At 43.9% G+C, this 72089-nt stretch overlaps 1 protein-coding gene across 2 annotated transcripts; it reads right to left on the bottom strand.

Moving 5' to 3' along the window:
- Positions 1-5732: 5732 nt before the first annotated feature.
- LOC123443796 lies at positions 5733-7631 on the bottom strand. 2 transcript variants are annotated; one of them, XM_045120326.1, is made up of 3 exons: positions 7346-7631; positions 6659-6739; positions 5733-6426 (listed from the first exon to the last, which is right to left on the bottom strand). In XM_045120326.1, the coding sequence occupies exons 1-3, from the start codon at positions 7505-7507 to the stop codon at positions 6067-6069; spliced, it is 603 nt and encodes a 200-aa protein (XP_044976261.1). In that variant the 5' UTR covers positions 7508-7631; the 3' UTR covers positions 5733-6066. The 2 variants fall into 2 exon arrangements, with proteins under 2 accessions (XP_044976261.1, XP_044976262.1); XM_045120327.1 differs by lacking the exon at positions 7346-7631 and adding an exon at positions 7145-7261.
- Between the last annotated feature and the right edge of the window lie 64458 nt (positions 7632-72089).

Consider the following 72089-nt stretch of genomic DNA (forward strand, 5'->3'; position numbering starts at 1 on the left):
GCTTTCAATCTCCCCCTTTTTCGTAATTGATGACAACATACAATCAAAGCTTCAAATAAATATATTCATGAGGATATGACAGCTTTGAAGGAAATATGACAAGTACAAGCTCCCCCTAAATGTGTGCAATCCCTTTAAAGAATAGTTGCTTTGGAATGCGTGGGCACACACAAGGTAGAAGGACAAGACAAGTCATAGGAATCTTGGCTATATGCATAAAACAAATGTGAATGAAGGACTTCAATGTATATGACTCCCTCTTGCAAACAGTACGTGCAAGAAACAAGAGATCATCATAAACAAGGATATGATGCATATACTTACCTTCAGGATCTTAAGCGTCTTGACATAGGAGTACACTTGGAAAACAAATGTTAGATAACACAAGAGTACCCTGTTGTCAAGAAGCAAAAATAAATCAAAAGTACCAAGAAATTGCAGACATAGTTAAGATAGGATTTGATGAAAGAATATGTCTTCAAGGAATAAGAACTTTTTCTCCCTTAAAAATGAGTACGTAAAGTTTCCTCTCCCCCTGAATCATGGCATGTAGATATTGGGAGTAGGTAGGGAAAATAAGTTCAACCAATTAAGCCAATTAAAATGGTATTTATCTCTCTCCCCCTTAATGTATAAGGTATGATACAAGTATCTCCCTTTGGTGTTGTTGCTCCCTCTTTTGTATAAGATTCTTGATAGTATATGATAGTATTTCTACCCTATAAATAGGTTCACTGAATGGAAGCTTTGATGATATTTCTCCCCCTTCGGCATTGATTACCAAAAAGAAAAGTCACAGGGTAAGGGGCCCTTGAGAGTAAATAAAGGATGTTGGATACTTCTCTCTGTTGTAAGGGTTCATTGAATGTTCTTCCCCTTAGTTATGGATAAGAGTTCCTGGAATGATCTCCCCCTTATTTAGGGATCCTAGAGAATTATCACTCTTATATAGCATGGGATCACTGAGATTTTTCTACCCCTAGAGAAGTTGTCTCCCCCTAAGGCAATAGTTCAGAAAAATTATCAAAGCAACAAAGTTAGAAAAATCGGAGTCATCGAGGCAAAATGATTCGATAGAGTCAAGATTGATATTTAGGCCTCTTAGAAAAAATCGGTTGGACTGAATTTCCTAATTTGGTGAAACCAAGTTGCTATGATAGTCAATTCTTAAACAGAAAATGTTGATTGAAAGAATTGTTTCAAAAGATCAAGAGTCCAAAAGAATGATAATTCCAACTGAGACAAATAAAACAAAAGTAGAATTTTTTTTTTAATATACACACATATAGATGAGAGTGGAATGGTTCTAAGAATGTGAAAGATCAAATGTGAACCATACGATATTCTCCATCTAGATGTGGGGCGGTGACTGGGTCACCTATATTAGAGTATTTGACTTGAGGAGTCAAGCAAGGATGCTTGATCATGGGTCATACTCATCGTTATGCATGAAATGGGGTTCCCATTTTTCGATTAAGAATTTCAATATCTTCATATCTCTTGAGTTGTTGTACACCATGAATTGATGTAAAGCTTTATCAAGGATATGATTACATACCTTCGAATGATGTTGATGACGTGACATGTAGGTGAACTTGTTGTGGATGCTCAAAGTTGATGAAGATCATCTTGACTTGGGAGCTATGCATGATGTTTTGGTTCACTGTTTACCTACAATTGTTAGTCACGCAAGGAAAAACATAATATATCCAAATGACATGAGTGAAATTCAATATCATAGAATTGTCAAGGATATGATTTTGTTGTCTTCTTCCTTCATCTTCGAAGAAAAAGGTTGTTGATACTTGGTCATGTCAAGATCGCTTTTGATGAGAGTTGGTTTCCAATCTTGTGGAGTGTATTTCTTACAAGTGCCTACAAAAGGTTAGATGCAATACAAGGGAGCATAGTTTCCAAGACAAAAGATAGTCATATCAAAGGCATTAAGGAATAGTCAGTCAAGCTCATGCACTTGCATGCATCCGAGTGAGTCTAGCTCAGGTTTGAAGCATCAATGGTGTTCAACTCTCTCCTAAAATGACAAAACACTTTCTCATCAAGTGGTTTGGTGAAAATATCAGCCAGCTGTTTGTCAGTACGAACATGCGTGAGATTGATATCTCCTTTGGTTACATGATCACGGATGAAATGATGTCGCACTTGGATGTGTTTGGTTCTAGAATGTTGCAAAGGATTATATGCAATCTTAATAGCACTTTCATTTTCACACAACAATGGTACTTTTCTAACATGAATACCATAATCCTTAAGCGTTTGTGATATCCATAGTAATTGAGCACAACATGATGCAGTGACAATGTATTCCGCTTCAGCAGTTGATAAGGATACCGAGTTTTGTTTCTTGGATGTCCAAGAGACAAGAGATCTCCTAAGAAATTGACATGTACCCGAGGTGGATTTTCTATCAACCTTGTCTCCAGCATAGTCCGAGTCAGAATAGCCAACAAGATCAAAAGAAGATCCTTTGGGATACCATATGCCAAAGTTTGGTGTATGTATGAGGTATCTCACTATCCTTTTCACAGCCAATAGATGACACTCTTTAGGTGTTGCTTGATAGTGGACACACATGCAAACACTTAGCATGATATCAGGACGAGAGGCACATAGATATAACAATGATCCAATCATTGATCGATAAACCTTTTGATCAACACATGCATCATCCTTAGTGAGGTCAAGATGTTCACTAGTAGGCATGGGGGTTCTCATACCTTCGCATTCTTGCATGTTGAAATTTTTGATCAAGTCCTTGGTGTACTTGGTTTGAGAGATGAACGTACCTTCTCTTGATTGTTTGATTTGCAATCCAAGGAAGAAATTCAGTTCACTCATCATGGACATCTCGTACTTTTCTGACATCAGTTTTCCAGACTTTTCACTAAAATGTGGGTTAGTAGAACTAAAGATAATATGATCCACATATATTTCACAAACAAATAGTTCGCCATTTACTCTTTTAGGCCTCGTTTGGTTAAGGGGGATTGGGGAGGTTTTGAGAGGAAAATCCCCGGGGAGGGTCAGAAACCCCACAGATCCTCGGACGCCCATTTGGTAGGAGGGATTTGCTTAGCCCAATCCCCTCCGTTCCCCTTCAATCCCTTCCTATCCATGTGTTTCAGAACCCTCCTCGGGGGACTAGTGGAAGCAAAGCCCCGGGGATTTGAGAGGATTGGGTGGAACAAAGGAATTCACCCAATCCCCTGAAATCCCTCCCTCTCAAAACCTCCCCAATCCCCCTTAACCAAATGAGGCCTTAGTGAATAAGGTTGCATCAATTTTGCCAATATCAAAACCCTTTTCAATGAAAAACTTCGTTAGGCATTTGTACCAAACTCTAGGTGCTTGTTTAAGACCATATAAAGCTTTAAGAAGTTTGTAAACATGATCAGGTTTCTTAGGGTTCACAAAACCAGGAGGTTGTTTAACATAAACTTCCTCTTCAATTTCTCCATTGAGAAAGGCACTTTTAATATCCATTTGGTAGAGAGTTATATCATGTTGATTGGCATAAGCTAGAATAATATGAATTGCTTCAAGTCTAGCAACAGGAGCATAAGTCTCACCATAGTCCATACCTTCGACTTGCGTGTATCCTTGGGCTACGAGACGTGCTTTGTTGCGTACAACTTGTCTGTCTTCATCTTGCTTGTTCCGAAATATCCATCTTGTACCAACTGCTCGCCTTCTGGTTTTTCAACAAGTGTCCATACTTGGTTCCTCTCGAAGTTGTGTAGCTCTTCATGCATGGCATTCACCCAACCTGGATCTTGGACAGCTTCTTCTACCTTCAAGGGTTCAATGCTGGATATGAAAGAATAATGCTCACAAAAGTTAGCTAAACGAGATTTAGAGCGAGTGATTCTCCCGTTGTTTATGTCGTTGTAGATTTGTTTCAGCAGATGATATTTGTCCACTCTTGCTCTAACTCTTGACAGCTTCTTCTTGTTGGATGGAGGTGCTTCTTCTTCTCCATCTTCATCTTGAGCATTGTCGTTGGCGTCATCTTCTCCTTGAGGTGGTGGTGAGGAAGGTTGAGGTGGATCACAAGATGCTTCTCTTCCTCTTGTTCATCATGTCGTGTACTGCTTGTGGACGCTTCCATGTTGTTTTACGGTTCGCCTTGACGCGAAGTAGGAGCTTCCACTTGAGCTGATGAAATGCTTTCCTTCACCTCCATGGGACGAATCTTGCCAATGGACAAATCTTTGATAGCTTCCGAAGGTTCCTTATCTCCTATATCAATCGACAATTGTTCGACTTGCGAACCGTTAGTCTCATCAAACTTCACATCTACCGTCTCTTCAACTTTTCGAGTGAAGTTGTTGTAGACACGGTCAGCATGAGAGTTTGATCCATAACCAGGAAGGAAACCTTCATAAGATTTAGGTGCAAATTTAGATCGACGATGCTTATCAAGAATATAGAACTTAGAGCCGAATACTCGAAAGTATCCAACTTGGGGTTTGTTACGGGTGATTAGCTCGTATGTCGTTTTACTGAGAAGCTTGTGTAGGTAGAGTCGGTTTATGGCATGGCAAGCTATTTCCATGGCTTCTACCCAAAAGTGTCTTGGAGTCTTGTATTCGTCAAGCATCGTTCTCGCCATCTCTATGAGCGTCCGGATCTTCCTCTCAACAACTCCATTTTGTTGAGGTGTGTACGTCGCCGAGAACTCATGTAGGATACCTTCTTCGTCAAGAAAATTATCGACATTAGTGTTCTTGAACTTCGTTCCATTGTCGCTCCAAACCTTCTTGATCTTCACTTCAAACTGGTTTTGAGCTTTTCGGGCTTTGAAATTTGACTATTACAATATTCAAGTTTATGCATTCAATGGCTTCAACAATGATATCGTTGATGGTAATGACATTTCCTTTAGCACGCGTGAGGTCACGAAACTCAAATAGGCCTTTATCGAAATTAGGATGAGTTGGCTTCATCTTATGGAAAGCAATGTACTTGTGAACAATGGTATCAAGATTTTTCAAAGAATAATTTGGATACCTTTTCTCTAAGTCTTTCCACAAGGTATGAGCACACTCAAAGTTTTGCAACTGATTAAGCACATTTCCTGGTAAACCTCTAATGATAAGATTGATAGTGTTGAGGTTACCAATCATGTTAACTTCATCATCATGAGAAGGATATATGGGGTCAATGGGAGGCACATAGGGATATTCAATATGCTTGCGCAAATGAAACTCATCGAATATGTCAAGCATTTCATCTTTTCATTATCTAAAGTACTTCCCGTCAAGAATAGGCACTCTACAACTAAAAATTTGGGAACTAGTCACATTCATCTTCCTCCAATGGCAGTTAAACCAAGATTTTGAAGACCTTGCTCAAACACCAATTGAGGGATCGATAGAAGATGTGTCTAGAGGGGTGAATAGACTACTTGTCAAGTTAAAAATCTAGCCTATCCTAATTTCTAGGAGAGGCAGAAATCTAGCAGTTGTAACAAGTCTAAGTCACCGTACACATGCAGTTCTAAAAGTATAGCAACGAAAAGTAAAACATGCAAGTGTAAAGTAGAGGAGTAAGGTAGGAAGATCAAACGCATGAGGTTGACACGACGATTTTGGCATGGTTCCAATAGATGACGCTATCGTACGTCCATGTTAGTGGAGATTTCAACCCACAGAGGCATAATGCTGATAATGTGACAACTGAATGATAATTATACTTTCTGTTAACATTGCTGATACATCATAACTTAACCCCCTCATTGTATTAACCGCATGAAATCTTCCGATATATCATAGCAATTTTCAGTTACATTCAGAATCTTCATGGTAAAGCAGCAAAAAGATTGTTGGGATATTAGACATGAACCAGGCATACACATAGATTTCTCTCCAAACAGGCTTGAAAAAAACAAAACAAATCCAACAATTTTAAGTGAATCGCCAGGTGTGCAACTATAAAGCCACACAGTGCATGAGCTTTAGGGAAAATACATATAACATACAAAACCAGAGAAAATACTGGTACTCGATGCTTCCTGGTTGTGCATGCAACATGTTTCCATGAACTGACTTAGTAGTACCCATTTCCCGTGATGTCTGAAACCATGTCCATGGAGGTGTCATTGGAGCTTGGAGAATTAGCCTCTCGGTTTTGCGCGGCTGAGTTTGCTTCAGTGTTCCGTCCTCCATTACCAGCACCTTGGGTCAAGTGATAGGTCTGGAGGCTCCTGCGGACCGGGCTTGATAATGCATTTGAGAATATCGTATTCTTTGACTGGTCATTGAGGCTGGGTCTGGGAGCATGCCCAGATGTTGCTTGTGCGTACAACCCAGCTGAGGGTTGGATACTTGTAAACGGATTCACAGTCATGGGATGCTGATGTACCCTTGGGGATACATGTGCATCAGTACCTCCATAGTCAATCTCATGCTATAAAAGAAAGCAACAATATACCACATATTGGTTAAATTGGTTATAATACATATGAGAACCATTGAATCCAACACAATAGATATTAGATTGGGAAAGTTAAAAAGACATACACCTATACACTGACAAGATCATGATTCATATATCGTAATGTTTGTAAAAAAACAGCACAAAATTAAATATTATCAGAAATGGAGGCAGCAACGTAAATCAGGGAGTTCTAAGAACGAACCTGGATATGTGACATTATGTCCGCAACAGTAAGCCTCGACTCCTCATCATGCTTCCTCAAGATCCATTGGTGGAGCTTTTCCTGTATGATTAAATTGAAGTTTAGCCAGGGTACATTTCTATGCAATGTTCGAATATACTATCGCTAAAGAGAATACATTTCGCCCCTACATAATACGAGCTAGAAACAAAATGGGTACGTACAAGCTGTAAGAACTACGATTACAGATTACTCTCATATTTTGTCTAGAAACAAAAAGGGTACGTATTTCTCCATTCTTTTTATGCCTTTCTGTTTTTCTTGAAAAGCCAGGCCGAACAAGAGTTCATACTTTGGTACCCTTGCTTTTTGGTAAAAGACTGCAACACAAGTCCATGTAAGCTATAATGAAACAAACGTTGAATTACGACTGCTCAAGGAATCAGTTAAAGCCTGAACAATTGACATTTCATTCTCTGAGACTTTGGTTGCACATCCAATTCTTACATGGTAGGAGTAACTTCTAAGGATGACCAAATCTGATGTCTTTGTATCCACTGTCAACCCCAACGTATCCATCCCCTCACCGACCAGGCGACCACCAGACCAAACTATAGCTGAAAACTACACACGGAGCCGATCAAAATTCCTACACGCAACCGACCGAAGAGAGAAAAAGGGGAGGAGGGACAGAGAAGGGTTACTGACGAGGGCCTGCCGCTCGCCGGCCTGGAAGGAGAGCTTCTGCTGGGCGATGGCCTGAGAGTAGAGCAGGGAAAGGGAATTGGCGGCGCCGCAGAAGGAGGAGTAGAGCGTGCGGTCGGCCTCGTCCAACCTCGGTGCTGCGTCCGTCTTCCTCTTTCGGGCCATCGCCGCCGCCGCCGCCGGAGATCCCCTTACGAACCAGAAGCCACCGAGGAGAAGAACGCGGAAGAGGGTTTGATGCGATTTTTTTTTTCTATGGGTGGGCGGTGTGTCGTGCGGTGACCAAGCCCTTTCAAATCAACGCCATGTTTGGTTCCAAATAAATGACTAACTTATAAGTTAAAAAGTGCATAAAGTGACTTATTTTATCAAACAGACCCAACTTATAAGTTACTCCAACTTATAAGTCATAAATTGCTCCACCCCAACTTAAAACTTATAAGTCAGCCATTTTTGTATAGTCGCACCACCTTTTAAATGCAAAAAGTGATTTATTTTACCAAACAAACCAACTTATAAATCACTGGTTTTAAGTCACCTGACTTATAAGTCATCTGACTTATTGAAGCCAAACAGGACCCAAATATCGTGTGTATCGGTTTTGGTTTTAGTTTCCGTTTTAGTTCGTATCGAGGGGGTGGGGATTCTAGTGTACCTGTATGGTTCCCGGTTAGACAAACTAAAAATTTGCCAGTGGAATGATCTTTTTTTTTCAATACGAGGGTGTTTGATTAGCAACCATGCCAAACACTACAACTCTATGCTTAGTGTGAATCTTGCTTTCTATTCTAAACACCGTAACAAACATGCACTGCCTAGATTTCTGAAACCTGGATCTATGTACTACACCCCATTTAGCAAACAAAAGAAAGTAAATAAAGTGAAATATTTAGAAACTCTTTTGTAACAAACCTGTTCTTTTAACATGATACACACGCATACCTCAGAATCACGCACATACATGCACTCGTATGAACGCGCACACGCATATTCTGTCTTTAAAAATACTTTTCGAGAGACTGAGTTGATACATCATCTTGAAATTGACAAAGTTATTACACGCGCCTCCGTAATCGACGGAAACATTACCACTAAATGGATGCCGTCGAAAAATCTAAAAAAAACAAATGCAAGCACCAATATCAATTTAAGAGTTAAACTCTGGTGGCTAGTTCCATCACAGACAACCTAACCATTTGAGTTAAACCCAGTTCGCACAAAAAATATGATCCAACGTAATGTTGAAGTGCTAAGTTTTATGACAAAATAACTTACATGGACTTCTTGGCAAAAGAAACTACATCTATGAAAACACATGAATAGTAACTTTTATATAGTATTGATTTTGTCTTTTTCGGTCCGGATATCTCACGATATCATGGAAGTCATTTCTTGCGAAACATTACATATTTGTTTAGGATAAGTATTAGAAATATCTAACCTTTTTACTAGATTTTTTTAATTTGGATGCATGTACACTCATGTTCATCATTGTATTGTTGAAAATATCGTCTCTATTTTGTTATTAATGGAATAAAACATCACCCTCACGTGACACATAAGTACAAAATGCATCTTTCAAAGAAAACTCCACTTTGTAATTAATGAAAAAAAATCATGAATATGTTCATATTTCAAATAAAATAATTTTAAATCACAAAAGTAAAGGGTATATTTCACCCTAATCTATAAATTATAGGTCCCTTGCTTAAATCGTACTATCCCTTATTTTTCTCTTCTTAGTTCTGGTCCCACTCTCTCCATTCACAAGGTGACGCGTGGACTAGGTGTGGAGATGTGGTGGACAATATTGTGGTCCCACTTGTGTGTGATGTGTTAGGAGTGGTGCACTTTTGTGTCATCGATGGCAGTGACTGTTGGGTTATATCGTAGGCGCATCGCATACAAATTAAAATTTTCTTACATGAAGAACAACCAAGAACATGTTACGAAGATGGATCACAGATCGTTACCGATAGACGTGTAGTGTCGTGTAGCGGAAGTAGATGTGCAGCGCGTCCGTGGGGTCCGTCTCCTCCTCATCCGATCTCCCTCGAACAGTCGGTCGTCGGATCCTACGTACAGGTTCGCCAGAGCGGCGCAGGTGCACCGCCTCTAAAGGTATCCGTGCGTGCAAGAGGAACACCGTGCGGTGGACTGCTAGGTCCGGACCATACGGTCGGTGGTGGCGAGTGGAGATGGCTAGTTGCAACACATGCAAAGCCCTAATGACGGCGCCGAAGCGATCAATCGAATAGTTGTGCCGCACCTCCACTATATATAGGCGTCCGACGTGGGCTCAACTCTTCGGCCTTGTACGGACCCTAAAGCCCACATATTCCTTCCCTTAAGCGCGTGACCCTTTAGGTTCTCGTTCACTTGGTCGCTAGTCAGACCACGTCCGACTCGGCTTATCGGTAACGGTCTCTAGCAAGATGTGTCGACTCCAAGTGCCCGAAGCTGGTTAGGCGAACCTGTACTTCAGACTTCTGTTCCCTTTGCCACACGATATATGTTGTCGTGCTCAAGGCGACATGGTCATCCTTGTTGGCGCACGACCTCTTTCTCATTCCGGTGAATCTGACCAACATTCGGATTATCTCATAATCCTCATCACATGGCCATGCTTATCCAGGTCAGATCACCCGAGGGGCCGAGAGAATATCTCTCCTAATCGAAGGGCAAAATCCCATCTTGCTCGATCACGTCTCGCAGCATGGGTCTGGACAAGCCCGAAACCTACCTTTGTAACTACCCAGTCACGGAGTAGCGTTTGGTTATCCCAAAGCAAGTCTTCAACCATCCCGAGTACATGCGCTAGCTCAGGTCTTAGGACATAGAACGTATGTTGTACTAGAGACTCATAGATGACCTATCGATGTGTCTCGTAGTTGGGTCTGTCCAACTCAGACCTTATCTCGACTTGGATCCGACTACGTAAAATCCTACCAGATCTTTCCGAGTTCATATTATCCGGCTAGCATCTAATGCTATATGGTCACTGAGACCGGACCATCCACCGTATCATATGCCAGTCTAGTTGGTTGCGCGTCCACACAACTCTTTCGACTAGGGACCATTTAGGACAGTCATCATACAATGTATAGTGTCACAAACAAGTCACATACTTGTTAATACACATCATTTATAATGTCCAAGGACTATCTTTATTCATAAACACATAGGAAATATCATCATACATGATTGCCTCTAGGGCATATCTCCAACAGTCTCCCACTTGCACTAGAGTCAGTCAAATAGACATCAAATGCCCATAGCTCTAACGTGCCCCTCATGCTTGGGTTGTGGAAGCGGCTTAGACAACGGATCTGCGACATTTGCATCCGTGTGAATCTTGCATAAATTAGTATCATCATTCTGTACGAGATTTCGTATCACGTGATACTTTCGGTCCATGTGACTCGTCTTGTGGTGTTGTCTCGGCTCCTTAGCCTGTGCGATGGCACCTTAATTATCGCAATAAAGGTCCAACGGTTTTGACCAGCCCGGGAACACATCAATATCCTCCAGGAACTTCCAAATCCAAACACCTTCCTTTGTAGCTTCACAAGCCGCAATGTATTCGGCTTCTGTTGTGGAGTCAGCCACCGTATCTTGCTTGGAACTTGTCCAACTCACTACTCCTCCATTCATGACATACACGAATCCAGTTTGCGATCGACAATCATCCATGTCGGTTTGGAAACTAGCATCAACGTAACCCTTTACGCTGAGCTCCTCCTCACCTCCATAAACTAGGAACATCTCTTTAGTCCTTTTCAGGTACTTCAAGATAGATTTCACCGCTGCCCAGTGATTGTTCTGCTGTGTATCCCTTGCAACGGCGCCAGAAATACTTCTGCTACCTCAAAAAGATCCCCGACAACGGTGCCAGGAAGTAGTTGTGTCGACGGCACCAGGAATCCTTCAGCTACGGTACGCCTTAAGGGACTTCCTAGGCAAGTATGCAAAGTATTTCCCCCGTGGCCTTGGAGCCTTGCGTTGGTGTTCCCTCGAAGCGGAAAGGTAAGTATTTCCCTCAGTTTGAGAACCAAGGTATCAATCCGGCGGAAGAGTATCTCAAGATCCTGCACAAACACAAAAGCTTGCACCCAACGCTATGAAGGGGTTGTCAATCCCTTATAGATTGTTTGCCAAGTGAGAACTGAAAGCAACAAAGTAACAAAGCAAAGTAAAAGAGGAGTTGTAAACGATGGATGTGAATAGACCCGGGGGCCGTAGTGTTTACTAGTGGCTTCTCTCATGAAAACAAGTAGACGGTGGGTGAACAAATTACTGTCGAGCAATTGATAGAAATGTGCAGAGTCGTGACGATATCTATGCAATGATTATTTCTATAGGCATCACGTCCGAAACAAGTAGACCGATACTTATTTGCATCTACTACTATTACTCCACACGTCGACCGCTATCCAGCATGCATCTAGTGTATTAAGTCCATAAGAACAGAGTAACGCCTTAAGCAAGATGACATGATGTAGAGGGATAATCTCAAACCAATGATAAAAACCCCCATCGTTTTACCCTTGATGGCAACTACTTGATGTGTGCCTTGCTGCCCCTACTGTCATTGGGAAAGGTCACCACATGGCAGAACCCAAAACCAAGCACTTCTCACATTGCAAGAATCATAGATCTAGTTGGCCAAACAAAACACAAGACTCGGAGAGACTTACAAGGATATCAAATCATCCATATAAGAAATCAGCAAAGACTCAAATATATATCATAGATAATCTAATCACAAGTCTACAATTCATCGGATCTCAACAAACACACGCCAAAGAAGATTACATCGGATAGATCTCCATGAAGATCATGGAGAACTTTGTATTGAAGATCCAAGAGAGAGAAGAAGCCATCTAGCTACTAACTACGGACCCGTAGGTCTGAAGTGAACTACTCATGAGTCATTGGAGGGGCGATGATGATGATGAAGAAGCCCTCCACCTCCAAAGTCCCCTCCGGCAGGGCGCCGGGAAGGGTCTCCAGATGAGATCTCGCGGAAACGGAAGCTTGCGACGACGGAAAAGTATTTTCGAGGCTCCCCTGATTTTTTGCGGAATATTTTTGAATATATAGTCGCAAGACCTAGGTCAGGGGGCGGCCACAGAGGCCACAAGCCTGCCCATGGTCGCCTCCCCCTGGTGGCGGAGTGGGGGCTTGTGGGCTCCCTGGAGCCCACCTGGCTTGGCCCAAAAGCCCGTGGACTTCTTCCGTTCGGGAAAAAAATCATTTCGGGGTCTTTCTTCCGTTTGGACTCCGTTCCAAAATCAGATCTGAAAAGAGTCAAAAACACGGAAAAACAGGAACTGGCACTTGGCACTGAATCAATAAGTTAGTCCCAAAAAAGATATAAAAATATACATAAAACATACAAAGAAGACAAGATAACAGCGTGAAACCATCAAAAACTATAGATACGTTTGAGACATATCACCGAGTGACTCTCAGCTGGGTCGGCCTGGTATCTGCTTGTTAAGCTTATTGCATAGGCAACATCAGGTCATGTACATAGCATGGCGTACATTATGGATCCTATTGCCGAAGTATATGGAATCTTACTCATCCAGTTTTGCTCATCAGAAGTCGTAGGGCACCGAGTCTTTCTTAGCTTTATACCATGTGAGACGGGCAAGAACCCTTTCTTGGCCTCACTCATGTTGACCCGCTTCAACACTTTTTATATGTACGTGCTTTGGCTTAAGCCGAGCAGCCTCTTCGATCTATCTCTATAGATCTTTATGCCTAAAATGTACACTGCCTCTCCAAGGTCCTTCATTGAAAACTTGCCATTCAACGATTCCTTAACTGAGTTCAGCATCGAAACATCATTTTCGGTCAGTAGTATGTCATCCACATACAAGATCAAAAATACTACCGAGCTCCCACTAGACTTCTTGTATAAACAGTAGTCCTCTTCGTTCTTGATGAAACCAAGGTCAACGATGACTTCACCAAAACGAATATTCCAACTCCGAGCTGCTTGCCTCAATCCATAAATGGATCTCTTTAGCTTTCATATTTTACCAGTGTTAGTTGGATCGACAAAACCTTCGGGTTGTATCATGTATACATCCTCCTTTAAATTTCCATGAAGGAAAGCCGTTTTGACATCCATCTGCCATATCTCATAATCGTAATATGCAGCTATAGCTAGTATGATCCTCGCCGACTTCAGCATCACTACCAGCGAGTAGGTCTCGTCGTAGTCAATTCCTTGAACTTGTCCATAACCTTTAGCAACAAGCCAAGCTTTGTGGATCTGAACATTTCCATCCACACCAGTTTTCTTCTTAAAGACCCATTTGCAACCAATGGCTACTACGCCAGGCGGCGGATCAACCAAGTCCTAGAATTGATTATCATCCATGGACTTTAACTCGGATCTCGTGGCCTCAAGCCATGCCTCGGAATCTGGGCTCATCATCGCTTCCGCATACGTGGCTGGCTCGTCGCTTTCTAGCAACAACAGATTACGCACTTTGCGCAATCTATCCGACCTCCGTGGCTCCGGTGGCGACTCCACTACGGGTTCCCTAACCGGCTCCGGTATGATCTCATCACCAACCGAGTCATCCCCGAGTGGCTCTCGAATTTCTTCGAGTCGCACCGTTCTCCCATTAGCCTCCCGACTGAGAAACTCTTTCTCTTGGAAAACCCCGTTCTGAGCAACACACACTTTGTTCTCTTCTCGGTTGTAGAAGTTGTATCCCAAGGTTTCCCTCGGATATCCCACAAATATGCATTTATCTGACTTGGGTGTAAGCTTGTCCAACATGAGTCACTTGAAAAATGCTTCACAACCCCAAATCTTTAGAAAGGACAAACTAGGAGTCTTTCGAGTCCACATCTCATGTGGTGTCTTGTCTACGGATTTTGATGGTACCGTGTCAAGTGTGAAAGCTGTAGTTTCTAGAGCGTATCCCCAGAATGACAAGGGTAAATCCGATTTGCTCATCATCAATAGGACCATGTCCAACAAGGTTCGATTTCTCCGTTCTGACATGTCATTTCTTTGCGGTGTACCCGGAGGTGTGAGTTGAGGTACTATACCTCGGCTTTTCGGATGATCATCAAACTCATGGCTCATGTAATCACCACCACGATCTGATCGTAGGAGCTTTATCGTCTTGCCGAGCTGATTTTCAACCTCGTTCTAAAACTCGTTGAACTTTTCAAAAGTATCTGACTTGTGCCTCATCAAATAGATATATCCATATCTACTTAAGTCGTCGGTAAAAGTCATGAAGTACTGATAGCCACCTCGAGTCGTTGTGCTCATTGGACTACACACATCACTGTGTATAAGCTCCAACAGCTCGGGCGCCCTCTTGCAACTCTTTGCAAAAGGAGACTTAGACATCTTGCCTAGCAAGCATGATTCACATGTCTCGAACGAACCCAAGTCAGACGAAGTTAGGAGTCCATCATCATGGAGCTTCTTCATGTGTTTCACACTTATGTGTCCAAGCCGGCAATGCCAGAAGTATGTCGGATTTATCTCACTAGGCTTATGCCTCCTGACATTCACGTTATAGACTGGTTCCGTTTCTAGATTCAAAATAAATAACCCATCTACAATGGGTGCATAGCCGTGGAACATTCCATTCAAATAAAATGAACAACCATTGTCCTTTAAATTGAATTCATAACCTTGACTCATCAAACATGAGGCAGAAATAATGTTCCAACTAAGTGCTGGAATGTAATAACAATTATTCAATTCCAAAATAAATCCAGAAGGAAGCTAGAGCTGCATCGTGCCGACTTCCAACGCAACAACTCTTGCTTTGTTGCCGACCGTGATGTCAATCTCCCCTTGTGCCACACGCTTAGTTCTCAACAGCCCCTGCATTGAGTTGCAAATATGAACAACCGATCCGGTATAAAATACCCAAGAGCTACTAGGTATGTCAACAAGGTAAATGCCTATAATATATGTAACAAGTGTACCTTTGCCTGAAGAAGCATCTCCAGCCTTCTTGCCATGCTCATCAAGCCACTTGCTATAGTTCCTCTTCCACTGACCAGCTTCCTTGCAATGATAGCAAATGGTCTTTGAGTTTGGTCCGAACTTTGGCTGAGCGGCGGAGATAACCTTCTCGGTGCCCTTTGCCTTACCTTTTTTCTTGGACCAACTCTTCTTGAACTTTGCTAAGTTCTGCACCATCAACACCTAATGCGTGCCTTTCTTAATATCCTGCTCTGCCACCTTGAACATCCCATGCAATTCAGTGAGCTTCTTATCCATGCCATGCATATGATAGTTCGAGATGAACGTCCCATAGCTATCTGGAAGAGAACCCAGAACTACATCAGTAGCTAGCTCATCCGAGAGCGGGAAGCCCAAACGATCCAAAGCTTGCACGTCTCCGATCATCTTGATCAGATGCAGGCTCAGTGGATCACCTTCCTTCATCTTACAAGCCATCAAGGATCGCCACACATTGAACCTTTCGGTCCTAGCCTACACCTTAAACATACTCTTGAGACTCTCGATCATATCGAACGCCGCAATGTCTTTGAAATTTTGTTGCAAATCGGGCTCCATAGAAGCCAGCATGAGGCAACTGATCTCATTTGATTCATCAACGAGTTTATGGTAGGCATTCTTGGTTGTGGCATTAGCATTATCGGCAGGTACTTCTGGAAGTGGATCCTCTAGAACATGTTCCTTTTATCATGCTTGAGAACAATTCTTAGATTTCTATACCAGGTGGTAAAGTTTGTTCCATTAAGTTTATCCTTTTCCAGAATTGATTACAACACAAAGTTTTGAGCAGGTGGTGCCATTGATCTACAACAGAAAATATTCAATCTCTAAGCAATGTGTTTATGTAGAGTAATTCAAGCCTTAAATAGAACTAGTCCCATTGAAGTCGGCATCCCTCCGCAAACTCTCAGTGATTCAGGATCTGTCTAGCGCGAGCGAGTAGTGAGCTTTAGCATCACTGCTAGCCAACTTGCCTATTCGGTAAGCAACACCTTGCTAATCGTATCTCTATATGACTCCTGTCGGTCGGGTAGGTATCTTATACCTCGGCTCCCAACCTTCTTTGCCACAAGGCCCAAAACCGTTTTGATAGCCTTGTCAACTTAACATGATACAATGCATGTCCGTGTCCGACACAAACCCTCCAGTTCAAGGACACCTAGTAGCACGCCAATTTTATGAGCCCACCACTAGACGTACTTAACGTGCGAAGGTGAAACATCCGGAATGGCAATGTGTTTGATATTAACGAGGGATTTTGCAACACTATAACATGCATAGAAAACAAGAAGCAATATCAATCACATATAAACATAAATATGTGAAATAGTATGGCTCCTTCATGGCGTCCTTCCAGGCCGGCTCCAACTCCGAAGGCCAGGACGGAACTCCATCATGTTCGTCACATCGAGACGCCAAAGCCTCGAACTTGATCTCTGTCCTCCAACTACTACAACTAGTAATGAATTTACAAAGAATTATAAGTCGACATGCATGTCGTTATACAATATAACGACAACACTTTGGCTCTTGCCGGCTGACAATCATGACACACAGGTCATGTTAAATTACACACATGCATCACATACATATGAGCCATACTATTCGCATCAAACCTGCAAAATAAAATTATGCATAGAATCACATTCTAATGATTTGTGTGAATGTGTACGAAATATTTGGTGCTATGCACACGACTGTACTCTGATGACGCCGGATTTTCTAATCTGACCGATCTCATCGATCATCGCGAACCCGATTAGGATTTACGCTTCACTGTTAACCCCGAGGCGGAAACCGACCGGTAGGGGTAGGTTGTGTCACGACCTCATCTATTCCGATTGATAGAAAACATAGCCTCAACGATCCCGATGTGCAATTGATCATATCAACCGTGCAAATAGCCGATCTCAAGAACCACGAAGGATCTCATCCGTCGCCTCCACATATCAAATATGCATCTGATCTGAATACCAAATCGTATAGCAGAGGCTCTGATACCATTGTTGGGTTCTACCATAGGCGCATCGCATGCAAATTAAAATGTTCATACGTGAATAACAACCAAGAACATGCTACGGAGATGGATCATAGATCATTATCAATAGACGCGCAGTGCCGTGTAGCGGAAGTAGACGTGGCAGCGTGTCCACATGGTTCGTCTCCTCCTCGTCCGATCTCCCTCGAACAGACGGTCACCGGATCCCACATACAGGTTCGTTGGAGCGGTGCAGGTGCACCGCCTCTAATGGTATCCGCGCATGCAGGAGGAACACCGTGCGGCGGACTGCTAGGTCCAGATCACAAGGTCGATAGTGGCAAGTGGATATGGCTAGTTGCAACATAGGCAAAGCCCTAATGATGGCGCCGAAGCGATCAATCGAATAGGTGTGCCGCACCTCCACTATATATAGGCGTCCGGCGCGGGCTCAACTCTTGGGCCTCACATGGATCCTAAAGCCCACGTGTTCCTTCCCATAAGCGCGCGACCCTTTAGGTTCTCGTTCACTTGATCGCGAGTCAGACCACGTCCAACTCGGCTAGTTGGTAGCGGTCTCTAGCAAGACGTGCTGACTCCAAGTGTCCGATGAAGCTAGTTAGGTGAACCTGTACTTCACACTTCTGTTCCCTTTGCCACACGATATACGTTGTCGTGCTCAAGGCGACATGGTCATCCTTGCTACCTCACGACCTCTTTCTCATTCCCGTGAATCTGACCAACATTCGGATTATCTCATAATCCTCATCGCATGGCCATGCTTATCCAGGTCAGATCACCCGAGGGCCCCAGAGGATATCTCTCCTAATCGGAGGGGCAAATCCATCTTGCTCGACCACGTCTCAGAGAAGGGTCTGGACAAGCCCGAAACCTACCTTTGTAACTACCCAGTCACTGAGTAGCATTTGGTCGGCGCAAAGTAAGTCTGTCACCATCCCGAGTACATGCACCAGCTCAGGTCTTAGGACATAGAATGTATGTTGTACTAGAGACTCACAGATGACCTACATTGTGTATCATAGTTGCATTTGTCCAACTCAGACCTTGTCTCGACTTGGATCGGACTATGTCGAATCCAACCATATCTTTCCGAGTCCATATTATCCGGTTAGCATCCAATGCTACATGGTCACTCAGACCGGACCATCCACCGTATCATATGCCAGTCTAGGTGGTTACACGTCCACACGACTCTTTCAACTAGGGACCATTGCGGACAGTCATCATACATCGTATAGTCTCACAAACAAGTCACATACTTGTTAACACACATCACTGATAATGTCCAAGGACTATCTTTATTCATAAACACATAGGAAATATCATCATACATGATTGCCTCTAGGGCATATCTCCAACAGTGACATGGTGGTGGACGTGGACATTGTAGTGTGCATACTCACCATCGATGCAATGTATGATTATTCTGGCATAGGTGACTTCTTGGCGGTGCTAGCAGGAGCACCGCTGCTCTCTATTACTGTGTGCTTCATCATATGCATGTACACATGTTCCCCATGTTGTGGTCGTGTACACGCCATTGGTGGTACATTTTGGTCTGTGCCATCGTTTCTACGCACTATTTATATTGGTCGGAATGATGGCTCTATATTTTACGTATTTTAAGAGCTAATTTGTTTCATGTTATCTTCAGATATTATGTCCCACTAAATCAAATATGTGTCCATTATGCATGATTGTCGGTTTATGCACATACCATTGTGAGCATTGCACATTGGTGTTTTTATTTATTTTTATTAGTTTACTTTGTTTTTGTGTGTGTCTACAAGTGTGTTAGAGTAGCCTAGGACCAAGCACGATTAAAGTTTTAAGCACGGGTTTAATACACATGACTTTCTGGATGAGACCTGCCCGTTTTGGAGAGTGAAAAAGTATATTTTTACCAAATACTCAAAATCAAGATATAATACCTGAAATGGATCAACACCGTTCATATGAATTCAGCGATCCGAAGAACGTCAAATTCTGAGTTTGTATGAAGAAATGTCGGCCTATTTACTATAGAGGGCGAGAGTGAAAGACGGTATACTATACGACCATGGATGGTCACATGGATGATCATATGGAAGGAAATCAGACGTGGAAGTTGCCTCTCGAGACGGGATTCTTCACTGGTTTCTTCCCCAATTGTTCTCACGAGATCCTTGAACAATAAGGAAGCGTTTGGGAGAGGATAAGGCTCATCTTGAGCCGTTGAATGCCGACATCAACGGAGGAGAGACCGTGAGTCCTTCAAAAAAGCACCTCCAACCCTAGGTGCCTTCACTCTCCTCCACCATTCATTCGCACAACCATCATCCATCTCCATTGCTACTCCAAGACCACCTACATAGAGAGAAGAAGTGCCAAAACAAGAGGAAGAAGAGGGGGCGCCTCCACCACGCACAATGGCCTGAGTTCTTCACCGTTGGCACCACCATCATCTCCACCATCGGTGTTTCCCCCATCACCATCACCACCACCATGCCCCTCTTCTTCACCGGCTTCATGTCGGCTTGTAACTTGCCTTCTCCCCTCTCCTATGTTTGAGTAGTTGTATTAATTCTTGAGGATTTTGCTGAATCCTTGCATCATTAGTACTTTGTTATTGAATAAGCGATCTAGTCATTCTATTTATACGTATTGTGTTGGTTGCATCATGGTGTTGTGAAGAGCGCTTCTGTAGCATTAGCCCCTTTGTGTACTGGAGGAAATTCATGTTGCTGGGGAGACTGATTGCGGAGGTAGGTATGTGACTTGGCCTATCTCCCTTCATCCCTGATCATTGCAATATGAGTTAGTGGGCAAACCTAAAACTTAATGTCGTGACCACGGGGAGTTCACTCCCATTAATGATACTTGTGGTAAATGGACTTGGAAAGCACAATGGTGACACGAGTGTACGCAATAACCAAAGTGGGGATGTGTACTTTATTGGCTCCACCCACACAACATCATATACAAGTGGATTAGTGATACAATTATAGAACCATGTCTATCATGTGTTATCAGCATCATACTTGTGGTGATGACTCAGTATCCCTCAAGAATGTTTACTACTCAAGCACCGTTTTACTTAGTTTAGTCCCTTTAATTTTCTATCTATTATTTCTTGTTTGTAGTTTAGATGAACACTATCTTTATTTGTCATCCTAGTAACTTAGTAAATTAGACTATTTCCAAACTCTTGTTTGAATGCGTATGGAATTACATGAAGTGATGACGTAGTTGTGGGATTAATGGTGCCTTCCTATCATCTCTCTATGGGCTTGGCTCTTAACTTATCACGAAAGCGTTACAACAGCCGTGTGCACTTGCAGGCCATTATAGAACACCCCCTCCATTCATTCATCGCACCATAACCCCTTCAACACCCCTTCGTGCCCTCTCCCTGTCTAGGGACGCCACTAGTCGGTGTCCGCAACTTCACCAAACACCCCTTCCCACCACTACTTCTTCTATATCATCTCACTTTTGGTTGTTTGTACATCATTGTTTTTGTGTGTGGTTGCATCGGCCAACCCCATCCTACAATGTACATGATCGGTGATGGTAGAGTTACTTGATGGTAACCCGGTTTTCACCACTCCACCTACCATCCATGTCGGGGAACGTGCCATGCTAAGCAAAAAATTATCGTGCACACCCAAACCAATATCACTATCGAGGTGCAGGAAAAAATATCACAACGTCGATGAACACGTGAGAGAAACAAGGATATTGATGATGTCATTCGAATCCACAACTAGGTTATACATCGTAACTATAAGAGGTTTATCCTCGCGACAATCCACTTTATCTAACATCGAAGATTATGATGACTCCGAGGTGTTCACTCATACCGAAGTAGAAACACCACAACAATTCGTTGACCAACCCAACAAACCAAAAGCGGAATCTACGATCTAATCTAGAGTGAGAGGGGCAACCGACCAGAAGGCGACAGGGTGATTGACATTATTAAAACCACGAGTAGTCTCGATAGGGGGTGTGAAGGATCGAAAGTACCATAGAGAATCACACACATGATTTTTTCCCATGTCCCGAATCTCATCATGGAGGCAACATCCTACTCCTACTTTGGATTTGATTTATGGGGGGAAATGCCTTGCCAAGGGGGTTACAATATGCGTGCAAATATTGTTATGATGGGGAGTGGGGTTACAATATGACTATGATGGTAGATTCCTAGAACTACCTGTGTCCTCACATTATAAAGGATGACAAGGCCTAGGGTTACAAACATTCTAGGAGCAGGGCTTCCTCTAGAGAGAGGAGCCATGGTATCACCTTTGCATGCTAGGCGCTGAGACCGGACTAAAAACCAGCCTCCCGGCCAATGAGCCACCAGGGTATCACACATCGCCTGGATCTCTGGTTGTGTTTCCTCTTGTTGAGTGCGAAAATCAAGACAAGACCCCCCCCCCCCCCCCGCGTATGAAATGAGCAAATCGATTCAACTTTATATTATTTGTCTTCACCCCACCCTCTCACCCTGCTTCTCTATTGGCATTTATGAGAAGAATGTAGATAGTCTTACCTACGGTATGTCTTCTCTTTTTTACTAATGAATCGTTGCACCATTAGCGCAGAGACAAAACTGCGGCCTGAAAGTTAAGTGAATTATTTGAAAAATAAAATGGAAGTTACATGAACTAATTGAGACCAAATGCAGCCATCGGCGCAGAGATCAACTGCACCTAAAAGTGAAGTAACTAATACAACTAAAAATTTAGGTGAACCATTTGAATGATGTTTCTCATGAATGGTCTACAAGTGACTACATTCGTATTGCATTGGTAACCGCCTTCTATATTTACCAGCGATAGACAAATGATATTTTCTCATGCCCTTCTTTGGTCGGCCAGGACAACCCAATAGCAGGGTCAATAAAAAGGCCGAGCACACCCCCACGATACATGATGTATACCACTGGAACTAGGAAGTCCACCAACTACATTTTAAAAGGGAAGAAGCTAATAAAACATAAATTTAGTTGAACCATTTGAAGGATGTTTCTCGTGAATGCTCTATATGTGAGTATGTTTGTATCACATTTGTATCTGCCTTCAACATTTACTAATGACAGAAAATGATGATAGTTACACGTATCCTTTGGTCGTCCATGACAACCCAACAACCGCGTGAATAGAAAGCACCCCCTTCCCCACACACACGGCATATGACTATACCATCGAAACTCGGAACTCCTACTCGTAACAACCAGGGCAGACCATAGAGTCCAAACACCAAGCAGCCATCCGAAAGCATGGCAACATTGGTGTAGAGATGTAACACCCCAGAACCGACGCTCCAGAAGATTCCCCTATTTATTTCGTTATCATCGTGTGATTTATCTGGTTGTCGCATTCATTATCGCATCATGCGCATCATATGCATTGCATCGGCACTCCGTTGCCATCATTTTTCAAAACTTGCATCCGTTGTTAGTTGTCGACTCTCTCCGTTCTTGTCGTTAACCATTTCAGGACCAACCAGACACGCATGCGCCCGCGACATCGATAAAATATTGTTTTTAGAAGTGTATATAAAACATTCTCAGAATTTGGTCAAAAGTTGTCGTGCAATCTTATTTTAATGTAGGTAGACCTGATACGTCTCAAACGTATCTATAATTTTTGATGGTTTCATGCTGTTATCTTGTCATCTTTGGATGTTTTATGTACCTTTTATATCTTTTTTGGGACTAACTTATTAATTCATTGGCAAGTGCCAATTCCTGTTTTTTCTGTGTTTTTGGCTCTTTTCAGATTTGATTTTGGAACGGAGTCCAAACGGAATAAAATCCCCGAAATGATTTTTTCCCAAACGGAAGAAGATCAGGGGGCTTGTGGGCCAAGCCAGGAGGGCTACAGGGAGCCCACAAGCCCCCCATCCGCCACCATGGGGCGGCGGTTGGCAGGCTTGTGGCCTCCCTAGCGCCCCCTGACCTAGATCCTTCACCTATATATTCCCTAAAATACAGAAAAAATCACGGGATCCTTGAAAATACTTTTCCGCCACCGCAAGCTTCCGTTTCCGCGAGATCTCATCTGGAGACCCTTCCCGGTGCCCTACCGGAGGGGACTTTGGAGTTGGAGGGCTTCTATATCAACATCATCGCCCCTCCAATGACTCGTGAGTAGTTCACTTCAGACCTACAGGTCCGTAGTTAGTAGCTAGATGGCTTCTTCTCTCTCTTGGATCTTCAATACAAAGTTCTCCATGATCTTCATGGAGATCTATCCGATGTAATCCTCTTTGCGGTGTGTTTGTCGAGATCCGATGAATTGTGGATTTGTGATCAGATTATCTAAGATATATATTTGAGTCTTTGCTGATTTCTTATATGCGTGATTTGATATCCTTGTAAGTCTCTCCGAGTCTTGGGTTTTGTTTGGCCAACTAGATCTATGATTCTTGCAATGGGAGAAGTGCTTGGTTTTGGGTTCTTACCGTGTGGTGACCTTTCCCAGTGACAGTAGGGGCAGCAAGGCACACATCGTGTAGTTTCGATCAAGGGTAACAAGGTGCGCTTTGTCGTAGATGTGAGATTGTCCATCTACATCATGTCATCTTGCTTAAGGCATTACTCTGTTGTTTTGGACTTAATACACTAGATGCATGCTGGATAGCGGTCGACGTGTGGAGTAATAGTAGTAGATGCAGAAAGTATCGGTCTACTTGTTTTGGACGTGATGCCTATAGATATAATCATTGCCATAGATGACGTCACGACTTTGCGCGATTCTATCAATTGCTCGACGGTTATTTGTTCACCCACCGTCTACTTGCTTTCATGAGAGAAGCCACTAGTAAACACTACGGCCCCCGGGTCTATTCACACCTATCGTTTCCAGTTTTGCTTATACTTTGATTTGTTACTTTGTTGCTTTCAGTTCTCACTTGGCGAACAATCTATAAGGGATTGACAAACCCTTCATAGCGTTGGGAGCAAGCTTTTTGTGTTTGTTCAAGCACTTGTGATACTCCTTCACTCGATCGATACCTTGGTTCTCAATTTGAGGGAAATACTTACCACCGCTGCGCTACATCACCCTTTCCGCTTCGAGGGAACACCAACGCAAGGCTCCAAGACCACGGGGGAAATCCTTTGCATATTTGCCTAGGAAGTCCCTTAAGGCGTAGCCGTAGCAGAAGGATTCCTGGTGCCGTCAACACGACTATTTCTGGCGCCATTGGAAGGTCTTTTGTTGCAGTAGCAGAAGTATTTCTGGCGCCGTTGCCGGGGAAGGAGAGATCTATCCAAGTAGGTCTCACAAACTCATCTCTTGCATTTACTTTTTTGCCAGTTGCCTCTCGTTTTCCTCTCCCCACTTCACATTTTCCGTTTTCATTTGCCTTTCTCCTTTGCCATTTTTTTTGCCTTTTGCCTTTTGCCGTTTTCCTTTGCCGGTTTTCTTGCTTGCTTGTGTGCTTGTTTGTTTGTTGAAGTCATCATGGCTGAAAACACCAAACTTTGCGACTTCTCGAGTACCAATAATAATGATTTTATTAGTACTCCGATTGCTCCCGTCACTAGTGCGAAATCGTATGAAATCAACGCAGCTTTGCTAAATCTTGTTATGAAAGAGCTATTCTCTGGCCTTCCTAGTGAAGATATTGCATCCCATCTCAATACCTTCATTGAGCTTTGCGATATGCAAAAGAAAAGAGATGTGTATAATGACGTGATTAAGTTGAAACTTTTTCCTTTCTCGTTGCGAGATCGCGCAAAAACATGGTTTTCTTCTTTGCCTAAAAATAGTATAGATTCTTGGGATAAGTGCAAAGATGCTTACATATCCAAGTATTTTCCGCCGGCTAAGATCATCTCCTTACGTACCGATATCATGAATTTCAAGCAATTTGATCATGAACACGTTGCACAATCTTGGGAGAGGATGAAGCTTATGATTTGAAATTGTCCCGCTCATGGCTTGAGTTTGTGGATGATTATACAAATCTTTTACGCTGGCTTGAATTTCGCTTCTCGCAATATCTTGGACTCCGCCTCAGGTGGAACGTTCATGGAAATCACGTTAGGAGACGCTAGAAAACTCCTAGACAATATCATGACCAACTACTCTCAGTGGCACACTGAAAGGTCGTCTGCTAACAAAAAGGTGCACGCTATAGAAGAAATTAACTCGCTTAGTGCTAAGATGGACGAGTTGATGAATTTGGTTGCTAGTAGAAACGCTACTGTAGATCCTAATGACATGCCACTATCTTCTTTGATTGAGAGTAGCAACGCTAGTTTGGACGTGAATTATGTTGGTAGGAACAATTTTGGCAACAACAATGCTTTTAGAGGAAACTATGTTCCTAGGCCTTTTCCTAGTAACTCCTCTAACAACTATGGCAATTCCTACAACAACACTTATGGAAATCACAACAAATTACCCTCTGATTTAGAGAGTAATATCAAAGAGTTCATCAACTCTCAAAAGATTTTCAATGCGTCCATAGAGGAAAAACTACTCAAAATAGACGATTTGGCTAAGAGCGTTGATAGGATGTCTTGTGATATTGATGCTTTGAAAGTTAGATGCGCTCCTCCCAAGGTCAACTTGGATGAAACTTTGAAAGCTATGCGTGTCTCCATGAATGAGAGTAAAGAAACAACCGCCCAAATTCGCGCTAGGCATGAATGGTTTAAAAGGGTGCGTTCTAGTGATGCAAATCACGAAGATCTTAAAGTGCTTGGTGTGTCTCCTCTTGAATCTTTGTTTTCGCGTGTCAAACCTATTGATGGAGGGGCTGGATATGAATCCACTTTGGTTGAAAAACGCCCCAATGATTCGGAGTCCACCTATCTTGATGATAAAGGTGTGGATAGTGGAGTAGAAGAAATAAAAATTTTGGGTAGTAATGAAACTCCCACTTTGGGTTTCAAGGAATTCAATTATGATAATTGCTCCTTGTTTGAATGCATTTCTTTGATGCAATACATTGCATACTCTCCACATGCTTATAGCCAAAGCAAAGCCTTTACCGCGCATATCGTAGATGCTATGATGAAATCTCTTCAAGAGAACCTCGAATTAGAAGTCTCTATACCTAGAAAACTTAATGATGAGTGGGAACCTACTATCAAAATCAAGATAAAAAACATGAGTGCAATGCTTTGTGTGATTTGGGTGCTAGTGTTTCCGCGATTCCAAAGTCTTTATGTGATATTCTTGGTTTTCATGAGATTGAATACTGTTCTCCTAATTTGCATCTTGCGGATTCTACTGTCAAGAAACCCATGGGAAGGATCGATGATGTTCTTATTGTTGCAAATAAGAACTATGTACCCGTGGATTTCATTGTACTTGACATAGATTGCAATCCTTCATGTCCCATTATTCTTGGTAGACCTTTCCTAAGGACTATTGGTGCTATCATCGATATGAAGGAAGGGAATATTAGATTTCAATTTCCTTTAAATAAGGGCATGGAGCACTTTCCTAGAAATAAAATAAGATTGCCTTATGAATCTATGATGAGGGCTACTCATGGTTTGAGCACCAAAGATGACTATACGTGATTCCATCACCTTTCGCCTAGCTAAGGGCGTTAAACAAAAGCGCTTGTTGGGAGGCAACCCAACGAATCTATCCTTTTTCTTTCTGTTTTCTGTTTTCCGCACTTTCATAATTCTATTATGACTGTGTTTTTTGTGTTTATTTTTGCGTTTGTGCCAAGCAAAACCGTTATGATTAGTCTTGGGGATGATCATTTGGTCATGCTGGAAAAGACAGAAACTTTCTGCTCACAAAAATAATTTTCATTTTTTTTCTGTAAGAGCTTTTGAGTTGATTCTTTTTATGCTGATTTCTCCGCAAATTCTTTAGACTGTTGTAGTTTTTCATAATTATTGAAGTATCCGAAGTATACAAAATATACAGATTGCTACAGACTGGTCTGCTGTTAACAGATTCTGTTTTTGTTGTGTTGGTTGCTTATTTTGATGAAACTATGGATAGTATAGGGGGGTATTAGCCATGGAATATTGAAAATACAGTAACCCAACATCAGCATAAGTAGAATTTAAGTTTGCTACAGTACCTAAGGAAGTGGTGGTTTGCTTTCTCATACTAATGTTATCACGAGTTTCTGTTTAAGTTTCGTGTTGTGAAGTTTTCAAGTTTTGGGTGAAGTTCTTATGGACAAAGAGATAAAGAGTGGCAAGAGCTCAATCTTGGGGATGCCCAAGGCACCCCAAGAGATTCAAGGATGCCGTAAAAGCCTAAGCTTTGGGATGCCCCGGGAAGGCATCCCCTCTCTCGTCTTCAATCCATCGGTAACGTTACTTGGGGCTATATTTTTATTCACCACATGTTACGTGTTTTTGCTTGGAGCGTATTGTATCGTAGGAGTATTTTATTTTTGTTGTGTCACAACCATCCTTGCTGCACACCTAGAGAGAGAGACATGCACTCACCGTGATTTTGTCAAGCTTCACTTATATCTTTTGGTAGACAATTCAGCTCACATGTGCTTCACTTATATCTTTTAGAGCACAGCGGTGCGTGGCTTGGTAGTTGATCTATGATCTGAAAGTAGTCCCAAAAGGGGTACTTATCCAAAGGGATACGAAAACTTCCACCTTCATGTGCATTGAATAGTTAGAGAAGTTTGATTCATCTCAATTAGTTTTGAGTTGTGGTTTTGGTAATATTGAAGTCATGCTAGTAAGGTGTTCTGGATCTAGAAATACTTGTGTTGAAGTTAGTGATTCCCGTAGCATGAATGTATGGTGAACCGCTATGTGATGAAATCTGAGCATGATTAGTCTATTGATTGTCATCCTTTCGTGGCGGTCGAGATCGCGCGATGGTTTATACCTACCAACCCTTCCCCTAGGAGTATGCGTTGAATGCTTTGTTTCGATTACTAATAAAACTTTTGCAACAAGTATATGAGTTCTTCATGACTAATGTTGAGGCCATGGTTTAGATGCACTTTCACCTTCCATCATCACTATCTTCTTAGTGCCGTGCAACTTTCGCCGGTGCACAAAACCCACCATTAGCCTCCCTCAAAACAGCCACCATACCTACCTACTATGGCCTTTTCAAAGTCATTCCGAGATATATTGCCATGCAACTACCACCATGACATGTGCCACCACATCTACATTTCCATTGCATGATCGTAAGATAGCTAGCATGATGTTTCCATTAATGTCTATGCCATGCTAGATCATTGTCACGGTACACTACCGAAGGCATTCCATATAGAGTGATCGTTGCTCTAAGTTTTGAGTTGATAGTGTGATGATCATCATTAATGGAGCATTATCCCATGTGAGGAAATAAAAGAGGCCAAAGATGCCCACCAAAATAAAAAATAAAAAATAAAAAAAGAGGCCAGAGAGCCCACCAAAAAAAATATGAGAGAAAAAGAGAGAAGGGACAATGCTACCACCTTTCCACATTTGTGCATATTAAGCACCATGATCTTCATGATTGAGAGTCTCTCGTTTTGTCACCACCATATAGCTCGTGGGAAATTTTCGTTATATAACTTGGCTTGTATATTCCAATGATAGGCTTCGTTAAAATTGCCTTAGGTCTTCGCGAGCAAGCAAGTTGGATGCACACCCGCTAGTTTTCTTTAAGAGATTTCACATACTCTTAGCTCTAGTGCATCATTTGTATGGCAATCCCTACTCATTCACATTGATATCTATTGATGAGCATCTCCACAACTCATTGATATGCCTAGTTAATGTGATCATCTTCTCCTTATTTTGTCTTGCAACCTCCACCACACTCCGCACCACTTATAGTGCTAAAACCATGGCTCACGCTCATGTATTGCGTGAGAGTTGAAAAGGTTTGAGAAACTAAAGGTGTGAAACAATTACTTGGTCAATACCAGGGTTGTGCATGATTTAAATTCGTTGTGAAATATTGATAGAGCATAGTCAGACTATGTGCTTTTGTAGGGATAACTTTCTTTTGGCCTCGTTATTTTGAAAGTTCATGATTACCTTGCTAGTTTGCTTGAATTATTATTGTTTCCACGTCAATATCAAACTATTGTTTTGAATCTAATGGATCTGAACATTCACGTCATATACGAGGAGTTACAAAGGACATCTATGCTAGGTAGCATGAAACCATCAAAAATTCATTCTTTATCACTTCCCTACTCGAGGACGAGCAGGAGTTAAGCTTGGGGATGCTTGATACGCCTCAAACGTATCTATAATTTTTTATGGTTTCATGCTGTTATCTTGTCATCTTTGGATGTTTTATGTACCTTTTATATCTTTTTTGGGACTAACTTATTAATTCAGTGCCAAGTGGCAGTTCCTGTTTTTTCTGTGTTTTTGGCTCTTTCCAGATCTGATTTTGGAACGGAGTCCAAACGGAATAAAATCCCCAAAATGATTTTTTCCGAACGGAAGAAGATCAAGGGGCTTGTGGGCCAAGCTAGGAGGGCTACAGGGAGCCCACAAGCCCCCCATCCGCCACCAGGAGGCGGCGGTGCGCAGGCTTGTGGCCTCCCTGGCGCCCCCCTGACCTAGATCCTTCGCCTATATATTCCCTAAAATACAGAAAAAATCAGGGGATCCTCGAAAATACTTTTCTGCCGCCGCAATCTCCCATTTCTGCGAGATCTCATCTGGAGACCCTTCCCGGTGCCCTGCCGGAGGGGACTTTGGAGTTGGAGGGCTTCTACATCAACATCATCGCCCCTCCAATGACTCGTGAGTAGTTCACTTCAGACCTACGGGTCCGTAGTTAGTAGCTAGATGGCTTCTTCTCTCTCTTGGATCTTCAACACAAAGTTCTCCATGATCTTCATGGAGATCTATCTGATGTAATCCTCTTTGGCGGTGTGTTTGTCGAGATCCGATGAATTGTGGATTTGTGATCAGATTATCTATGATATATATTTGAGTCTTTGCTGATTTCTTATATGCATGATTTGATATCCTTGTAAGTCTCTCCGAGTCTTGGGTTTTGTTTGGCCAACTAGATCTATGATTCTTGCAATGGGAGAAGTTCTTGGTTTTGGGTTCTTACCGTGTGGTGACCTTTCCCAGTGACAGTAGGGGCAGCAAGGCACACAACGTGTAGTTGCCATTGATACGTCTCAAACGTATCTATAATTTTTGATGGTTTCATGTTGTTATTTTGTTTTCTTTGGATGTTTTATGTACCTTTTATATCTTTTTTGGGACTAACTTATTAATTCAGTGCCAAGTGCCAGTTCCTATTTTTTCTGTGTTTTTGACTCTTTTCAGATCTGATTTTGGAACGGAGTCCAAACGGAATAATAACCCCGAAATGATTTTTTCCCGAATGGAAGAAGATCAGGGGGCCTCTGGGCCAAGCCAGGTGGGCTCCAGGGAGCCCACAAGATCCCACTCCGCCACCAGGGGGGAGGCGCCGGTGTGAGGGCTTGTGGCCTCCCTGGCCGCCCCCTGTTCTAGATCCTTGGCCTATATATACCCAAATATTCAGCAAAAAATCAGGGGAGCCTCGAAAATACTTTTCGGCCACCGCAAGCTTCCGTTTCCGCGAGATCTCATCTGGAGACCCTTCCCGGCACCCTGCCGGAGGGGACTTTGGAGTTGGAGGGCTTCTTCATCATCATCATCGCCCCTCCAATGACTCGTGAGTAGTTCACTTGAGACCTACGGGTCCGTAGTTAGTAGCTAGATGGCTTCTTCTCTCTCTTGGATCTTCAATACGAAGTTCTCCATGATCTTCATGGAGATCTATCCGATGTAATCTTCTTTGGCGGTGTGTTTGTCGAGATCCGATGAATTGTGGATTTGTGATCAGATTATCTATGATATATATTTGAGTCTTTGATGATTTCTTATATGCATGATTTGATATCCTTGTAAGTCTCTCCGAGTCTTGGGTTTTGTTTGGCCAACTAGATCTATGATTCTTGCAATGGGAGAAGTGCTTGGTTTTGGGTTCTACCATGTGGTGACCTTTCCCAGTGACAGTAGGGGTAGCAAGGCACACATCAAGTAGTTGCCATCAAGGGTAAAAAGATGGGTTTTTTTACCATTGGTTTGAGATTATCCCTCTACATCATGTCATCTTGCTTAAGGTGTTACTCTGTTCTTATGGACTTAATACACTAGATGCATGCTGGATAGCGGTCGACGTGTGGAGTAATAGTAGTAGATGCAGAAAGTATCGGTCTACTTGTTTTGGACGTGATGCCTATAGATACAATCATTGCATAGATATCGTCACGACTTTGCGTGATTCTATCAATTGCTCGATAGTAATTTGTTCACCCACCGTCTACTTGCTTTCCTGAGAGAAGCCACTAGTAAACACTACGGCCCCCGGGTCTATTCACACCCATCGTTTACACCTTCGCTTTTACTTTGCTTTGTTACTTTGTTGCTTTCAGTTCTCACTTGGCAAACAATCTATAAGGGATTGACAACCCCTTCATTGCATTGGGAGCAAGCTTTTGTGTTTGTGCAGGATCTTGAGATACTCCTCCACTGGATCGATACCTTGGTTCTCAAACTGAGGGAAATACTTACCACCACTACGCTGCATCACCCTTTCCGCTTCGAGGGAACACCAACGCAAGGCTCCAAGGCCACGGGGGAAATCCTTTGCATATTTGCCTAGGAAGTCCCTTAAGGCGTAGCCGAAGCAGAAGGATTCCTGGTGCCGTCAACACGACTATTTCTGGCGCCATTGGAAGGTCTTTTGTTGTAGTAGCAAGACCCCTTGACAAATTTCGTCGCATTCGAAGGTCGTTTGATACCCGAACCGTTAAATCTATAGGGACATTATAGCTGGTCAAACGTCGGACGTTTCGGTGTTTGAAATTGTTGACGGGCTTCCTGTTTTCCCTCTCACCTCCGCCTATCCTCTCTGTACAATGCACCGACCTATCCGCAACCTAGTCTGAAACTGCCCACAAAACCGAACCCGGCGGTCGTGACTGTGGGGTCCGGATCAACCCTCTAATACCCCAAACGATCATCAATTTTGCAATTGGACTCCCTAACCTATTTATATCGACCGTCCAATTTAAATTAGAGGGTCCAAACCAAGTCTATTGTGCATATACATAAACGGCCTAAGAGCATCTCCACTCTCCTCCAACAGGCCCTCCCCGCCGACTTTTTTAGCGCGAGCGGTGCGAAATCGGCCCAGTCGCACCCCAAGAGGCCGTTTTTTGCTGGCTCGGGCCAAAATTGGCCCTGGCGGTCCCAGACCCAACCCAACACGCTAAGGGTCGCCCGAGGGTGCCGGTGGAAAACGTTTTGGCGCGAAAAAACGCTCGGCCCGCTGAGTTAGTGACTGGCCGCGCGGTCGTCGTCCTCATCGCCTTGTTTCCTGCGGGAATCAATGTGAATGTTGCGCCGCCGGTCAGCCTTCCATTGACTCACGGGCGGCGCAGTGAAGGCGCGGCCACGCACGTCCCGTGGACTCCTGCCACAAACTTCTCGCCGCCGACGCTCTCCCCTCTTCTTCTTCGCCATCGGCGCCTTCTCTCCTTCTCCTCCCTGATTGCTGAATGCTACCCCAGCGATGGAGCTGCCGCGAGTGGCTTCGGCCGTCGGTACCTCCGCGAGGATGAGGCCCGCCTCCTCTATGAGGACGAGTACTTGGTGCGGCCTGACATGCGGGTGCCGGGGTCGTGGAGGCAGAGCGCCGGCCGTGTCCCGGTGGCGCCACAGCCCATCGGAGCTGAGCGGCGGGCGGAGATTGCACGCATTAGGTCTGGCTTGCCGGAGAAGTCGCACAATGTCCCATGGTACGCCCCTGACAATCGATGCGCTCTAGACGACGTTCTTCGACCATCGTCACACCGACCTGCTTGCCGCCACCAACGGGGTCGAGCACCCAGCTGACACAACTCCGAGGGGTGGCACCAATGGTGGGGCGTCCCCGGCTATTGGGGATATTACCTGCGGTATAACCCGCCCTAGGTGGGCCGGGTCATCAAAGGGGCGACTCAACATTGGAATTGCGACCCTTGGCCCAGGAGCTGGATGGCGGTTCAAGAAGCTCTACAGAAGATAGACCGCCAAGGGAGTTCCCAGTCTTGGAAGACACGGCGACTTAAAGATATGGAAAGCTACGATGGGTAGCATGGCCAGGACTCTTGTAAACCCTAGGGTCTCGACCTGTATATAAAGGCGAGTCCCTAGGGAAGATACGGCAGGTTATAAATTATCGAGAGCTAGGTCAGGCGAGTTACGCCCTCCTTGTAATTGAAACCATCATCAATCCATACAAAGCAGGACGTAGGCTTTTACCTCCACACGAGGGGCCGAACCTGGGTAAATCTGAGTCCCGCTTTCGCTCACCCCCTTTGAGTCGCCACCAAGGTGCGATGGCTCCATCTTTAAGTCCTTTCACGAGGACATCTGCCGTGACAAAACCACGACAGTTGGCGCCCACCGTGGGGCTAGCGCACGGTGGAGTTGAGTTCTCGAAGGGAGCCCTACTAGGGTCATAAAGCTATGCGGTCGGCATCATGACCAAGAGCCGCCGCGGAAGGTACTACATCGACAACTCGCTGTGGGGGCCAGAAGCCGATTCAGTCGAATCTGGTTATAGAGTCCCCTTCGGCAAGATCAACATCTTCACCGGTATGATTGGGACACCCGTGCCTGAGCCGGACACCTCCACCGACATCGTCGAGCCAGCCAGGTACGTCCTACCCATCACACGACACGACAGGAGTTGCCACGCCTTCGTCGGTTTTACGCAGGGAAACGACGTACAAGACGAACCGGCGACCCAGGAGGTCACACCCGTCAATTCCGGCGGCGAGTCGTCCATGGGCGAGACAGATTCAATCCATCCTCTGCACGAAGGACAACTCGAAGGGCTGTCACTCGCAATGGACCACGAGATCCTTGAGAGATCCCATCGAGAAATCGCCATCTATATGGCAGGGGCGGCACAACCTCAGCAAAACCCGGACGACAACAATCAACCCGGTGGGACGTCGAAAACCCCAGCTCAAGCCATGGCGGAGTTAGCGGCAGAAGTCGTCACCCTCATGGCGACCGCCGTCACGCCCGAGAGTCAGGAGTCTATTAACGCCGAGCTGGTGAAACTACAGGAGGCGATGGCCAAAGCTGAGCGGGACATGGAAGTAGAAGCCACCAGGGTAGAGACGCAGCAGGCTGCGATCGCAACAGAGATGGAACATTTGAACACCAAAGGCTGGCCGCTAGAGAGACAACAACATGCGTCCGACGTCGTTCACCAAAGGAGACACCACGGACACATCCCGGCCGACTTACACCTGACTCGCCTCTTCGACACCTCGCGCACCCCTGGGGCGGGTCCTGATCGACCTTTACAAACTGTTCCGAGGGGAGGTCCGGTTCGACCACCTAACCCGCCGCCGCCTCAACCAATGGATGCTCATGCGACTCGTTTCCAGACGCCACGAGGTCACTTTTCGAATCCCGTGGATAATGTGCTGGCGGCAACTCGCCACCTGGAGTCCCTCCCGATTTACGGGAACTCCCCGACCGAGATAGAGGCGAGGAACGCCATCGAGATGCTAAAGACGGCCATGGTCCAGCACGCGCAACATTCTCATAGCCTCGACTGGTTACACTCCACGCCTCAGGCGAGTCACACCAGAAGTCGCCACGAGGACTTACCCGCAGTAACTAGCGGGCAACGGCGCCTTCCTCAAAACGACCCACTTGGGATGCCCGACACACGAGCCCAGGACATCGTGGACGCGGCGCGAGCTGCGCGTCAGATAGAAACAACAGCCGCGGCGGGTCAGGTTTATCCGGCTTACACCTCGACACCTCCCGCGCCTCTCGACGCCGGAGGTAAGCACATTGGAGTGTCATGTCTTGAGCCGGCTCTGTGCAATGAGAGGATGCCAAAGGACTTCAAAGGACCCAAGAAGGTGCCTAATTACTCGCCAGATCTCGAACCAGGGTCATGGATCGAGAGTTACGAACTCGCGATGGACATGCTCGACGTGAATGAAGCGGTTTGCGCCAAGTATTTCACTATGATGCTTGAAGTAACAATGCGTGCATGGTTAAAGAACTTACCGCCTAACTCCATCAACACCTGGGTAGAGCTAAAAGAGCGCTTCATCAAGAATTTCAGAGGGACTTGCAAATGCCCGATGACCATTGTCGACCTGCAACACTGCGTTCAGCGGCCGGATGAGTCGGCCCATCATTGGACTCGGCGAGTCGCAGAGGTTATTCATTCATCAGAGGGCATCTCGGCGGCTTAGGCAGTATTGATCCTGGAGAAAAAACTGTCATTACGAACCTCTGGTTCTAAAGCTGGGGCGACTTAAGCGAAAAGTACTGGACATGGGCAAGTTGATGGATACCCTCACTAGATATGCTGAGTCAGATGACACCAAGGATCCTGGAGAGGATGACGACAAAGCTTGCAGCGCCAGGAAGGGCGAGTCTTCGAAGGGCCATTCTTAGTTTCAGGGCCGGGGCAACCACCATCATGGTGGGCAAGGCAAAAGGAGACAACAGGAAGGTCCTACAGATTTCGTCGCTAATACCAACACCGACAATGGAAACCAGCGCGAGAAGAAGAGAGGCTTCAGTGGGAAGAAGCCGCGCAATTATCACGAGATGCTCAAAGGCCCTTGTCCACAGCATGCCACGACGGAGGGACCAGCGACTCACTTTTGGGAGGATTGCTACGTGATGGAGGAGTTCCGGGCTGAGGCGCTCAGAAGGGGTCAGGGCGGTGATCAGGGCCAGCGACAGGAGCAGCCCGACGCGCCCGGGTCACGCCAGAGCCCGTTCGGCGGCTTTCCTAACTCGGGACCACATGGCGGGTCGCAACCCAATGCTGGACAATACCAAGTCCACAACCAGCGGTACAGCCCGCCAGGAGTGTTTCAGCAACCACCCCCGCAAGAGGATCTCCAGCGACAGGACGATCGTGGCGGTTTTCAGAATAACCCTAAGCAACTGAACAGCGGGCAGTATCACGTGTTCACCACCAGCACATGCAAATGGGATGAGAAGGTGAAACATAGAACCTTCAGCGTGGTCGAGCCGGCGCTCTACCTTCACTAGTCTGAACAACCCATAACCTGGAGCAGGGAGGATCACCCGCCTCGGGTACATAACCCTGGCGACTTGGCTTTGGTCATGGCTCCCCAAGTCTGGGGTTACACCCTTTCCAAGGTCCTCATGGATGGAGGCAGCAACATTAACATCTTATAGTTTGATACTTCCCGACGAATGAATCTCTTGGAGAAAGACTTGATGCCATCGTCCACAGTCTTCCACGGCATCGTCCCCGGTAAGTCGGCATGTCCAATTGGGCGGATTAAACTTAACGTGGCCTTTGGCACAGAGTCCAATTACAGGAGCGAATCTCTCATGTTCGAGCTGGTCAAAATCAAGAGCCCCTACCATGTGTTGTTTGGAAGGCCGGCTTACACACGATTCATGCCCCGCCCATGTTATGTTTATCTCAAACTCAAGATGCCTGGCCCTAAGGGACCTATTACCATCAGCGGAGACAGGAAGATAGCCCAAGAATGTGAAGAGGGAGACACAGCTTACATCGAGTCGGCTTGCGCGACCGAAGAGCTCAAGTTTCACCAAGCCAATGTTGACCCGACACACATGATGCCACTCAAAGGCCAACCATCGACTCTAAGCCGCCCCTCAAGTTTAAACCGATGGACGATACCAAGGTCATAGACTTCACGCCTGGCGACTCCACCAAGCAATTCACTATTGGGGCGGGACTGGATCCCAAATAGGAAAGTGCGCTCATCGAATTCGTCTGTGAGAATCGGGACATCTTTGCATGGAAACCTTCTGACATGCCAGGTGTACCGAGAGAATTCGCTGAGCACCATCTTAATACTGACCCCAAAGTCAAGCCAGTCTGCAGTACCTTTGCAGGTTTAATGAAGAGCGTCGTAAGGCGATCGGAGAGGAAGTCGCCCGGCTTTTGGCCGCCGGCTTTATCATCGAGGTTTTCCATCCTGAATGGATGGCTAACCCGGTCCCGGTTCTAAAAAAGAATGGCACTTTCCGCATGTGCATCGACTACACTAACCTCAACAGAGCCTGTCCGAAGGATCCCTTCGCCCTTCCCCGCATTGATCAAATTATTGATTCAACGGCGGGTTGCGAGCATTTGTGTTTCTTGGATGCTTATTCCGGGTACCTCCAGATCAAGATGGCGGTGGCGGACTAGGAGAAGACATCCTTCATAACCCCCTTCGGAGCTTTATGCTATGTGTCTATGCTGTTCGGCCTCAAGAGCGCGGGGGCGACTTACCAGCGTTGCATCCAAAATTGTCTGCATGACCAGATCGGTCATAATGTCCACGCTTACGTGGACGACATTGTAGTCAGATCTCAAAAGAAGGAGTCGCTCTTAGAGGATCTCAAGGAAACTTTTGACAACTTGCGACGCATCTACCAGATGAGGCTTAATCCCACCAAGTGTGTGTTTGGTGTTCCTGCAGGGAAGTTATTAGGATTTTTGGTGCCGGAACGTGGCATTGAAGCTAACCCAGACAAAATTGAAGCAATTACTTCGCTGGGGAAACCGGCTAACATTAATCAAGTCCAACGCATGGCGGGTCGTATCGCAGCTCTGAGCTACTTTATAAGTCTCCTCGGGGAGAAGGCCATCCCTCTGTATCAGCTGCTCAAGAAAACTGATTGATTCGTATGGACAGACGAAGCCAACGAAGCCTTTGAAGCAACAATTGGTTAACCTGCTAGTATTGGCGGCTCCGACGGACGAGGAGCCTATTGTCCTGTACATTGCGGCAAATTGCAAGGCAGTTAGCGTGGCAGTGGTTGTCGAGCGGAAGGAAGAAGGAAAAGAGTACCCGGTCCAACGACGAGTGTATTTTATCAGCGAGGTCCTGTCCCTCTCCAAGCAACGCTACCCGCATTGGCAGAAGCTGGTCTTTGGGGTGTTTATGGCAAGTCGGAAGCTGAAGCACTACTTCCAGGAACACCCCATCAGGGTCGTCAGTTCTGCCCCCCTTGGCGACATCATACAGAATCGAGAAGCAACCGGGCGGATTGCTAAGTGGGCCATCGAGTTAGGGCCCCATCACGTACGGTATACACCCCGGACGACCATTAAATCTCAAGCACTAGTGGACTTCATCAATTATTGGACCGAGTTGCAAATCCCAGAGGATAGGCCCGATCACACTTATTGGACCATCTATTTCGATGGATCTAGGCAACTGGAAGGCTCGGGGGCTGGCGTGGTGATAACTTCACCTCAAGGTGACAAATTTTTCTATGTCCTTCGGCTCATGTTCCCATGTACCAACAATGCAACAGAGTATGAAGCCTTGCTCCATGGATTGCGACTCCCCAAAGAGATGAACCTCACGCGAGTCAGATGTTTGGGTGACTCAAATGTGGTGGCGCAACAGGTTTCTGGCACCTGGGATTCAAGAGATCCCTTAATGGTGGCTTACACACGAGATGTGTCAAATGTAGCGGGTCATTTCCATGGTTATCAGGTGGATCACATCGACCGGCGACTTAATGAAGCCACGGATGCTCTTTCCCGTCTCGGTTCATAACGTAAGCCGGTTCCTCCCAATGTCTTTTTGTATGTATTACATAAACCCTCGGTGAGACTGCCTTCAGAAGAAGACTTGGCGGTGCCGGACCCCGAGTCTCAACTCGTGGCGGCTCTTCATGCTACTCAGGATTGGGCGACTCCTTATGTGGCGTATCTCACCAAAGGCGAGTTACCCGCCGATGAATTATTGGCTCGCTAAATCGTCCGTCGGTGTAAATCCATGGTCATACACAACGGCGAGTTGCACAAACGAAGCACCTCAGGGGTATTTCAAAGGTGCGTCTCCCCTGAAGAAGGATGTATGATCCTCAATGAGATTCACGCAGGCGACTATGGTCATCATGCTGGGTCACAATCTTTGGTTTCTAAAGCCTTCAGACATGGGTTCTATTGGCTGACGGCTCATGCAGACGCAGAGGAGATAGTTCGCCGATGTGATGGCTGCCAGAAATTTGGACGTCAGATGCACGTGCCGGCTCAGTAATTGCGGATGATAACAATCACTTGGCCGGTTGCAGTCTGGGGGCTTGACATGGTTGGCCCTTTCAAGATGTCATCCAATAAAAAGACTCACCTATTGGTGGTGGTTGACAAGTTTACTAAGTGGGTCGAGGCAGAGCCCGTTAGTAGCTGTGATGCAGATACGGCTGTCAAATTCTTGAAAAAATTGATTTTCAGGTTTGGATACCCTCATAGTATCATTACTGACAATGGTACTAATTTATCCAAAGGTGCAATGCAAGAGTTTTTCTCACGAGAGCATATCCGGCTTGACGTCTCTGCGGTCGCACATCCCCAGTTTAATGGGCAGGCAGAAAGGGCGAATCAAGAAATATTGCGGGGAATTAAGCCTCGGCTCATGGTACCTTTGGAACGTACTCCAGGGTGTTGGGTGGAATAATTACCCTCAGTATTATGGAGCATCAGGACAACTCCAAATCGCTCCACGGGTTTTACTCCTTTCTTTATGGTCTACGGGGCAGAAGCGGTGTTACCAAGCGACATCAGACACGATTCACCACGAGTCGCCGCCTATGTGGAACAGGAAAACGAGCTAGCACGACAAGACTCGTTGGATGCTTTGGAGGAAGAGTGTGACTTGGCCGCATCACGATCGGCGATCTACCAACAAGACTTGCGACGCTACCATAGCCGCCGTGTTAAGAGCCGGACTTTTCAAGAGGGCAACTTAGTGCTCCGCTTGATTCAAGATCACACTGGTACGCACAAACTATCTCCTCCTTGGGAAGGACCGTTTGTCATCAGCAACAATCTTCGAAACGGATCATACTACTTGGTGGATCTTCGGTCAGATCAGCCAACTAAAGAGGTTGAGACAACTCGCCCTGGAATATAGCCCACCTGCGGCCTTACTACACTTAGAGCCATGGGCTCCTTTCTTTTTTCGAAATTTCAAAAATTGTAACCCATTATTTATGAAAGCAATAAAGCCGTCACCCACGAACTTCGGGTTCCTTTGCCATTTCAGCTTCTGAAAGCATGAGTCTTCATTGTTCTATAAGTCATCTAAACATGGACGCTATCAAGGCCGAAGAGCATAAGTCGCCATGCTACACTTATTTCAAAACTGGGCCTTGATAAGCCAAAGAGGACCGGTCGCCATGTTGCACGGTTCAAACATAGGCGCCTTATACGATTTTGAGAATTAAGCCGTCTTACTTGGGGGCTACCAGTTCCCAAGTCGTTTTGCAGTAAGAGCGTACACGCTTCTGCAATCCTATGCCCGAATTTTCCTAAATCATAGGTCACTTGGGGGCTTCCACTCACTGAGTTCAGCCTGAATACCCTCTTGGCTAGCGAAAAATTACCGCATTACAAATGGTTATACTGGACTATGTGTTGGAAAAGTCGCCACATGGACCTATGTACTCTGGGCGAGTCAATCCGTCATTTGGACCCTGAACTCGCCTTGGTTAAAACATAAAAGGTACCGGCCAGAGCCACACATGGAGAATAGAGAAACCATTGGTTCACTGAACCTGCTTCACTGAAGCCTGACTCGCGCCTGATCAGCCGGTCTAAACAATATAGGCTGATACAAAAGCCTTCTAGGGGTAACACTAGAGTTTTGCAAACTCGCCTTGCCCCGTCGCAACTCATTGAGTCGACAAATTTTATTTCTTGATGGCACGCCCACAAGGTTTCATAATATCTTAGAGTCGGCTTTGTTTATAACTCGCCACGACTCACTGGGCCAAGTTTTTAACTACTATTTGCCATAACCCAAAGGGCTGATTTTATTTTTGCCATAACCCAGAGGGCTGGTTTATCCTTTGCCATAACTCACTTAGTCGGCTTAGTTTTTCCTGACACACAGGTTGAAGGCTTTTATGTCAAACTGTGACACTTCCTTGCTTATCAAAGCCGAAGATTTTTCAAAGGGAAATTCATGAATAGACTAAAGATATAAGTTATTCAGGAAGGATAGTCAAAAGGCACGAGTGACAGATTGTTTCCCTACAAAATCTAACAACCTATTACATGGCTCACATGGCCAAGTCGGGCGTCATCCCCCGATAAAAAAGGGATCAACTTGTCTTTTAAAGGCAAAGATTACATCTTGAGAAGACTCAAGCCGCCTCCGGGTCAGTTTGCTTCGAGCTCTCTCAAACTTCACTTTGTAAGTCGCCCAACTTACAGTTACACTTGGATAAGGCAACAAACTGATCTTCATCATTAAGGAAGAGGGATAGATCCACGTCAAGGTCAAAAGGATTCTTGGGCCGATGAGGAGCCAAGCTAGTAATTTCGTACGAGGGAGGAGTCACCTTCCTGTTCTTATCATCATATGGGGCTTGGTATTTGTTTAAATCCAAGCCGGCTGCCAGCTGAGTCGCCGCGAAGCGGGACTCCTTGATTACTCGGTGGTAGTCCTCATCGGTGAACTCTGATCCGTCGTCCTTCAGCTCAGGATAGCCAGCGACTACCTCTTCTGGTTTCAGCTCCAGAGCATAGGCTAAACACCGGCTTAGGGTGTTCAGGACTCCCTTCCGGGCGGCTGATCTTTTCAACTCTTCTATTTGAGGAGGCAACGTGGACAGGTAGCTGAGCATGTTCTTGATGGATTTAACTGGCTCTTTGCTGCCCATCACTGCTTTAATTGTCAGCACGCCCCCTGTAAATAACTGCTAGGTGAAGGTATACATAGCCTTTAGCTTCAGCATGCAGTCATCTAGGAGATTGGCGGGTCGTGAACCTACAAAGGACACATCAGTGTTTGATAGTTTTGGGAGATTAGACTGATTTTTTCAATAAAGAAGGGTTAATACTTACCAAACATGGCTAGAGTCATGTTGGAGATGTGCTTCTTCAAGCCGGAAAGCTCTTGCTGGGCGGCTTCCAGTTTTCCCTCGGCTTGCTCAGCCTGCTTCAGGATGGTGGCTTGGTCAGCTTTGGCTTTCCTCTCCAGTTTCTGGTGATCAGCTTTCATTCTTTCTAGTTCAGCGAGAACCAAGTGATATTTCCTCTCTGACTCAGACCGTGCGTTTTGCTATTCGGCTAGATCCTTCCTTAAGTCGGTTAAAGATGCCCCAGTCCGGGTCACACATTCTTGCAAAACAGAATTTGGGGAGACAAGTTTCAAAATTATTGCAAGCAATATTCCTGACACTTGGGGCTAATGTATGATTCTATTTGAAGTCATAGAATATTCAAGACCCGACTCATCTTTCAAAAGATGACCCGGCCGTTGGGGCTGCATGTTGAAGATTTTAACTCAATACAAGACCCGGCTCATCTTTCAAAAGATGACCCGGCCCTTGGGGGCTACAGTTTGAAGATTTTTACTCAATACAAGACTCGACTCATTTTTCAAAAAATGACCCGGCCCTTGGGGGCTACAGGTTGAAAATTTTAACTACATACAAGACCCGGCTCATCTTTTAAAAGATGACCCGGCCCTTGGGGGCTACAGGTTGAAGATTTTAGCTCAATACAAGACCCGACTCATCTTTCAAAAGACGACCCCGCCCTTGGGGGCTACAGGTTGAAGATTTTAACTCAATACAAGACCCGACTCATTTTTCAAAAAATGACCCGGCCCTTGGGGGCTACAGGTTGAAAATTTTAACTAAATACAAGACCCGACTCATCTTTCAAAAGATGACCCGGCCCTTGGGAAATACAGTTTGAAGATTTTAACTAAGTACAAGACCCGTCTCATCTTTTAAAAGATGACCCGACCCTTGGGGGCTATGGACAGATATGGGTCTGATAGACATTGCAACAACGATACTTCTGTCAAGCAAATACTAGTATATTGGAAGGATAATGGGTGGAAGAGAATACACAATAGACGTACCTCATGTTTAACTTTCATCAGGTGAATCAAGCTTTTGCTCATTTCGTAACTCGTCTCTAGGCGACTTGCGAAGCCAGAGCAGAGTTGGTCAAATTCCAGTTTCTCATACTGGGGAAGCTTCAACTTACTAACGTCTTGTTCGGTGGAAGGATGAGATTCCTTTGAGGTGTGCTTGGATAGCACCGCCGCCAAAGGTGCGGAGTAGCCAGTGCTAGTGATTATGACGGCATCTGGGTCTTCAGTCGCCTTGAGAGGGCTCGGCGGGTTAACCTTGTCAGCAACTTCCTTCAAAATGGCGGGCGAGTCATCCCGGACGTCGGGGATATCATCCACAGGAACATCATCAGCTGCCACTTGGTCCTCATCAACCTCTGGGACAGAGGTGCTCGTGCCTAAGACTTTAGTCGACCTAGGAGCAGAAGATGAGTCGCCAGTCTTTCTTTTCTTTGCTTGTGCTATGAGATAAGGGCACCAAAATTAGGGCAAATATCATTATTGAAAGGAAAGAGAGTTAACAAAGGAACTCACCCTTGCACACGAATCATTGGTGGGAGCGCTGGCATTGCTGAGTCGCCAGATGAAGGGGGAGAAGTCTGATAGAATAAAAGTTTGAAGGCTAAGGAAGTTGACAATTGTATTTTCCACAAGGAAGAGTGTGTTTAAACAAAAGTGTACCTCGCTTGTGCGCTTCCGACCGGTTGTCGTCTTAGGCAACCCAGAAATTAAGTCGCTAGAGTGACTCCGGGTTTTGCGCTTGGGAGTATATCTTGCCTTCTTCAAAAGGAAATCAGGGTCCATATAAGCATATGGGTGAGACATGGGGACTTTCCCACAGATCCGTTTGGCTGGCCTAGGGGAAGGGGAAGGTGAGTCGGAAGAAATAGAAATTACCTCAACCGCATCATCTTGTCTCTCGTTGTCCTCTCCCTACACATAAATACACATGGTATAAGCATGAGTCGGAACATAAAGATGATAAGTAAAGGGGAAGGTTTACCTCTGGCTATTCTTCGACAGCTCGTGACTCGCCGACAATAGATGAATCCTTGGCGGCGGCTTTGCCTTTGCCTGCTTTCTTCTTCTTCTTTGGTGGTGGTTTGGTGTTCTTCTGGGCTGCCACTTTTGGACCCCTTCTCCAAAAGGGATCATCTTTCTGGTGAACAGAATTAAATTTCAAACCCAGAGCATTGGCAAGTGTATTTATAAGGTAAAGGAGGGTGGCTCAGACTTTCACTCGCGGAACCGGGTTGGAGCGGCAGAAGGCCTTGAGCCCGATTTTGGCGCATTCTTCCAAAGACTCGCCGGTTAGCTTCTTAATTACAACAACAATGTCCCTCTCTGCGAGTTTTGTGTGGTGGAAGCATTGAGGATGGTCCACCTTACCATCGTATTCACACATTAACTCGTCTCGGCGACTCAAGGGAAGAATGTTCCATTCCACCCAGCAACGGAACAGATCAATCCCAATGAGCCCGTTATTGGTCAAGGACCATAACTCAGAGAAGATGGGGATGAATTCAGATTCTTCTTCTTCTGTGAGCTTCTCGAGAAGTATGCAATCCATGGGAAGGCAATCCTCTCTGAAACCCGGAAGTGGATTCTCGCCAGGTGGAGAGGTGTCGCGGCAATAAAACCATGACTCGGCCCAGCCTTTGGGATGGCTGGGCAGGAGCACTGATGGAAATCCACGCTCACAGTGTCTCTGGATGTTGACTCCTCCAAGTTCATGATTGGGTCCATTGGTAAATTCAGTCTGGCGATTCAAATGAAAGAAGTTCCAAAACAAACGAACTGTGGGCTCTCTTTGGAGGTATACCTCACAAAACACTTGAAACTGGCAAAGATTGCTGATGGAGTTGGGTCCCAGGTCTTGAGGATGAACGTTAAGGAAGTGCAGAATGTCTCGGAAAAACTTTGACCCGGGCGGCTTAAAACCTCGTTCAAGGTAGTCGGTGAAAATGACTACTTCTCCGTCGGCAGGGTTGTGGATCAACTTGCCCCGGGCGGTTCAACTGTCCAGATGACCCGACTTAACGAATTTCTCGAGAGTAGCATCATCGATCTTGGTTGGTAACCAATTGCACTTCGAAACAACAACCATGACTACAAAAAAGAGGAAACAAGGCGATTCAGTGAGGACCATGGAGTATGGTAACCCGCCTGTTCGGATCTACGATGTTTCTGAGAAGGATTTTGTGACTCGCCAATAGGTGACAAAATATGGATGTGAAGGCATTCTAACTTGCTAGTTGGGAGATTTATGGAAACATCCTTAAGGTATTGCGACTCGCCCTTCAACCGGGAAAAAGGGGAGTAGCTATGGTGATAAGTCTAAGTCACTGTGGTGGAAGGAGCTGAGCGGCGACACTCAAAGGTCTTTTTCCTCAGGGATATTCCCGGAAGACAGACAAACATGTTTCTAAAAACAAGCAGTGAATTGCGGATCTACGGACGAACCAAATTAAAAGAATAATACTTGACAAAATGATGAAGGCTATGAACACAAAGAAGCGACTGTACTATTGTCTGGATCTACGGCGCAAGAACTTAAGGTGACGGAGAGATGCAATAAGGTGACCATGGTTTGCTACTGCGAAATCTACCGTAAGAATATGAAGTAGATCTGAAGCATAAAGGGACGTTCGTTGCATTTCAAAGCTAGCTTGCGGGGGCAATGGCGTTCTCGGTCTAACCCTAACGGGGAAATGTGTTTACCCGAGGAAGGAGACGGTGTTGGAGATGGATGCGGAGAAGTTTGCACCTTTTGTTGGCTCGAAGACGCCTAGGAACCAACAGTTGGCAATGAAGCTTCGAGGGCCGGTGAGGAAGCCGAGGGCTGACGCGAGGAAGACGAAGGGCGCGAGGAAGATGAAGGTCGCGAGGAGGCCGAAGTGGGGGTAGGTGATGGTGCCCCCATTCCCCCTGCGGCTATTTAAAGGGCCAGAACAGGAATCGAGGCGGCTAGAGCGGGAATCGAGGCAGCCAGAGCGGGGATCGAGGCGACAAGTCGAGAATCTGTAGTGATGGCGCCTGGGTTTTCGGGATAAGTAAATATGGAGCAAAAGATCTGTTGGGTGGTTATGGTATTAAAAACCCCGGAATTAAGGGGATAGGGTGATGTCATCAAAGATTACCCGGCGGGTCAAACAAATTCACAACGAATGGCGGCTTATCATTCGTCGAAAAGCAAGGATGGTATAAGTCGCCCCAAGTGGGTGAAGGTTTATTGACATGAATGAATTCAAGACAATCTAGGGCCTAATGTTGGGGATATTACCTGCGGTATAACCCACCCTAGGTGGGCCGGGTCATCAAAGGGGCGACTCAACATTGGAAGTGCGGCCCTTGGCCCACAAGCCGGATGGCGGTTCAAGAAGCTATATAGAAGATAGACTGCCAAGGGAGTTCCCAGTCTTGGAAGACATGACGACTTAAAGATAGGGAAAGCTACGATGGGTAGCATGGCCAGGACTCTTGTAAACCCTAGGGTCTCAACTTGTATATAAAGGCGAGTCCCTAGGGAAGATAGGGCAGGTTAGAAATTATCGAGAGCTGGGTCAGGCGAGTTACGCCCTCCTTGTAATCGAAACCATCATCAATCCACAGAAAGCAGGACGTAAGATTTTACCTCCACACGAGGGGCCGAACCTGGGTAAATCTGAGTCTCGCTTTCTCTCACCCCCTTTGAGTCGCCACCAAAGTGGGACGGCTACATCTTTAAGTCCTTTCACGAGGACATCTGCCGTGACAAAACCACGACACCAGCCGCACGCTGGAGGTCATCCTCGAGCACATCAAGGACGAAAATTCACCCAGGTGCGAGTACCCTCCCCCTCCGGCCTTCTCCCTCCATCGGGGGAGCTCCTGGACGCCGAGGAGGATGGAGTCAATGACATCCTCCTCGTCCGGCTCCTGCTCCCACTCCTCCAGATTGCCAGCGTTGCTCCTCATCAAGCCAGAGCCGCATGAGATACTGCTGGGGCGGCGCACGCGTGATGACCCACAAGTGTAGGGGACCTATCGCAGTCCTTTCGATAAGTAAGACTGTCGAACCCAACGAGGAGCAGAAGGATCTGACAAGTGGTTTTCAGCAAGGTACTCTCTGCAAGCACTGAAATTTTCGGTAACAGATAGTTGTGTGATAAGATGATTCGTGGCAAGTAGCAAGTAACAAAGGTTCAGCAAAGTGGCCCAATCCCTTTTGTAGCAAGGGACAAGCCTGGACAAACTCTTGTATGAGGTAAAGCGCTCCCGAGGACACATGGGGATTTCCGTCAAGCTAGTTTTCATCATGTTCGTATAATTCACGTTCGCTACTTTGATAGTTTGATATGTGGGTGGACCGGTGCTTTGGTGCTGCCCTTACTTGGACAAACATCCCACTTATGATTAACCACTCTCGCTAGCATCCGCAACTACGAAAGAAGAATTAAGACAAAGTCTAACCATAGAATTAAACTAGTGGATCCAAATCAGCCCCTTACGAAGCAACGCATAAACTAGGGTTTAAGCTTCTATCACTCTAGTAACCCATCATCTACTTATTACTTCCCAATGCCTTCCTCTAGACCCAAATAATGGTGAACTGTTCTGTAGTCGACATTCACATAACACCACTAGAGGAAAGACAACATACAACGCATCAAAATATCGAACGAATACCAAATTCACATGACTACTTATAGCAAGACTTATCCCATGTCCTCAGGAACAAAAGTGACTACTCACAAAGCATAATTATGTTCAAGACCAGAGAGTTATTGAATAGCATTAAGGATCTGAACATATGATCTTCCACCGAGTAATCCAACTAGAATCAACTACAAAGAGTAATTAACACTACTAGCAACCTTACACGTACCAATCGGAGTCGCGAGATGGAGATTGGTTACAAGAGATGAACTAGGGTTTGGAGATGAGATGGTGCTGATGAATATGTTGATGGAGATGAGTCCCCTCCTATGAGAGGTGTGTTGGTGATGACGATGGCGACGATTTCCCCCTCCGGGAGGGACGTTTCCCCGGCAGGACGGCCCTGCCGGAGCTCTAGATTGGTTCTGCTCAAGTTCCGCCTCGTGGCAGCGGCGTCTCCTCCCGAAAGCCTCCTCTTGATTTTTTCTGGGACAAAACCCTCCTTATAGCAAAAGATGAGCGCCAGAGGGGCAACAGGAAGGCCACAAGCCACCTAGGCCCGACCAGGGGGGTAGGCCGGGCCTGGCAGGCTTGTGGCCTCCTCGTGGCTCCCCTTCGTTACTTCTTCCGGCCAGTATTTTTTTATAAAATCCAAAATAATTCCTCTTTGATTTTAAAGACTTTTGGAGTTGCGCAGAATAGGTATCTCAAACTTGCTCCCTTTTTAGACCAGAATTCCAGCTGCCGGCATTCTCCCTCTTCATGTAAACCTTATAAAATAAGAGAGAAAAGGCATAAGTATTGTACCGTAAAGTGTAATAACATCCCAAAAAGCGATAAATATCAACATAAAAGCATGATGCAAAATGGACGTATCAACTCCCCCAAGCTTACACCTCGCTTGTCCTCAAGCGGAAGCCGAGATCAATAAATATGCCCACATGTTTAGAGATAGAGGTGTCGATAAAACAAAATACGGACATGCAGGCATCACGTTCATAATTAGAACAACAATATCGTCATATAATCTCTTATGCTAAAGTGACAATTCCTTCACAAAGTAAAGTATGGAGCAAGAACCTTATTGAGAATTAACAACCAATAGCCTTTAATCATTGAAGCAATTGCAATTTATCATAACTTCGGAAAGAGTGAGATAGGAGCTTGTAAAGCAAATCCACATACTCAATCATCATTTCGTCTTCTACAATTGCTAAAACTCACGTGGTACTCATGAGATCAAAGTTTCAGTTGGACACAGAGAAAGATAGGGGCTTATAGTTTCGCCTCCCAACTACTTACCTCGAGGGTAATGTCAACAATAATAATTCGTGAGTACTTACTTCCAAGTTTACATATGAATATAGATCTTTCCCTAGCACATGACGTTATCCGAGATAAAGGCGAAATAAGGAACTGGTGTCGATCACCATGACTCTTTTAAGGATAAAAGTAAAGGTACAAGATAGGCCCTTCGCAGAGGGAAGCAGAGGTTGTCATGCGCTTTTGAGGTTTGGATGTGTGATCTCTTAGTGTGGAGGAACGTCACTTTATATTGCCTCTTGTGATAAAGAACTTTATTATGCAGTCTGTCGCTTTTATGTCTTCCTCATCACACGTTCGTACAAAGCTTATTTTCCACACACTAATAGATCATACATATTTAGGGAGCAATTTTTATTGCTTGCACCGATGACAACTTACTTGAGGGATCTTATTCAATCCATAGGTAGGTATGGTGGACTCTCATGGCAAAACTGGGTTGAAGGTTTATGGATGCACAAGTAGTATCTCTACTTAGTGCGGAAGTTTTGGCTGATATGAGGTGGAAGCAAGCGTCACATGCTAAGGGATCTCTAGTCATATAACATTTTTCGGAACCAAGAAAACATAATTCATTATGTTGTCTTCCTTGTCCAACATCTACTTCTAAGCATGTAATAGTTTAATGAGTGTTCACAATCATAGACGGTGTCAAAGATGATATATTTATATGTGGACTTCTCTTTCTTTATTACTTCCTATTAATTGCAACAATGACCAAGGTCTACGTTTGTCCACCCACAACAAGTTTCAACCAACATTCTTTTTATATGTGAAGTCATCACTTCCCATAAGATCATTACATGATCTTTCATGCTTTTGTTCTTTTACTATTCTTTTCTTTAGATCATGGCATGAGGCAAGGCCCTTAACTAAGACACTCTTTATTATATGACTCACGAAATCGATTACATTGGGGGTGACACAAAGCAAAACTCAAGCCTAGAACATACTAAGAACTTTATTCTACTAGAAAAACATAAAATCAAAAAGGATCGAACTAAGAAAAAGGTAAAAGCAAATGATGTGATGGTGATACGATACCGGGGAAACTCCCCCAAACTTGGCACAAGCCAAGGGGAGTGCCCATACCCGTGCTTAATTGTCTTCCTTCGAAGGTGATGGTGGTGGATTTGTTGCAATATGGGGTTGATTCTCCGTCTTCTAAGGCATAGGTGCTCCATCATGGAAAGTTGATCAAGTCTCCGGAATCCTCAAATCTGCAGCCAACCGTATTGATTAAAATCTATACTCATACTCACAGTTTTGGTTCTGCACGTCATAGATCTCGGCTTGGAGGTGATCTATTCTGTCATAGAGCCTGGAGAGGTGCTTCCAATGTCATTGGCATCGATCTTGTGCTTGTTGGTAAACTCCGTGATCATCATGTGGTTGACATTGAGTCCTCGTTCCACCATCCCTTGGCACTTGAAGACTTGCTGCTCCCTTGCTTCGAGCCTCGCCTCCATGCTTCCGGTCTTCTTGGGCCCCTCAACATCACAGATGTGCAGCACCCCCTCATGCATCTCGATAGATTGAGGGTGTTGCAACACTCCCGCGAGGTAGGGATTGATTACCTTCTCGAAGAAATTGTCCTTCGAAACTTTTGGGGACGTCATAGTGATCTAGATCCGTCTGCATAGTAGCTCGAAACGAAAATAGAGGAGATTTGCGTGATACGAGGGTCAGACCCTTTCGAGAGAATATATAATGAATTTTTCCCGACCAAAAGGAGTACTCCGCAAGAAAACGGAGTCCGAGAGGCACACGAGGTGCCCACAAGCCACCCAGGCCCGACCAGGGGGTAGGCCGGGCCTGGCAGGCTTGTTGCCTCCTCGTGCGCTTTCCGGACTACTTTAAATTTTTCTATTTTTCTAAAAAATTCCAAAACGGAGGAAAATTGCTACTAGAAAAGTTTTGGAGTCGGTTTACTTACTGAATCACATACCTCTTCATTTTTGGAGTCTGAAACGGGCTGATAAATATCCCTTATGTAGTCCTCCGGTGTTATGGTATTAATAATATTGCTTTCAACATTTACGGGAGTACCTGAGATATAATGCTTGATTCTTTGCCCATTTACAACTCTCGAAAAATTACCTTTCGTGTTGTTGATCTTTATGGCACCGGAACGATATACTTCCTCAACAATGTAAGGACCTTCCCATTTAGAGAGAAGCTTGCGTGCAAAAAATCTTAAATGAGAATTGTATAGCAAGACATAATGACCTACATAGAACTCACGTTTTGTATCCTTTTATCATGCCACCTCTTAACTTTTTCTTTAAACAACTTGGCATTTTCATAGTCCTGAGTTCTCCATTCATCAAGTGAGCTAATGTCAAATAACCTCTTCTCACAAGCAAGTTTGAAATCAAAGTTGAGCTCTTTGATTGCCCAATAAGCCTTATGCTCTAGCTCAAGAGGTAAATGACATGCTTTACCATAAATCATTTTGTACGGAGACATGCCCATGGGATTCTTATAAGTAGTTCTATAAGCCCACAGTGCATCATCAAGCTTCTTAGACCAATTCTTTCTAGACCTATTAATAGTCTTTTGCAGAACTAGTTTAATCTCTTTATTACTTAGCTCTACTTGACCACTGGACTGAGGATGATAGGGAGATGCAATTCTATGGTTGACATCATACTCAAGCGTTTTACGGAAAGCACCATGAATAAAATGTGAACCACCATGAGTCATTAGATACCTAGGGACTCCAAATCTAGGGAAAATAACTTCTTTAAGCATCCTAATAGAGGTGTTATGATCAACACTACTAGTTGGGATAGCTTCTACCCACTTAGTAACGTAATCAACAGCAACTAGGATATGAGTATATCCGTTGGACTTTGGAAAAGGTCCCATGTAATCAAAACCCCAAACATCAAATGGTTCAATGACAAGTGAATAATTCATAGGCATTTAGTGACGTTTACTGATATTACCTATTCTTTGACATTCATCACAAGACAAGACAAACTTACTGGCATCCTTAAAGAGGGTAGACCAATAGAAACCGGATTGCAATACCTTGTGTGCAGTTCTATCTCCCACAAGGTGTCCTCCGTAAGCCTCGGAGTGACACTTCTGTAGGATCTGTCCCTGTTCATGCTCAGGTACACAACATCTAATAACACCATCTACTCCTTCTTGATAAAGGTGAGGATCATCCCAAAAGTAATGTCTCAAATCAAAGGAGAATTTCTTCTTTTGCTGGTATGTGCAACTAGTTGGTATATATTTGGCAAAAATGTAATTTGGATAATCAGCATACCACGGTGTACTACATGAAGCATTGATGACATACAATTGCTCATCAGGAAAGCTATCATCAATAGGTTGTGGGTCATCAAGGACATTCTCCAACCTAGACAAGTTATCTGCTGCGGGGTTCTGAGCACCCTTCCTATCAACAACATGCAAATCAAATTCTTGTAGCAAGAGAACCCATCTGATAAGTCTAGGTTTAGCATCTTTATTTTCCACGAGATACTTAATAGTAGCATGATCAGTGTGAATAGTAACCTTGGAATCAACAATGTAAGATTTGAACTTTTCACATGCAAACACAACTGCTAAAAATTCCTTTTCAGTAGTAGCATAGTTTCTTTGGGCACTGTCTAGAGTTTTACTAGCATAATGAATAACATTCAATTTCTAATCAACTCTTTGTCCTAGAACAACACCAACAACATACTCACTAGCATCACACATAGTTTCAAAAGGTAAGTTCCAATCAGGTGGCTGAACAATAGTTGAAGTTACCAAAGCCTTCTTAAGTATTTCAAATGCTTCCTCACAATCATCGTCAAAAACAAAAGGAATATTCTTTTGCAAGAGATTGCTAAGAGGCCTAGAAATCTTAGAGAAGTCTTTAATGAACCTTCTATAAAAACCAGCATGACCTAGGAAACTTCTTATACCTTTAATGTCTGTAGGGCATGGCATTTTCTCGATCGCATCAACCTTAGCCTTATTGACTTCAATACCTCTTTCAGAAATTTTATGTCCTAAGACAATGCCTTCATTAACCATAAAGTGGCACTTCTCCCAATTCAAGACAAGGTTGGTATCTTTACATCTCTGCAAAACTCGATCAAGGTTGCTGAGGAAATCATCAAAAGAAGTCCCGTAAACGAAGAAGTCATAAATGAAAACCTCAACAATCTTTTCACAAAAATAAGAGAATATAGCCATCATACATCTTCGAAAGGTAGTAGGTGCATTACATAAGCCAAAAGGCATCCGTCTGTAAGCAAAGGTACCGAAAGGGCAGGTAAAAGTGGTTTTCTCCGTATCAGATTGTGCAACAAGTATTTGGGAGAAACCAGAATAACCATCAAGAAAGCAGAAGTGTGTGTGTTTAGACAATCTTTCTAGTATTTGGTCGATAAAAGGCATCCGTCTGTAAGCAAAGGTACCGAAAGGGTAATGATCTTTCCTGGTGGCTTTATTCAATTTCCTAAAATCAATTACCATCCTATAGCCAGTAATAATCCTCTGTGGGATCAATTCATCTTTGTCATTAGGGACAACGGTAATACCTCCCTTCTTAGGGATGCAATGCACCGGATTTAATCTTCGTTGATGATCAGCAACTAGTTTGGAATCAGGATCAGTTTTAATTTTGTGCTGGCATGGAGTGGGACTAATGCCCTTAAGATCGTCAAGAGTATATCCAATAGCAGCACGGTGCTTCCTCAGAGTTTTCAATAATTTCTGTTCTTCATGCTCTGAAAGGCTAGCACTAATTATAACATGATATATCTCTTTGTCATCAAGATAAGCATACTTAAGAGTATCAGGTAACTGTTTAAGTTCAAACACAGGATCATCCTTTGGTGGGGGTGGATCTCCAAGCAGTTCAACAGGCAAATTATTCTTAAGGATAGGATGTTGTTCAAAGATAACTCTATCTATCTCGTTCCTTCATCCATATGCATATCATGTTCATGCTCAAGCAAGTATTGCTCTAAAGGATCAGTAGGAGGCACAACAATAGAAGCTAGGGCAATAATTTCATCCTTACTAGACAATTCCTTTTCATGAGGTTGTCTACCAAACTTGGAGAAATTGAATTCATGTGACACACCTTCAAAGCCAACATTGAGAGTTTGCTTCTCACAGTCAATATGAGCATTGACAGTATTTAGGAAAGGTCTGCCAAATATGATGGGACAAAAGCTATCTTGTGTGGTAGCAAGAACGAGAAAATCAGCAGGATACTTAGTTTTACCACACAGGACTTCAGCATCTCTAACAATTCCCAATGGGCAGATAGTATCTCTATTGGCAAGTTGAATAGTGACATTAATAGGTTCGATCTCGACAGGTGCAATCTCGTCTTTAATTTCATCATATAAAGATTTAGGTATTGCACAAACACTAGCACGCACGTCACATAAACCATGATAACAATGATCTCCTATCTTAATAGAAACAACAGGCATGCCAACAACAGGCCTATGTTTGTCTCTAGTATGAGGTTTAACAATTCTAGCAGCATCTTCACAGAAGTGAATATCATGCCCATCAACATTGTTGGACAGGAGATCTTTGATAATAGCAATGCTAGGTTCAACTCTAATTTTCTCAGGGGGTGTAGGTGTTCTAATGTAGCCCCTACGTATCATAGTTGAAGATTTAGAATGATCCTTTATTCTAACAGGGAAAGGTGGTTTCTCAATGTAAGCACTAGGAATAATAGGATCATTATAAGAAATGACTTTCTCTTCAACTCGATTGGGTTTAGCTACATTGACTTCTATGGGAGGATAATATTTAAACCACTTCTCTTTGGGGAGATTAATATGAGCAGCAAATGATTCACATAATGAAGCTACTATCTCAGAGTCAAGTCCATGTTTAGCATTAAAATCACAAAAAGTATTTGTATCAACGAAGTATTTGTTCTTTCCAATAAATTCCATTTGAAGTCAATATCTCTCTTCATAAAAGAACCAGTACAAGAGTTGTCGAGCATGGTGCGATTATCATGAGAAAGCCGAGCATAAAAGTTCTGAATAAGAATTTCTCTCGAGATCTCATGGTTGGGGCATGAATATAACATTGACTTAAGCCTCCCCCAAGCTTGAGAGATGCTTTCCCTATCACGAGGCAAAAAATTATAAATATAATTCCGATCACGATGTACCAAATGCATAGGATAAAACTTTTGATGAAATTCCAATTTCAATCGGTTGTAGTTCCATGATCCAGTATCATCACATAGCCCAGACGATGTCAATGCTTTATCCATCAAAGAAAGGGAAAGACCTTCTTCTCGACCTCATCCTCGGGCAAACCTGCAAGCTTAAATAAACCACAAACTTCATCTACATAGATTATATGCAAGTCGGGATGTGATGTTCCATCTCATGTGAAAGGATTAGCCAACCGTTTCTCTAGCATACCCGAAGGAATTTCATAAAAAATATTTTCAGTAGGTGCAGTAGGTTGAGGAGAAACTCCTTGTGCTTCCGTTCGAGGTGAAGATACCTCGAACAAGCTATTCAAAGGATTAATTTCCATAGTGACAAGTGACAATAAATTTCAGCACACTATATAAATGTTTCCTTACCAAATTCCACTTACCAAAGGCGCTTCACTCCCCGGCAACGACGCCTGAAAAGAGTCTTGATGACCCAAAAGTGTAGGGTATCTATCGTAGTCCTTTTTATAAGTAAGAGTGTCGAACCCAACGAGGAGCAGAAGGATCTGACAAGTGGTTTTCAGCAAGGTACTCTCTGCAAGCACTGAAATTATCGGTAACAGATAGTTGTGTGATAAGATGATTCGTAGCAAGTAGCAAGTAACAAAGGTGTAGAAAAGTGGCCCAATCCCTTTTGTAGCAAGGGACAACCCAGGACAAACTCTTGTATGAGGTAAAGCGCTCCCGAGGACACATGCGGATTTCTGTCAAGCTAGTTTTCATCATGTTCGTATGATCCACGTTCGCTACTTTGATAGTTTGATATGTGGGTGGACCGGTGCTTGGGTGCTACCCTTACTTGGAAAAACATACCACTTATGATTAACCCCTCTCGCAAGCATCCGCAACTACGAAAGAAGAATTAAGACAAAGTCTAACCATAGCATTAAACTAGTGGATTCAAATCAGCCCCTTACGAAGCAACGCATAAACTAGGGTTTAAGCTTCCGTCACTGTAGCAACCCATCATCTACTTATTACTTCCCAATGCCTTCCTCTAGGCCCAAATAATGGTGAAGTATTATGTAGCTGATGTTCACATAACACCACTAGAGGAAAGACAACATACAACGCATCAAAATATCGATCGAATGCGAAATTCACATGACTACTTATAGCAAGACTTATCCCATGTCCTCAGGAAAAAAAGTGAATACTCACAAAGCATAACTATGTTCATGACAAGAGAGGTATTGAATAGCATTAAGGATTTGAACATATGATCTTCCACCGATTAATCCAACTAGCATCAACTACAAAGAGTAATTAACACTACTAGCAACCTTACTAGTACCAACTGGAGTCGCGAGATGGTGATTGCTTACAAGAGATGAATTAGGTTTTGGAGATGAGATGGTGCTGATGAAGATGTTGATGGAGATGAGTCCCCTCCGATGAGAGGAGTGTTGGTGATGACGATGGCGATGATTTCCTCCTCCGGGAGGGAAGTTTCCCCGGCAGGACGGCCCTGCCGGAGCTCTAGATTGGTTCTGCTCAAGTTCCGCCTTGTGGCGGCGGCGTCTCCTCCCTAAAGCCTCCTCTTGATTTTTTCTGGGACGAAACCCTCCTTATAGTAAAAGATTAGCACCGGAGGGGCAACACGGGGCCGACAAGCCACTGAGGCCTAGCCAGGGGGGTAGGCCAGGCCTAGTAGGCTTGTGGCCTCCTGTGGCTCCCGTCCGGTACTTCTTCCACCCTGTATTTTTTATAAAATCCAAAATAATTCCTCGTTTATTTTCACGGCTTTTGGAGTTGCGCAGAATAGGTATCTCAAACTTGATCCCTTTTTGGACGAGAATTCCAGCTGCCGGCATTCTCTCTCTTCATGTAAACCTTATAAAATAAGAGAGAAAAGGCATAAGTATTGTACCGTAAAGTGTAATAACAGCCCAAAAAGCGATAAATATCAACATAAAAGCATGATGCAAAATGGACGTATCAACACGCAACACCGGGATCATCATCAACAAGCCCGACGCTACTTCTTCCCGCCTCGTGAGGTCGAAGACAAAGCCGGGGCTCCTACCCATCAAGCAGGAGCACCTCGTCATGGCCGCCGCCGACGACGAGTCTGCCCTGAAATGGGCGAGGGACGACTACGTCCGGGGAGAAATGCAGCGGTAGCACCGTGCCCTGGAGGAGATCTTTGCCCGTCGCCGCGACCGCGAGGAGGGCAGCATCGTCATCCATGATGAGAGAGACGAGGGGGCACCATCGCCCGTTCGCCTCGGCGACCCAGGGCAGGGAGCAGCAAGGATGGCACTCTAGTGGGCGGCAACGACGACGACGACTACACCGCCTTCTACAAGCTCCACGTCATGTAGAAGGCGGCAGCGGCGGATGACGACGACTTTAGCTAGTTTTAGTTTAAATTTAATGTTTAATTATGTTTTTTCTTAATTTTTACAAAATTTAATCAATCTATGAAGTTCGTACGAATTTGACCCTTTCGGGCGACTTACATTTTTTTAAAATCCTTTCGAACGATTTACATTTTTTAAACCCTTTGGAGCAATCATTGGGGGGACGACTGCGGATCCAAGCCCACATGATGAGTTTCGTCGGCGCACCCCTATTCGCGCCGAGACAATGCTATTTTACGCCCCTGAAGGGCCGAGCGGATGAAGATACTCTAACCCTAGACCAATCCCTAGAATCCCTCCCCTTGTCCCATCGCCGCACCGCCACCCTCTCCCTCGTGATCTCCTCTGGACCAACCATAGCCTGCACCTTGTTTTGGCTCCACACTAGCGATCGCAAGCCATCCCGCAGCCACGGATGTTGGAATATTCAGTATATGTGTGTGTGTGGCTTACAACATTTATTTTACTACTATTTTTATCTCCTGGAACTTGTTTGATGTGGAATTAAAAGCATCATATACATGTACAATTTGCATGGAAACTTGGACGGAAATTTGTCCGAGGAAGCCGATACTACATGCTGGAAGCATAGTACACGTGTACTGGAAATTAAACTATGTTTATATATCCCGGGTACAACATGATAGGAATGACGAGGTTGTCCATAATTTGGCAATATGGATTGTTGGAAAGCCTGCGTGTTTGAATTGGAATTTATTCAAATCCGGTGCATGACTCACACATGTGTGATGAGACCTTATTACAAATAAATATAAGACTCCTATTTGATTACTAATGATTGTGGTTGGTGGTGCTAATCTGAAGTCTTTGTTTAGACAGGTTGTTTATCTGGAAACTTATCTGTACACGGTTTAAACTAAACCGGAATAATTCTATATATTGGTCTCTACCCTCTGACCTCAATACCATTGTGAGCGGCACCACAAATAAGGGTGAGGAACAGAGGGTAGGCCGTAAATCCAACATTGGCATCGAAGCCGATTGAGGTTAATGATGTATTGTCGTTAATTCCGATCTGGATTCTAAGTCCGCTGCATATCTCTGTCCAGCCAAAACAGAGAAGGAGTCGTACTAGTAAACTAGTACTAGTATACCTGATTCTTTTGCTCCTGAACCGAAGCCAACCCATCAGATCCAATCTATGTACTCCGCCTCCACGCACTCGCCCAAGCCGCCGCGCCCGACGCCCATCGGCAACCAGCTGCAGCGCCCTGCAGCAGACCCGCTGCAGCGCTGCTCCTCTCGTTCTGCGGTCCATCCTCCCCAATTCGTCGTCCGCCACCGCCCGACGAGCATGCACCTCTCCGTCTTGCGTGCTACTGGTCGTGAGGAACGTCGTCACGCTGCTGCTGCTGCTGTGATCCACCGCCACGTGATTCAGTCACGGAACAAGCCTCGCCCTCCGCTCCAGTTGGCTGCTTGGAAATCGCTCGGTCTCTTCCCTGTTGCTATTCGTCAGCTACCGTCGGACCAAGCCAAGGAAAACTTCTCTAAACAGGAAATCGGTAACTCTCTCTTGCGTGGCAATGGCCTCCAATAGCGTTTTTGCTGAGTTGCTGAGGAATTGCAAGTTGGATGGATCCAATTTCACTGTTTGGAAAAGGAAGACCAATTTTTTACTCATCGCTGAAAATATTGATTATGTGATTGCAACTGCTGAACCTGATGAACCTGCTGATGACGCTTTAGATGAGGAAAAGGAAAATTTTGTAGAAGAGATGAAGGACTGGACAAAAGATAATAAGAAATCTAGAGTTTTTTTTATTTTTGGATCAATGTCAGATTCTTTGGCTGGTGAATATGAGTGAGAGAGAACAGCTTACAAAATAATGCGAAGTCTGGAAGAGGATTTTGGTGAGGTCTCGCTTATGAAAGTTCTTAGCTTAGTCAATAGATTTTTGACTGAAAAGATGTCTGATGGTAGCTCCGTGAATGAACATATGAACAAACTTTCCATTCTAAGTGAGGAATTGAAGATTGCTGGATATCCTTTTCAGGAGGAAGTTTTGGTGATGGTGTCCTTAAACTCACTACCGAACACATGGGAACAATTTAAAATTTCTTTTTGCCCTACTGAGCGTACTCTGAACATGTGCATCTTGAGGCACCATCTTCTTATGGAAGAAGATCGGAAGAAATCTCAAGGGAAAGAAAAGAACTCATATACAACTGAACTTCACCTTGGTGAGTACAAGAACCAAGGGAATAAAAGGAATTTTCAGAGGAAAAAGGATGACACTGATTTGAGAGAGAAGATTAATAGGAAAAGAGATAGGGAATATAGAAAGGAAAGTGATGGCAGGCATGACAAGGGTGATTGATGGAATGATCAATCAAAACAGAAATTTGACAAGAAGAACTATAAATGCCATAGTTGCCGAGAATTTGGACACTTCAGATCTGAATGCAGCAAGAGGAAGAAGCCAAATGAAAGTAAGGGTAATTCTAATGACCAAGACAGCCGCAAGGGGAACCTATCCCCTGAAGGTAAACCTAATGCTTATGTTTGTACAAAAGCTTTATTTACTAGTACTACTTTTCAGCGCCATTGGGTGGTTGATCCAGGTGCAACCTCACACATAGCTAGAGATTGTAAATCATTCTTGGATTTAAAAACTATTCCCAAAGGAACTAGACATGTCTACTTAGGAACAACAGCTAAGGCAGACATACTTGGGATAGGAAATTACATTCTCAAACTCCCTCGTGGAGGAAAGCTAATACTGTATGATACCCTGTATTCAGCCAATATGAGAAGGAACCTAGTTTCTGTATCTAAACTAGAAACCATCGGATATAAAACATTGTTTGTGAGGGGAAAGTAAAATTGCTACTGAATGGAAAATTAGCACATTCAGGAATTGGTCATGAAGTATTATATTTTCTTGATAATGTCATTGAAGATTACTCTCCTAATTGTTTAGTGGGAGTGGAACCAAACTGCACCGTGAGGAATATTAGTGGTACAAATAATTGCTCAGAATCTTACTTATGGCACCTTAGGCTTGGTCATATCTCCAAGAACAGAATTAAAAGATTGATTAGTTCTGGAATATTGAATTTTAAGTGGGAGGATTATGGTGTTTGTGAAGCTTGCATTATGGGGAAGATGACTAGGTCCCCTTTTCCTAAGGCTAACCGATCTACTAAGCCACTTGCGATAGTACACTCTGATATATGTGGAGAATTCTCTACTCCTACATTAGGAGGACAAAAGATTTATTTCATCACTTCCATAGATGACTACTCTCACTTTGGATATGTTTATCTTCTTAAACACAAGTCAGAGGGATTTGATATGTTTAAAACTTATAAAGCCGAAGTGGAAAATCAATTAAATAGGAAAATCAAGATACTTAGAACTGATCGTGGTGGCGAGTACACTTCAGGAATTCTTGATGAATTTTGCAAAGAGCATGGAATTGTCCACCACTATACCTTGCCTTATACTCCACAATAAAATGGGGTGGTGGAAAGAAGGAAGAGGACGTTAATGATCATGGTTATATGAATGATGGCTTATTCTGATTTGCGATTATCTTTTTGGGGAGAAGCTTTACATACAGCGGTCTATTTACTTAATCACTCTCCATCTAAGGCAGTTAAGGAAACACCTTATGAACCGTGGAAAGGGAGGAAACCCTCACTGCGCCATTTGGCAGTTTGGGGATGTAATGCAGAATAAGGGTGCCCAGCCAACTCCACACCAAACTGTAGCCTAAAAGCAATGCGGGAATATTTATTGGGTATTCTTCAGGATCAAATGGCTACCGGTTTTATGACCTTGAGAAGAAGAAATTGATTGAAAGTGGTGATGCTATTTTCTTAGACCAGGACACACCTCGTCGGGCTAAACGTGCTAGAGTGGAATTATTAGTGGAACCCCTAGACACTAATTCAACCGAACCTGATCCTGAGCATGAGCATCCGGTTCAAGAAAATATTGACACTAGCATGGACCAAATAGACACTCCCTCAACTAGTATAACTTGGAACAGTGGGAGGAATACTAGATTGCGTTCACATTTAAATGATTATTATGTGTTTCTGGGGGAAGTGCACTCTATGGTTTCTATCCTTGAGGAAGAACCTAGAACATATAAGGATGCGATAGTGTGTTCTGAATCCAAATTTTGGATACATGCCATGAAGGAAGAATTAGATTCTATGAGGAAAAATGGTGTTTGGGAATTGGTTGATCCACCAAATATCCGGAAAGCTATAGGGTCTAAATGGATTTTTAACAGGAAACTAAATCCAATTGGACTAGTAGAAAAATACAAAGCCATGATGGTTGCCAAGGGCTACACACAAAAGGAAGGAATTGATTTTGTGGAAACCTTTTCACATGTAGCTAAATGCACATCCATACAGATCATTGGTGCCTTAACAGCTTACTATGATCTGGAATTGCATCAAATGGATGTGAAAACAGCATTCCTAAATGGAAATCTCGAAGAAGAAATCTATATGTGTCAACCGGATGGTTTTGTGGAAAAGGGAAATGAAGGGAAAGTTTGTAAGATAAAAAAGTCCATTTATGGTCTTAGACAAGCTTCACGTCAGTGGTATCTTCTGTTTGATAATGCAATAACGTCATATGGGTTCTCTATGACGGAAGGAGATCATTGCATTTATTGGAAACTCATAGGAGATAAATTTGTGCTTTTGTCTCTTTATGTAGATGACATTCTGATAGCATCTAACAATAAAGTTACACTGATGGAAGTTAAGGCCTGGTTTTCTTCTAAGTTTGATATGAAATATATAGGGGAAGCTTCTTATGTGTTAGGAGTGGAAATAAATAGAGATCGGAAAAGGAAAGTACTTGGTTTTACTCAGAGGTCATATCTGAAAACCGTACTTAAAAGATTCTCTATGGAACATTGCAAACCCATGAAAGTACCTATACTTTAGGGAATTAAACTCAGCGAGGAAATGTGCCCTAAAACTCCTGAGGAAAAGTATAAAATGACTGAAATTCCATATGCATCTGCTCTGGGTTCTTTAATGTATTCCATGCTCTTTACTAGGCCTGATTTATGCCATGCTGTGGGAATTTTGAGTAGATACCAAAGGAATCCAGGGGAGGAACATTGGAAGCAAATAAGAAATACTTTGCGTTATGTCAAAGGAACGATGGATTATTTCTTACGTTTTAATGGTCATAACCTCCAGCTGTAGGGCTTTACTGATGCCGATTGGCAAGATGATCCTGATGACCGTAAATCAACGTATGGCTATCTGTTTACATTGGCTGGAGGTGCTGTTTCATGGAGGAGAAAGAAGCAGGAACCTGTGGCGCTCTCATCTATGGAGAGTGAGTATATAGCAGCTTCAGAGGCAGTGAAAGAAGTGGTATGGCTGAGGGAGTTTCTTGTGTCACTCAAGTTCATTGAAAGGGCATTTGATCAAGTCACTATTTATTGTGATAACCAGGCAGCGATCAAGGTAGCAAAGTATCCTAAATTCCATAGTAAGACTAAGCATATAGAAGGTAGATATCACTATATACGTGATGTGATAAATCGTTTGAAGACAGTCCATTTAGATTATTTACCCAGCGTTGATATGGTTGCAGATCCACTGACTAAAGCTCTTAGTCAGGAATTTTTTTGTAAATATGTCAAGAACATGGGTCTTCATTTTTGGAACTAAATGTTTTAGCCAAGTGGGAGATGTTGGAATATTTAGTATATGTGTTTGTGGCTTACAACATTTATTTTACTGCTATTTTTATCTCCTGGAACTTGTTTGATGTGGAATTAAAAGAATCATATACATGTACTATTTACATGGAAACTTGGACGGAAATTTTGTCCGAGGAAGCCAGTACTACATGCTGGAAGCACAGTACACGTGTACTGGAAATTAAACTATGTTTATATATCCTGGGTACAGCAAGATAGGAATGACCAGGTTGTCCATGATTTGGCAATATGGATTGTTTGAAAGCCTGCGGGTTTTAATTGGAATTTATTCAAATCCGGTGCATGACTCACACATGCGTGATGAGACCTTATTACAGATAAATATAAGACTCCTATTTGATTACTAATGATCGTGGTTTTTTGTGCTAATCTGAAGTCTTTGTTTAAACAAATTGTTTATCTGGAAACTTATCTGTACATGGTTTAAACTAAACCGGAATAATTCTATATATTGGTCTCTACCCTCTGGCCTCAATACCATTGTGAGCGGCATCACGGATAAGGGTGAGGAACAGAGGGTAGGCCGTAAATCCAACAACGGACGCATCTAGGCAACCGGATCCATAGCCGACCCCGCTGCTACACCCATGGCCCCGCCCTCCAGCACGCCCCACAGCCCCGATCTTAACGCCCGACCCCGAGCTGCCTCCTCTCCCCTCGATCCCGAATGGATCATGAGCACCAGGAGCACCTCCCGTTCCCCCCGATCTACGCCTCATCGCTGCGCCGGCGAGATCGACGCTGGAGCACTGCAGGTCCAGCCATGGAACTGGGTACTACTCCATGCCCGGTCTTCTCCTTCCTCTGTTTTCTTCTCGTTCTTCTCTCACGTCTCTCTCTCTCTCTCTCGTGTTGTTGGAACCAGGGCGTCGGCAAGCTCGAGCTGGCAGCAACAATGGAGAGGAGAACGATGACTCAGGCGGTTTTGCGATGTGTACTGTTGCAGCTTTTCCATGTTTCTATTCCCCTTATTTATACTTAGATTATAAAGGAAATTATCAACTCCATCCCGAGCAGACCGCCTGTGCCATCCCACGATGCTCAAACGTGCGAGTGATGCATGCATGCCACACACTTTGCTGCATGCCATCCCATGCACAACAAACGGTCGCACCAAGTTAGCTAACTGAAAAACTGAAACTGTTGATGACCCGGGCGTATACATGCACATAGACCTGGTCTCTTATTTGCTAACTGATACGTCCATTTTGCATCATGCTATCATGTTGATATTTATCGCTTTATGGGCTGTTATTACACTTAACGGTACAATACTTATGCCTTTTCTCTCTTCTTTTATAAGGTTTACATGAAGAGGGAGAATGCCGGCAGCTGGAATTCTGGTCTGAAAAAGGAGCAAGTTTGAGATACCTATTATGCGCAACTCCAAAAGCTGTGAAAATCAACGAGGAATTATTTTGGAATTTATAAAAAATACTGGCCAGAAGAAGTACCACAGGGGAGCCACCAGGAGGCCACAAGCCTGCTAGGCGCGACCTACCCCCCTGGCCGCGCCTCGGTGGCTTGTGGCCCCCCTGTGGCCCCTCTGGCTCCCATCATTTTCTATAAGGAGGGTTTCGTTACATAAAAAATTAGGAGGAGGCTTTCGGGAGGAATCGCCGCCGCCACGAGGCGGAACTTGAGAAGAACCAATCTACAACGTCGTCTTGCCGGGGAAATTTCCCTCCGAGAGGGGGAAATCATCACCATCGTCATCACCAACACTCCTCCCATCGGAGGGGACTCATCACCATCAACATCTTCATTAGCACCATCTCATGTCCAAACCCTAGTTCATCTCTTGTAACCAATCTCCGTCTCACGACTCCGATTGGTACTTGTAAGGTTGCTAGTAGTGTTAATTACTCTTTGTAGTTGATGCTAGTTGGATTACTCGGTGGAAGATCATATGATCAGATCTCCAATGCTATTCAATACCTCTCTGGTCATGAACATAATTATGCTTTGTGAGTAGTCACTTTTGTTCCTGAGGACATGGGATAAGTCTTGCTATAAGTAGTCATGTGAATTTGGTATTCGTTCGATATTTTGATGCGCGGTATGTTGTCTTTCCTCTAGTGGTGTTATGTGAACGTTGACTACATAACACTTCACCATTATTTGGGCCTAGAGGAAGGCATTGTGAAGTAATAAGTAGATGATGGGTTGTTAGAGTGACAGAAGCTTAAACCCTAGTTTATGCGTTGCTTCGTAAGGGGCTGATTTGGATCCACTAGTTTAATGTTATGGTTAGACTTTGTCTTAATTCTTCTTTCGTAGTTGTGGATGCTTGCGAGAGGGGTTAATCATAAGTGGTATGTTTGTCCAAGTATGGGCAGCACCCAAGCACCGGTCCACCCACATATCAAACTATTAAAGTAGAGAACGCGAATCATATGAACTTGATGAAAACTAGCTTGACAGAAATTCCCATGTGTCCTCGGGAGCGTTTCTCCTCTTATAAGAGTTTGTCCAGGCTTGTGCCTTGCTACAAAAGGGATTGGGCCACTTTGCTGCACCTTTGTTATTATTGTTACTTGCTACTTGCTACGAATCATCTTACCACACAACTATCTATTACCGATAATTTCAGTGCTTGCATAGAATACCTTGCTGAAAACCACTTGTCAGTTCCTTCTGCTCCTTGTTGGGTTCGACACTCTTACTTATCGAAAGGACTATGATAGATCCCCTACACTGGTGGGTCATGAAGACTCTTTTCTGGTGCCGTTGCTGGGGAGTGAAGCGCCTTTGGTAAGTGGAATTTGGTAAGGAAACATTTATATAGTGTGCTGAAATTTATTGTCACTTGTCACTATGGAAACTAATCCTTTGAGGAGCTTGTTCGGGGTATCTTCACCTCGAACAGAAGCACAAGGAGTTGCTCCTCCACCTGCTGCACCTACTGAAAATATTTGTTATGAAATTCCTTCGGGTATGCTAGAGAAACTGTTGGCTAATCCTTTTACAGGAGATGGAACATCACATCCCGACTGGCATCTAATCTATGTAGATGAAGTTTGTGGTTTATTTAAGCTTGTAGGTTTGCCCGAGGATGAGGTCAACAAGAAGGTCCTTCCCTTATCTTTGAGGGATAAAGCATTGACATGGCATATGCTATGTGATGATACTGGATCATGGAACTACAACTGATTGAAATTGGAATTTCATCAAAAGTTTTATCCTATGCATTTGGTACATCGTGATCGGAATTATATCTATAATTTTTGGACTCGTGAAAGAGAAAGTATCGCTCAAGATTGGGGGAGGCTTAAATCAATGTTATATTCATGCCCCAACCATGAGCTCTCGAGAGAAATTATTATTCCGAACGTTTATGCTCGGCTTTCTCATGATAATCGCACCATGCTTGACACTTCTTGTACCGGTTCTTTTATGAAGAGAGATATTGACTTCAAATGGAATTTATTGGAAAGAATTAAACTTAACTCTGAAGATTGGGAGTGTGATAAAGGTAAGCTGTCAGGTATCAAACTTAAGTTCGACTGCGTTAAATCCTTCGCTGAAACATATACTTTTTGTGATTTTAGCGCTAAACATGGACTTGACTCTGAGATAGTAGCTTCATTATGTGAATCATTTGCTGCTCATATTAATCTCCCTAAAGAGAAGTGGTTTAAATATCATCCTACCTTAGAATTCAATGTAGTTAAACCCAATCCATTTGAAGAAAAAGTCATTGCTTATAATGATCCTATTGTTCCTAGTGCTTACATTGAGAGACCACCCTTCCCTGTTAGAATAAAGGATCATTATAAAGCTTCAACGGTGATACGTAGGGGCTACATTAGAACACCTACACCCCGTGAGAAAATTAGAGTTGAACCTAGCATTGCTATTATCAAAGATCTTCTGTCCGACAATGTTGATGGCCATGATATTCACTTCTGTGAAGACACTGCTAGAATTGCTAAACCTCATGCTAGAGACAAACATAGGCCTGTTGTTGGCACGCCTGTTGTTTCTGTTAAGAGAGGAGATAATTGTTATCATGGTTTATGTGACGTGGGTGCTAGTGTTAGTGAAATAACTCAATCTTTATATGATGAAATTAAAGACGAGATTGCACCTGTCGAGATGGAACCTATTGATGTCACTATTCAGCTTGCCAATAGAGATACTATCTGCCCTTTAGGAATTGTTAGAGATGTTGAAGTCTTGTGTGGTAAAACTAAGTATCCTGCTAATTTTCTCGTTCTTGCTACCACACAAGATAGCTTTTGTCCCACATATTTGGCAGACCTTTCCTAAATACTGTCAATGCTCATATTGACTGTGAGAAGCAAACTCTCACTGTTGGCTTTGAAGGTGTGTCACATGAGTTCAATTTCTCCAAGTTTGGTAGACACCTCATGAAAAAGAATTGTCTAGTAAGGATGAAATTATTGCCCTAGCTTCTATTGCTGTGCCTCCTACTGATCCTTTAGAGCAATACTTGCTTGAGCATGAAAATGATATGCATATGGATGAAAGGAATGAGCTAGATAGAGTTATCTTTGAACAACATCCTATCCTTAAGAATAATTTGCCTATTGAACTGCTTAGAGATCCACCCCCACCAAAGGGTGATCCCGTGTTCGAGCTTAAACAGCTACCTGATACTCTTAAGTATGCTTATCTTGATGAAAAAGAGATATATCCTGTTATTATCTGTGCTAGCCTTTCAGAGCATGAAGAAAAGAAATTATTGAAAACTCTGAGGAAGCACCGTGCTGCTATTGGATATACTCTTGATGATCTTAAGGGCATTAGTCCCACTCTATGCCAGCACAAAATTAAAACCGATCATGATTCCAAACCAGTTGCTGATCATCAACGGAGGTTAAATCCTAAGATGAAAGAGGTAGCAAGAAAAGAAATACTAAAGCTCCTCGAAGCAGGTATTATCTATCCTGTTGCTCATAGTGATTGGGTAAGTCTGGTACATTGCGTCCCTAAGAAGGGAGGTATTACCGTTGTCCCTAATGATAAAGATGAATTGATCCCACAGAGGATTATTACTGGCTATAGGATGGTGATTGATTTTAGGAAATTGAATAAAGCCACTAGGAAAGATCATTACCCTTTGCCTTTTATTGACCAAATGATAGAAAGATTGTCTAAACACACACACTTCTACTTTCTAGATGATTATTCTGGTTCTCCCAAATACCTGTTGCACAATCTGATCAGGAGAAAACCACTTTTACCTGCCCTTTCGGTACCTTTGCTTACAGACGTATGCCTTTTGGCTTATGTAATGCACCTACTACCTTTCAAAGATGTATGATGGCTATATTCTATGACTTTTGTGAAAAGATTGTTGAGGTTTTCATGGATGACTTCTCCGTTTACGGGTCTTCTTTTGATGATTTCCTCAGCAACCTTGATCGAGTTTTGCAGAGATGTAAACATATCAACCTTGTCTTGAATTGGGAGAAGTGCCACTTTATGGTTAATGAAGGCATCGTCTTAGGACATAAATTTCTGAAAGAGGTATTGAAGTCGATAAGGCTATGGTTGATGCGATCAAGAAAATTCCATGCCCTACAGATATCAAAGGTATAAGAAGTTTCCTTGGTCATACTAGTTTCTATATAAGGTTCATTAAATACTTCTCTAGGATTTCTAGGCCTCTCACAAATCTCTTACAAAAGGATATTCCTTTTTTTTGACTATGATTGTGAGGAGGCATTTGAAATACTTAAGAAGGCATTGATAACTGCACCTATTGTTCAACCACCTGATTGGAACTTACCTTTTGAAATTATGTGTGATGGTAGTGATTATGCTATTGGTGCTGTTCTAGGACAAAGAGTTGACAAGAAATTGAATGTTATTCATTATGCTAGTAAAACTCTAGACAGTCCCAAAGAAACTATGCTACTACTGAAAAGGAATTTTTAGCAGTCGTGTTTGCATGTGAAAAGTTCCGATCTTATATTGTTGATTCCAAGATTACTACTCACACTGATCATGCTGCTATTAAGTATCTCATGGAAAAGAAAGATGCTAAACCTAGACTTATCAGATGGGTTCTCTTGCTACAAGAATTTGATTTGCATGTTGTTGATAGGAAGGGTGCTGAGAACCCCATAGCAGATAACTTGTCTAGGTTAGAGAATGTTCTTGATGACCCAAAACCTATTGATGATAGCTTTCCTGATGAGCAACTGAATGTCATCAATGCTTCACGTAGTACACCGTGGTATGCGGATTATGGAAATTATCTTTTTGCCAAATATATACCACCTAGTTTCACATACCAGCAAAAGAAGAAATTCTTCTTTGATTTGAGACATTACTTTTGGGATGATCCTCACCTTTATAAGGAAGGAGTAGATGGTGTTATTAGACGTTGTGTACCTGAGCATGAACAGGGACATATCCTACAGAAGTGTCACTCCGAGGCTTACGGAGGACACCATGCGGGAGATAGAACTGCACACAAGGTATTGCAATCAGGTTTCTATTGGCCTACTCTCTTCAAGGATGCTCGTAAGTTTGTCTTGTCTTGTGATGAATGTCAAAGAATAGGTAATATCAGTAAACGTCAGGAAATGCCTATGAATTATTCACTTGTCATTGAACCATTTGATGTTTGGGGTTTTGATTATATGGGACCTTTTCCAAAGTCCAACAGGTATACTCATATCCTAGTTGTTGTTGATTACGTTACTAAGTGGGTAGAGGCTAGCCCAACTAGTAGTGCTAATCAGAACACCTCCATTAGGATGCTTAAAGAAGTTATTTTCCCTAGATTTGGAGTCCCTAGATATCTAATGACTGATGGTGGTTCACATTTCATTCATGGTGCTAAGTATGATGTCAACCATAGAATTGCATCTCCCTATCATCCTCAATCAAGTGGTCAAGTAGATCTAAGTAATAGAGAGATTAAACTAATTCTGCAAAAGACTGTTAATAGGTCTAGAAAGAATTGGTCTAAGAAGCTTGATGATGCACTGTGGGCTTATAGAACTGCTTATAAGAATCCCATGGGCATGTCTTCGTACAAAATGGTTTACGGTAAAGCATGTCATTTATCTCTTGAGCTAGAGCATAAGGCTTATTGGGCAATCAAAGAGCTTAACTTTGATTTCAAACTTGCTGGTGAGAAGAGGATATTTGATATTAGATCACTTGATGAATGGAGAGCTCAGACATATTAAAATGCCAAGTTGTTCAAAGAAAAAGTTAAGAGGTGGCATGATAAAAGGATACAAAAACGTGAGTTCAATGTAGGTCATTATGTCTTGCTATACAATTCTCGTTTAAGATTTTTTGCAGGCAAGATTCTCTCTAAATGGGAAGGACCTTACATTGTTGAGGAAGTATATCATTCCGGTGCCATCAAGATCAACAACACGGAACGTAATTTTCCAAGTGTGGTAAATGGGCAAAGAATCAAGCATCATATCTCAGGTACTCCCATAAATGTTGAAAGCAATATTATTAATACCATAACTCGAGAGGAGTACATAAGGGATATTTATCAGCCTGTTTCAGACTCCAAAAACGAAGAAGTATGTGATTCGGTAAGTAAACCGACTCCAAAACTTTTCCTGTAGCAATTTTTCTCTGTTTTGGAATTTTTAGAAAAATAGAAAAATTGAAAGTAGTCCGGAAAGCGCACGAGGAGGCGACAAGCCTGCCAGGCGCGGCCTACCCCTGGCCACGCCTGGGTGGCTTGTGGGCACCTCGTGTGCCTCCCGGACTCCATTTTCTTGCGGAGTACTTCTTTTGGTCGGAAAAATTCATTATATATTCTCCCGGAAGGTCTGACCCTCGTATCACGCAAATATCCTCTATTTTCGTTTCGAGCTACTGTGAAGACATATCTAGATGGCAATGGCATCCCCAAAAGTTTCAAAGGAGAAGTTCTTCGAGAAGGTCATCAATCCCTACCTCGCGGGAGTGTTGCAACACCCTCAATCTATCGAGATGCATGAGGGGGTGCTGCACATCCGTGATGTTGAGGGGCCCAAGAAGACCGGAAGCATGGAGGCGAGGCTCGAAGCAATGGAGCAGCAAGTGTTCAAGTGCCAAGGGATGGTGGAACGCGGACTCAACACCAACCACATGATGATCACGGAGTTCACCAACAAGCACAAGATCGATGCCAATGACATCGGGAAGCACCTCTCCAGGCTCTATGACAGAATTGATCACCTCCAAGCCCAGATCTATGACCTGCATTACCAAAACTGTGAGTATGAGTATAGATTTAAATCAATACGGTTGGCTGCAGATTTGAGGATTCCGGAGACTCGATCATCTTTCCATGATGGAGCACCTATGCCTTGGAAGACGGAGGATCAAACCCAGGTTGCAACAACTCCACCACCATCACCTTCGAAGGAAGACAATTAAGCACGGGTATGGGCAATCCCCTTGGCTTGTGCCAAGCTTGGGGGAGTTGCCCCGGTATCGTATCACCATCACATCTTTTGCCTTTACCTTTTTCTTAGTTCGTTCCTTTTTGGTTTTATCTTTTTCTAGTAGAATAAAGCTTTTAGTTTATTCTAGGTTTGAGTTTTGCTTTGTGTCACCCCCAATGTATTCGAGTTCATGAGACATATAATAAAGAGTGTT

Source organism: Hordeum vulgare, chromosome 3H (genome assembly GCF_904849725.1).
Source record: "Hordeum vulgare subsp. vulgare chromosome 3H, MorexV3_pseudomolecules_assembly, whole genome shotgun sequence".
NCBI lineage: Eukaryota > Viridiplantae > Streptophyta > Magnoliopsida > Poales > Poaceae > Hordeum > Hordeum vulgare.

What these genes read in the sequence shown, in the direction of transcription:
- LOC123443796 (XM_045120326.1), bottom strand. Translation starts at nt 7,507, where the DNA reads ATGGCCCGAAAGAGGAAGACGGACGCAGCACCGAGGTTGGACGAGGCC. An exon ending in CCGGCGAGCGGCAGGCCCTC is followed by an intron (nt 6,740 to 7,345) that starts GTCAGTAACCCT and finishes TTAATCATACAG; the next exon opens with GAAAAGCTCCACCAATGGAT. An exon ending in ACATAATGTCACATATCCAG is followed by an intron (nt 6,427 to 6,658) that starts GTTCGTTCTTAG and finishes TTTCTTTTATAG; the next exon opens with CATGAGATTGACTATGGAGG.